The sequence below is a fragment of the Schistocerca serialis genome, chromosome 2 (assembly GCF_023864345.2).
Source record: "Schistocerca serialis cubense isolate TAMUIC-IGC-003099 chromosome 2, iqSchSeri2.2, whole genome shotgun sequence".
Lineage (NCBI taxonomy): Eukaryota > Metazoa > Arthropoda > Insecta > Orthoptera > Acrididae > Schistocerca > Schistocerca serialis.
The window spans coordinates 277,587,897-277,659,985 of NC_064639.1; positions in this window are offsets into that span (position 1 = coordinate 277,587,897).

The window sequence follows — 72,089 nt, forward strand, 5'->3', positions numbered from 1 at the left end:
TAACAATTCAGTCGGCAACGACCTGGAATCGATCTCTTGGGAAGGTTCTCGAAGTCTACGAACAAGAATCAATAGATAATTGTCTTTACTGACTACCTCACCCGCTTCTCTGACACCAAAGCTATGCAGGCTGCCAAGGCTTCCTATATGGCAAGGTTCCTTGTAGATGACATCATTTTGAAGCACGGAGCAGTTTCTGTAATGATCTTTGAAGGCGGAAAAAATTTCCAGTAGAGACTCGTATCAAAGGTAATTTCAAAGCGCGAAGTCATCCAGAGGATGACAACTGCCTGATACCAAAAGACGAATATTATTAAACAATATCTTAAAAAAACATAGGAAGATATGCTTTTGATGTACGTTAATATCAAAGAGAGAGATTGGGATACGAATCAGCCAGTTTTTACGTTCACATACAACACGATACCTCAATACCTGTACGCTTCCCACTGTTCTTCTGCTCTACAGTAGCGAGTGTGAAACGACAATTGATACAATGTTCCTTTTTCAACCGGACGATTCTCAGGATATTTACATGAAATATCTCGATACAGGACCGAATAAGAAGGCAGTTGGCTCTAACACGGTCCCTAGACGCCCAGTAGAAGATGAGGGTCTCTTGTTCCAGGAAATTGTAGGTCCGTTTGACGACCACGAAGCTTCGATGGGAGGGGCTGTAACACTTAACATCGATTAGGAGTAGGTTTAATTTAAGTAACTGTGTATCTACAATTTATGAAGTGTGCATCTGTGCTGCTTGAACTCCTTGACGTATAGCAATAAAATTAGGTTTTTGTAATGTATATATGAAAAAAACAAAAGAACACGTTGAAACTTTGATTATTATTATAAAAACAGGTTTATGAAAGAAGTATGTTTGTTAAAAGCTGATTCATGCTTAGGACACTTGTATTTGTAACGTATAAACCCCGTAGGGAAGTCCTCCGCAACGAAACTGGCATGGCATGATGTAAAAGGTGGGTGTGGCGGTCGAACTGAGCGACTCCTTTGTGTGAACGGCACGCCGTATGTGGCTAGCCTTATCACTGTACACCTCGACGGTGCTAAGAGAGGCAATTGGAATCTGATTAGGATGGATTTAGCTCGGATGTGGATCTGGCTATTATTTTGTAGTCCCGAAGTAATGGAATGGCTCTAATACGTTGAAAATCTGACGCCATGAAGAGATTTTATAGAGCATTCGCACATCAAGAGCCGTGAATAAAAGTTAACCGTCATTTCGCCTCCCACTAGTCTGCGCCACTGCTTCACAGACGTCATAGATTCAGCTCCGTAAAGTATGTTGAAATGGACCAGTTAATTTGTGTGTTTCTTCAATAATAATCACATAAAACGTCAATTCGTGTTCGAAACCATAACTTCCGTCCTGATCACGAACCTGCACAGGGTCCTAGAGCTACTAAAACCGAGAATCCTGATTTAAATGAACAATTCTGGCATTCATGTGTTTAAAAGTGATTTTTTGTCTAAAGCAAAAGGAGTAGTAATGGTTCAACTAAGAGCAAAATTTAGATGCTTTGTTTATGGTCTACTCCATGTGAAACTGTTAAATAAGGAAAGTGATAACCTTAATTATTTAATGGCTAAAAACCACAAAAGTGAAGTTGGACAGGCTTTTGCTTAAGTATCCTTAATTTATTATAAAATATAGTTTTGTAGGATTACAGTGCAAGATTGTGTAAATATTATTGCCAAGAATACCTGCTTCACTGGTGATTAAGGTAGAGGAACATATAAATCTTTAATGAACCGACATTCGGTAGTACTATTAGAAGTGAAGTTTTGCACATTTTCAAAGATGATGTAGTTCTGTTATCAATCACGAATGGTTGCTTTTGAAGTCAGTTAAACCCAGTACTGCATTTTGTTACCTTGCAAAGTAATTTAAGTTAATGATTAGCTTTTAGAGATAGTTTAATTTAGCAATAATCAAAGAACCTTGGCTAGTGAAACTATACCAGTTTATGGGTACCCATCATATTGTCTTCCTATTAAGAAAAAAAGAACAATTACTGTTACTTCAAATGGTTCAAATGGCTCTGAGCACTATGGGACTTAACATCGGATGTCATCAGTCCCCTAGAACTTAGAACTACTTAAACCTAACTAACCTAAGGACATCACACGCAGCCATGCTCGAGGCAGGATTCGAACCTGCGACCGTAGTGGTCGCGCGGTTCCAGACAGAAGGGCCTAGAACCGCTCGGCCACATCGGCCGGCTACTGTTACTAAGGAAAATCTGCTATATGCATAGGAGTTTAAACAGTGTGTTTAAGATGTTATTCATCTTTATTTGTGTTATTCATGTCATTTAAGGTAAAGCCCCTCATGTCCAAAATTAGTTCTGCACTTCATGCAGTGATGTTACAGTATTTTGATTAAGTGATGCTAATGATTATGGGCATCATTAGTATGAGCTCGTGCTATTCAGCTCCTCATAATTTACTTTTTTGTGTGGTATTGGTAACTGCTGCTACACACAGTACAGAGTGTACTGTGTCAATTTGCATCCTGTTTCCTATTCAAAGGGAAATCTCAACAAAAGTAACTTCAATATCTAATCTAATTTTACCACTTCTGTTAACTCCCAATGTTAAGGCCCATTTGGTTTTACTGTCAACTTCACAAAATTCGAAATTATAGTCCGACACCCTTTTCTATTAGACACACGCACGGTCGAACTTTGAAATCCTCTCAGAAAGTAACATTAGCGTGTTTCACGGCACGTTTGTGTTATAGGTCTACATTCAATGCTCGTCACAGTGAAGAGTATGTGACATCACGACCGGAACGCAAGCATCCGACAGCGCCGCCATACAGGGGACCATTGACGACACAGAGGTCCCCAGTAGTGTGATCGGCTCGAGTAAGAACTTTAGAAACGTTGGGTTGTAATGGTAAGTGCTTTGCTGTTTTCACTGTAGAGAGGGGGTTAGCTTTGTTGACTGGCATGCAGCGGGCCACCAATTCAAACCCAGCCGTGAACATTTATTTATTATTTAGTGTTTACCTTTCCTGGGAGGTTCTTGAAACATGTTTGCAATGCTTATACATTCTGGAAAATTTTATGTTTCCTTAAATAGCTGCACTCTCAAACCAGACGTTCAGTTCTGTTCTGTCTGTAAGCTGGTGCCGGAAATAAACATGTTATCAGTGCTAACTGTTGTACTTCATTGGCAACCATACTTACATATTTGTACTTCATTCTGATTACGTCGTTGCAGTATTAGGTACATAAACTTGCCTGTTGGCAGTTAACTGACATAAGGGTTGGTCATCTTGAAGAAGTTCGTGAGGGGGCGGGGGGCGCTGCACATGTAGTTCATGAATATATTGAATAAATCCTTTCACACCCCTGTTACGGTATTTATCTTCATACACCATAGGACCAGTTTCTAGACACTTAATATCATTATCGAATGTCAGGCGGATCAGTAATGAGACTAAATTTATGGATACGATCAAGAGGATAAACAAACACAAAAGTTTTAACTGTGGTCGTGGAAGAATTTATTAACTGCACTCATGAACTCCCTCTTAGCTACTAATTTCCATAATTCGTTTGCTAAACCTATATCTCCAGCACATCTGAAACCCAGGTAAGAGGTTCAGGATAGGAAAGGATCAAACATCAACACGAGGAAGGGATACCCATCAGTTAGCTCCTCGTTTTCACCAAACTAACATTTCTTTAAGAAAAACATACTTCTGAATTAAATTCTAGATTAACAGCAGCACGAAACCATCAGAATTACAGTGACATAGAAAGTGACAAACTACTGAACTTTACCAATATAAGCAAAAGGAAACAGTATTCAGTAAACACAAGGTCTCTGAGTTTATGGACAGTAAGAATGAAATTTGAATCGTTAAAAAATGGAAACTACGCTTACCAAGTAGAAAGCACATCCGATTTTATAAAGAACAGTTAATAGACGATTTGAACACTCTTCTTTCAGGTTCGAATCCTGCCTCGAGCATGGCTGCGTGTGATGTCCTTAGGTTAGTTAGGTTTAAGTAGTTCTAAGTTCTAGGGGACTGAAGACATCCGATGTTAAGTCCCATAGTGCTCAGAGCCATTTGAAGCATTTGAAGTAAGAGGGCCAATAGCTTGTGCATAATTTACAAAAGTTTATGAGTTAATCCCGCTAAACCCCACAGCTTACAACCCTGACGGCAGCCGCTCAATCCAGATATCGCTCCAAGGAACAAGACTACTACTAATCGTTTGCTAGGTGTGACAGACGCCGCAGCAAAACGCTCCCCCGGCAGTAACTTAGGCCTCGACGGTTGGACAGGATGCCGCCAAAGTCGCGGCCCAGAAATCACAGCTGCAAACTCCGAGGTAGACTCGCGTGTTTCGCAATCAACTGTAAACATAAATCACACGCGATGCTGTACCCTCAGACAATAACAGAATATATACTAACAAATTCTGTTATATACTAACTATATACTAACAAATCCCCCCACGAACCATGGACCTTGCCGTTGGTGGGGAGGCTTGCGTGCCTCAGTGATACAGATGGCCGTACCGTAGGTGAAACCACAACGGAGGGGTATCTGTTGAGAGGCCAGACAAACGTGTGGTTCCTGAAGAGGGGCAGCAGCCTTTTCAGTAGTTGCAGGGGCAACAGTCTGGATGATTGACTGATCTGGTCTTGTAACATCAACAAAACGGCCATGCTGTGCTGGTACTGCGAACGGCTGGAAGCAAGGGGAAACTACAGCCGTAATTTTTCCTGAGGACATGCAGCTTTACTGTATGATTAAATAATGATGGCGTCCTCTTGGGTAAAATATTCCGGAGGTAAAATAGTCCCCCATTCAGATCTCCGGGCGGGGACTACTCAAGAGTACGTCGTTATCAGGAGAAAGAAAACTGGCGTTCTACGGATCGGAGCGTGGAATGTCAGATCCCTTAATCGGGCAGGTAGGTTAGAAAATTTAAGAACGGAAATGGATAGGTTTAAGTTAGATATAGTGGGAATTAGTGAAGTTCGGTGGCCGGAGGAACAAGACATTTGGTCAGGTGATTACAGGGTTATAAATACAAAATCAAATAGGGGTAATGCAGGAGTAGGTTTAATAATGAATAAAAAAATAGGAGTGCGGGTTAGCTACTACAAACAGCATAGTGAATGCATTATTGTGGCCACGATAGACACAAAGCCCATGCCTACTATAGTAGTACAAGTTTATATGCCAACTAGCTCTGCAGATGATGCAGAAATTGATGAAATGTATGATGAGATAAAAGAAATTATTCAGGTAGTGAAGGGAGACGAAAATCTAATAGTCATGGGTGACTGGAATTCGAGAGTAGGAAAAGGAGGAGAAGGAAACGTAGTAGGAGAATATGGATTAGGGCTAAGAAATGAAAGAGGAAGCCGCCTGGTAGAATTTTGCACAGAGCATAACTTAATCATAGCTAACACTTGGTTCAAGAATCATAAAAGAAGGTTGTATACCTGGAAGAATCCTGGAGATACAAAAAGGTATCAGATAGATTATATAATGGTAAGACAGAGATTTAGGAACCAGGTTTTAAATTTTCAGACTTTTCCAGGGGCAGATGTGCACTCTGACCACAATATTTTGGCTATGAACTGTAGATTACATCTGAAGAAACTGCAAAAAGGTGGGAATTTAAGGAGATGGGACCTGGATAAACTGATTAAACCAGAGGTTGTAGAGAGTTTCAGGGAGAGCATAAGGGAACAATTGACAGGAATGGGGGAAAGAAATACAGTAGAAGGAGAATGGGTAGCTCTGAGGGATGAAGTAGTGAAGGTAGCAGACAATCAAGTAGGTAAAAAGACGAGGGCTAATAGAAACCCTTGGGTAACAGAAGAAATGTTGAATTTAATTGATGAAAGAAGAAAATATAAAAATGCAGTAAATGAAGCAGGCAAAAAGGAATACAAACGTCTCAAAAATGAGATCGACAGGAAGTGCAAAATGGCTAAGAAGGGATGGCTAGAGGACAAATGTAAGGATGTAGAGGCTTTTCTCACTAGGGGTAAGGTAGATACTGCCTACAGGAAAATTAAAGAGACCTTTGGAGAGAAGAGAACCACTTGTATGAATATCAAGAGCTCAGATGGCAACCCAGTTCTAACCAAAGAAGGGAAGGTAGAAAGGTGGAAGGAGTATATAGAGGGTTTATACAAGGGCGATGTACTTGAGGACAATATTATGGAAATGGAAGAGGATGTAGATGAAGACGAAATGGGAGATAAGATACTGTGTGAAGAGTTTGACAGAGCACTGAAAGGCCTGAGTCAAAACAAGGCCCCGGGAGTAGACAACATTCCATTAGAACTACTGATGGCGTTGGGAGAGCCAGTCATGACAAAACTCTACCATCTGGTGAGCAAGATGTATGAGACAGGTGAAATACCCTCAGACTTCAAGAAGAATATAATAATTCCAACCCCAAAGAAAGCAGGTGTTGACAGATGTGAAAATTACCGAACTATCAGTTTAATAAGTCAGCTGCAAAATACTAACGCGAATTCTTTACAGACGAATGGAAAAACTGGTAGAAGTGGACCTCGGGGAAGATCAGTTTGGATTCTGTAGAAATGTTGGAACACGTGAGGCAATACTAACCTTACGACTTATCTTAGAAGAAAGATTAAGAAAAGGCAAACCTACGTCTCTAGCATTAGTAGACTTAGAGAAAGCTTTTGACAATGTGGACTGGAATACTCTCTTTCAAATTCTGAAGGTGGCAGGGGTAAAATACAGGGAGCGAAAGGCTATTTACAATTTGTACAGAAACCAGATGGCAGTTATAAGAGTCGAGGGGCATGAAAGGGAAGCAGTGGTTGGGAAAGGAGTGAGACAGGGTTGTAGCCTCTCCCCGATGTTATTCAATCTGGATATTGAGCAAGCAGTAAAGGAAACAAAAGGAAAATTCGGAGTAGGTATTAAAATTCATGGAGAAGAAGTAAAAACTTTGAGGTTCGCCGAAGACATTGTAATTCTGTCAGAGACAGCAAAGGACTTGGAAGAGCAGTTGAACGGAATGGACAGTGTCTTGAAAGGAGGATATAAGATGAACATCAACAAATGCAAAACGAGGATAATGGAATGTAGTCAAATTAAATCGGGTGATGCTGAGGGATTTAGATTAGGAAATGAGACACTTAAAGTAGTAAAGGAGTTATGCTATTTAGGGAGTAAAATCACTGATGATGGTCGAAGTAAAGAGGATATAGAATGTAGACTGGCAATGGCAAGGAAATCGTTTCTGAAGAAGAGAAATTTGTTAACATCGAGTATAGATTTAAGTGTCAGGAAGTCGTTTCTGAAAGTATTTGTATGGAGTGTAGCCATGTATGGAAGTGAAACATGGACGATAAATAGGTTGGACAAGAAGAGAATAGAAGCTTTCGAAATGTGGTGCTACAGAAGAATGCTGAAGATAAGGTGGGTAGATCACGTAACTAATGAGGAGGTATTGAATAGGATTGGGGAGAAGAGAAGTTTGTGGCACAACTTGACTAGAAGAAGGGATCGGTTGGTAGGACATGTTTTGAGGCATCAAGGGATCACAAATTTAGCATTGGAGGGCAGCGTGGAGGGTAAAAATCGTAGAGGGAGACCAAGAGATGAATACACTAAGCAGATTCAGTAGGATGTAGGTTGCAGTAGGTACTGGGAGATGAAGAAGCTTGCACAGGATAGAGTAGCATGGAGAGCTGCATCAAACCAGTCTCAGGACTGAAGACCACAACAACAACAACATACTAACAAATGATGAGACTCGCTTTAGCCAGCGAAATAAACTCATAACCTCAGATAAAACAAATTGTTGAAGCCAAACTTAAATAAATAAATTAATATATACCTATACACCTTCACAGATCAGGGGAAACTCCCTAAGTTTGACAGAGATAATTAGAATGAATTTTGTCGTACAGAGTAAAGACATACGCCTCTGCCTAGGTAAGATAATAAGCGAGTACATGTAACTGACAAGGTGCAGGTACAAAAGGAGCAGTTGCAGTTAAACCCCCTGAGGCATAAATAAGTATTGCTAAAACGTCTTAAGAAACACTATTTAAGGTGAGCGTAAGCAAAGCAGAAAATTTCACTCAGTAGTAATCCTACGTAGTTCAATTATGATTAAAACACATCAATGTAGGTTAGAATAAATAGACGTTACTAAGTCATAATTAGATTTCAAATTCATACCCAGTACCTGACACAGTACCATGACATTGCTACTGGCTACAGTGCCACTCACCGGTGTTACCACTTCAGTTCATAAAGTCGCACCCCAAGCTGGTGCACACAAGCGGTTTACCAATTAACAGAATCACTTGGTTTCAAAGAAGACACTCTAACAACCATTGGCCACTCCCAGGCTAAATCACACTGTAGAACAAATAAATACATATTATTCACTGAACAAGACACAATAATATCGCGCCAATTTTCCTTTTAAACAATAAAACCACAGGTTCAGAATATCAATAGGCATTATTTTACGGTGCACTCTCCACACTGTCAATTATCCATTTAAGTCCGTTTCAAATAACAGAAGGAGTCCGTCGTCACCAGAGCTCCAGAGCACGACCTTCGTCACCTTCTTTAGCGGCAGCCCAACATTCGACAAGTCGTTCGGCGATCCGGTTGGGTACATGCATTGTCAAACCCAAATCGGCCCAACCAAACCCCGCCGCCAAGCCCTGCTGCTTCAACCCTCTCCCTTCCGTTTTCAGTGGGAAGAGTTTGACCACCCACCATGCAGATCGGTCTTGGTTTTCTCTTATCTTCATCTCTGCTCACATGAACCGCTAGCTACGAATACAACATTATGCAGATCAGCGTAGAAAACTGGCGGAAGGCCCTGGTAGCTGCCATCTGTGACTAGGGTATTAGAAGGGAGGGACAACGCTACGACAACTGTCTGAGTCCGAGGGCTATTATGTAGAGATGTAGCTGGAAGTTGTACCTAACTCTTGCAAACAAAACATTTCTGATTTTTAGTGTGGTTACCATTTCGCAACCGATGGGAAATTACTTTCTCTACAACCCCCGTACACACTTGATCTTCGTGAACGTGTGGCTCGCTGATGTCGAGTGTTAAGTGGTGTTTGTGATTTCTGACTTGTTGGACACAGTATGTTATGAAATGACCCGGAATAAGTCAATGTGATTAGCACGTGCCAAGAAAGAGAGTGCATCTATCAGGCACTGTAAGCTAATGTTTTGCTAATTCTTCTGTCGTTTAGCCACGGTGATTGAATATTTTTAGTTTTGTGAAAGCTGTTGTAGCTTGTTGGTTAGATGAAACGGCCGCAGGGAATCGTGTAAATTCATATTAATTGTTGTGTCTTGTACCTGAAACTGAACTGTTTCAGGTAAACCTTTGAGTAGTGATTGACAGTTCCCTAACGATATTTTAATACCATTCCACCTTCCTCCATCAAAAACTGTGGCGGGTAGGATACATTTTGTAAAAAAAAAATAAAAAAATAGCTTAATGTGGCGCAATGAAAGAATTGGTGCACATTTTGTATGGATTTGATGCCTCCTACTCGGATCGTTCTAAATAAATTGGAGTTTTTCCCTAATTTTAATTTTTCTCGATTTCAGCGCCATCTGTCAATGGTTTAAAAAATGTTTAAGACAAAACTTGATTACTTCTTTTAAGGAGAATCGTTATCTGCAATAAAGAATGGAGGTTTCCATGTAAGATTTAAAAGTTGCCCCACGACGTATAGTTTTCGAAATAATCTCATCCGAAACTTCAGATGTACCACCCTTTATATAAATATTCAAATGACAGGATTAATCCTCACACCCCAGCTACCTGAAGTAGATCTGGGAAAGACCATGCTTCTATGATTCCAAACAGCATGAAAAGTTTTTAGGTGTTGTACTTTGTGAACCGAATTGAAGAAAACTATTAAAGTCACAATGACAAATCGGCTTCGTCTTAACTGTACAGAAAAAGAAACTAGCCTTTAATTTTCAACATTTTCAGTAGGCGTAATATATGTTCATAAAATTATTTTTGGTGTAATTATTACGCCTATTAATCATTGCTGACGACACAACAGATACCATACTTAAATGCGATTCCATATACGGAAATATCCATATGAGGTGACCAAGTATGCCGTTTCTAGATTGTTGACTTGTACATGAACAATGTACATAATAACACATAAATTCCATTAACTTTTTTAAAAAAATTTCAAGTCCTATAGGAAAAATTACTTTTGTAAATTTTAATACCATGTCTGCAGCTTAGTTCGTATAGACTAGATACACTGTTTGCACAGTGCGTAGATTTATAAATGAGCAATGGGCCTAACAATATACAAATTCGATTAAAGAACAGAAGAACGTGCAGACCATATTCTCTATGTAAGCGAAGCAGCTGGTGCTAAACTAGATCTACTGTATGAAGACCAGTAGTTGTTTAATGTTGTTACCAAGATCTCAAAAAATTCTTGACTGATTTCCTTCAGATTCTTATACGATATTCTAATGAACATTCGGACATATATATATATATATATATATATATATATATATATATATATATATATATATATATATATATATATGTGTGTGTGTGTGTGTGTGTGTGTGTGTGTGTGTGTGTATGTGTGTGTGTGTGTTTTTTAATATGTGGGGAAAACGTTGTGTGCAAAAATCCTGATTTACTTCAATTTTTTGTCGATACTCTAAAAAAAATTCAAATCGACATAGACTATATAATTTTTTTAAGCAATAACAATGTACAGGATTTCTGTTAAAACCAACTGCCATGAGAAACGCAGACTTGATTTCCTTTTTGCAGTTGGTTTCAACTACGATAGGAACTCACGTAAATTATTAGGCCAATGACTTCTCCATACATATTCTTCCTCCTCATACATATTTTCAGACAAAAATTGTCTAATCGTTAATGTTTCTTCCTCGTCGTCGGTTTTATAGATAACAGAATAGTAATATTCGTGACATAATCGGCTTATGATTGGAATACCTCAAATTCAAAGAGGGGGGGGGGGGAGGTGGAAGATGCCAGAGAGAGGGCAGGAGGTACCTGACACAGAGAAGGGGGAAGGCGGAGATGGGCCGAGAGAGGGGGGGGGGGGAGAAGGTGTTGCACAGTGAGTGGTGGGAGGAGAGCAGATAGACAAAGGCAGGCTGAGGAAAATATGGGCAGAGAGAGGGGGGCGGTGATGGAGTTCTGGATACATATCGAATTCCCGTACCTATTTAGAAATTGCGAAATACACTAAAAATGGGGATAATAATTGATTGTTTCGTAACCACTTCGTATGTGTAATGGTGCCAGAAGGATGTTTGACAGCAGCCCGCCTTCAGCAAGGTTACAGGAAATATATTAACTGTTGCGGATACGGACAACCAATAACTCTGTAATGGAACAACAATAATGAAAATTTCTGCCGTACTAGGAGCACGTTTCACGACCAGACCTAAACTTTCAAGCACGCATATCAAAAGGAACATTGCATTTTAGTTGCGGACAGTCCAGTCACTGCAATATCGTATTTATCCATCGACTCCGGGAAAGTGGCTTCCACTCAAACTGTCTCCCCTGACGGGATTATACATAATGGATGTACCAGCGCAGGTTGTAGACACATAGACACGTAGTTGATGACATATGGAAGTTTGAGTCTAACGGTGAAACGTCTTTGGATAGCTGAGTGGTAAGGCAACTGTTCGAGATAATGGGAACTCAGGATTCGGGTCCCTGTCCAACACAAATTTTCACTGTCTTCATCCCATTATACAGCTGATGGTTGTCAGTATTCGCCACTGTGAATACATTTCATGTGGAAATGTACTTCTGAACAACACAGAGACTACAATGTCGTATTGAGCAAGGCTGTCTAGGATTCAAACCCAGAACCATCTGTGTTCTTCCTTAAAGGGAAGCTATTATTTTTAGTTTCTAAAACGATGTTACGTAATTGCCAGTTTTAGTAATCATTTTGAAGCCATGTTAGAATATTTTGGCATGGGAAATTGCTTTGGTAGCTTTCTTCTACAGTTTTTGTTTTCATTCTCTGTCTTTTACAAGATCTTGTTTGGTTATACTATAAGTGTTTTTAACTATTTGGTTACTTGACCTCAGGACTCTACTGAGATGGTTCAACGAATGATCTGTTAAGAGTTATGTTTTCTTATTTAAATAAATTAAAAAAAAATCTTATTGGTATCTCAACTTAATCAATTGATCCCATGATCCCATCCTTTGATCCTAATGCTCAGTGCTGCCACAACTATACTCTGAATGGCGAGAGGTGGAATCGTCCCATTTGCGAATGCTGCGTGAAGAGAACAAGTATTGATATCTGTCTGAGTTCCTTCTTCTCTCTAATGTTACCGTGATGGTCTTTTCGAGAGATATAGCTAGCAGGAAGCATTATATTGATTGACTCTCCTTGGAACGTAGTCTCTCCGAATTTGAACATTAAACCAGACCGTGACGCACGACGCCTCTCTTGTAGTGCCTGTCATCGAAGTTAGTTCATCATTTCCGTCACACTTTCGCGATTATTAATGGAACCGGTGACGAAAGGCGCTGTTCTTCTTTAGATCGTCCCAAGTGCCTCTATCAATCCTTCCGGTAAGGGTCCCAGACTGCATAGTGGCACTCAAGTATTGTTGGAAAGAATGTTTTTTAAGCTACCTCGTTTTTGTCCAGACTATATCTCATTTGGATTTTGGGAATGATTTCCAGCTTGTCATCTACCTTTCCTGTAATTAGTATCACTTTAAAACGCTCCCTATTAGCACTCCGAGATATTTTATGGATGTGCCTGCTACCAACGATTGTTTAGCTAGCGAGTCTTTCTGCCTGTTTGTACGTAATACGTTACATTGTTTGCCGAGGGTCAACTGTCAGCCACTGCTCCAAGAGTCGAACCTCAGCAAGTTTATATTAGAATAGATATACTTCTCGTTCCAAAAGATACACAGCAAGGAGATCCTCCAGGATGTAGAACATGTCAAAAATAAGTAAATATTTCCAAAGAGTAACGATATACTAATGTGCCTTCCACAGATCCAAAGTGGAATGGTCTTCATGGATCTGAAATAACTCAAAAAATTTTAAACATCTTTTTCCTTAAACGGTAACAGCAAACTTGTCGAAAAACACGTAAATGTTCAATACAATAAGGAGGATATGGTAATACTTAGTCTACTGTAGCCATTCATCAGCAAGCAGAACAGCCATTTTACAACATTGATTTACAGTGAGTGCATCGTTGTACTGAATTTGTACGGAAATCAAATTGCACATGATTGCCTTATTTGATATTATCATCAACATATACACCAGTGGGTTCTGCTAAGAAATTTATCGATGCAGTAGAAGCAGTTGGGCAACTGAACTGTATTTGTAGTTTAATACTCCATGGCTGTTAACTCGATATTTAAAATGTGCGTTCCTGAATAAGGACACATTAATGGAGCAGAGTAACTTATTTTAAATCTTTGTGAAGATTACTCTTATTTCTAGTACTTACTCCATGAAGCGAGTTGTTGGGTTGCAAAAGATATGCATTTTAATGACGAACTTCAGTAAGGAGTAAATATATGGGAAAGGTAGTGTCCCTACATCGCTATACAGGCCTCTGCAGGACGTTCTTGATTTCACACAACAAATAACTCATGTTGCAAGTTTTTGATGATTTACTCCAAGAAATGATTTCGTGTGATATTTTGCAATGAAAGCATGCTAGCTATTTTAGTTTTTGTATCACATTTGGCTGACAACATTCACATTTACAAAAGCACACTGTTTAGGAACTTCAGCAGTTTTGTGGTACGTTTCTCCCAGTTGAACTTATTATCAAACTGTAACCCCATGAACTTAATACTGTCAACTCCTGTCTGCCTGTCGTCATATTTTGGGCATATATTGCTGGGAAACCTCTTACAAATTCTGAACTGTAGATAGCGTGCTTTTCAAAGTTTAGTAACAACGGTTTGACAAAAACCATCTACTAATGTCTGTGAAGATTTCATTAACCATTCTTTGATTTACTATTTGTTTGATTCACTATTTATTGCAATGTTTGTATCATCTGCAAAAAAGAAAACGAAAAAAACCAGACCTGACATTTGGTATTATTACTTATGAAAGGTCATTGATCTACACAAGAAGAAGTAAGAGTGCTAGTGAGACACGACATCGAATTAAACTTAGGATGTCAAACATTCTGCAGCATTAACTGTTACATCCTAATATTCTACACCGGTGTAGAAAAATTGAGGACGGAAGTAACATACGCATGAGGTGTCACTATAATGTAACACAGCTCAATGTAACTTGGACCATACATAGAAAGAACTGCTACAGTACGGTACAGAAGGTAACTGAAGGAAATACACAATGAGAAGAACAGAAAAGACAATAATTACGCTGAAGTCACCGTGATTCATGATGGTCCCTGGAGAGCATAGAGTCATGACACATTTCTTAATAGGGTGTGTGATCACCACGGACAGAAATGCATGCTCTGCATCGTGCCATCATGCTGACCACGAGGTTAGTAAGGAGTCTTTATGGTAGGTCGTTCCATTCCTCCACCAGGGCGCTTGACAAATGCTGGTTGGTCCATGGTGCATGTGGACGCACTGCGATACGTCCGCCCACCACATTCCACACGTGATCGATGGGATTTAAATCGCGACAACGGTCAAGTCAGTCCATTCGTCGAATATTCTCACTTTCCAGGACATCCTTGACCTGCGCTGTTTGACGTGGTCGCAAGCTGTCAACCATAACAATGAATGCACCGCTGAAAAGACGCACATCGGAAAGGAGTACAGTGTCACAATAAAGTTGGCCCATGCAAGTACCGTGTTCAAAGATTTTGGAGGTTGGTACACCCATGTAGCATTATGCCTCTTCACGCCATAGCACCTAGACCACCAAAACGATCATAAAGGAGTGCAGTGCCACAATAACGTTGGCCCATGCAAGTACCGTGTTCAAAGATTTTGGAGGTCGGTAATCCCATGTAGCATTATACCTCTTCACGCCATAGCACCTGGACCACCAAAACGATCATAAAGGAGTACAGTGTCACAATAACGTTGGCCCATGCAAGTACCGTGTTCAAAGATTTTGGAGGTCGGTACACCCATATAGCATTATGCCTCTTCAAGCCATAGCACCTGGACCACCAAAACGATAATGGTCGACAGTGATCCTGAGTGTATTATGTGGTCCCACCTGGCACCATGTGAGCATACGTCCAGAATCAACACTCGAACTGAACCTCTTCTTAACCAAGAAGATCACGCGACCGCACACGTCGTTGGTGTAATTCCTACGCCCTTGGCACCACCGAAAACGATGCCGTCGACGTGCGGGTGTCAACGGAACACAACGTACTGGTCATCGGGCAAAGAGAGCATTACCTTGCAGTCGCCGTACCGATGAGAAGCGCGAGATTCGTGCGTAGCAGTCCTGTCAAATGCTCTTGCAGTTGTATACTCTGTTTCACATGAGTCCCTTCTTGCCTGTTGTAGAAGGATCACCGCTGCCGTAGCTAACTTCGACGACTGACTACTTCCACTCCTTCGGGCAGCAGTGTCTGTGTTTCAAAATGCTCCAAACGCACGTGAAATAATGTTGTGAACAATACCAATCTAATTTGCAACACACGTCGCACTACCTTCTTCTTCCAGCTTCCCCATGATTCCACCCCGTGTGAAATCATCCGGATGTTGTCTCCGGGCCTTGTTGTAATGAAGAACACCACCACAGGGCATCATAACTTCTCGCTGTTTGATACACACTGTCCTCTCCCGTTCTATCGTGTTGCGGGACCAACCCTGTTTGGCGATATAGTCACACTGACCTCACTCCACGTGACGTTCAGCTTTCAGTGTACGCCTGGGAGGCAAAACGCTACCGCACATTATTTCCACAGCGTAGTTAATAGGACGGTCGTCCACGAAGTAAGTTCCGTTTGGTTATATAAAACAAGCGTGTACAGATACTGAAAAAATATTTATTGTACAAAAATCTACAACTGTTAAACTGCTTTTCTACATAGTTTTCGAAATTTTGTAGGCACTTGTCATAACGTGGCAGAGTTTTTGTATGCCTTCTTCACAGAAGGTTGCTGGCTCTGTATTCAACCACGTGGTAACATGTTCTTTCAACTCGTCATCGTCGTTAAAGTGTTGACGACCAAGGACAGATTTTAGGTGTAAGAAGAGATGAAAGTCGCTAGGAGCGACTTACGGTTGTGCTTAATCTTCTCTTCAATTGTGTGAACCAGTTCATCAGTAACCACAGACGGGCGTACACTTGGTTCTTCATTGTGCACTTGATCACGTCCTTCATTGAACAGTCTGGCCCATCTTCTAACCATTGAATCACTCATAGAATTTTGTCCGTAAACCTCGCAGATTTGCCTATGAATTTCGTTTGGTTTAACTTTCCTTGCTTTTAGAAAACGAATCACAGGTCTGATTTCACACGCAGCGGCATTTTCAATTACGGCTGACATCATAAAGAAGCATTAGCAAGCACACGTCGGCAGCAGCGATCTGAAAATGGCGTACATGTCTTCTCGTTGAGTCAGAGTAACTGCCGCGCATGCTCGGAACTGCGATCGTAGCGGTGCCGCAAATAGAAATAGAAACGGAACTTACTTTGTGGACGACTCTCGTATGATATGTTACTTTGCCTATCTTATCCTTAAGAAGTTTTGCAGAGTAGTGTAACTTCCTGAAAAGTATATTGTACACTGAAGCACCAAAGAAACCGGTACAGGCATGCGTATTCAAATACAGTTATATGTAAAAAGGGAGAATGCGGCGCTGCGGTTGAGAAAGCCTATATGAGACAATAAGTGTCTGGCGCAGTTGTTAGATCGCTTACTGATGCTACAATGGCAGGCTATAAACATTTAAGTAAGTTTGCACTTGGTATTATAGTCGGCGCCCGAGTGGTGGGACACAGCATCTCCAAGGTAGCGATGAAGTGGGATTTTCCCGCACAACCTTTTTACGAGTGTACCATGAATATCAGGAATCCGGTAAAACATCAAATCTCCGACACCGCTGCGGCCGGAGAAATATTCTGCAAGAACGGGACCAACAACGACTGAAGAGAATCGTTCAAAGTGAGAGAAGTGCAACCCATTCGCAAATTGCTGCAAGTTTCAATGCTGCGCCACCAACAAGTGTCAGCGTGCGAACTATTCAACGAAACATCATCGATATAGGGCTTTCGGAGTCGAAGGCCCACCCGTGTAACCTTAACGATTGCACGACACAAATCTTTACGCTTCGCCTTGGCCCGTAAACACTGACATTGAACTATTGATGACCAGAAACATATTGTCTGTTGGGACGAGTCTCGTTTCAAATTGTAGCGAGCGGATGCACGTTTACGGGCACGGAGACAATCTCATGAATCCATGCACGCTGCATGTCAGCATGGGACTGTTCAAGCTGGTGGAGGCTCTGTAATGCATGGGGCGTGTGCAGTTGGAGTGATATGGTACCCCTGATACGTCCAAATACGACTCTGACAGGTGACACCTACGTGAGCATCTTGTCTGATCACCTGCATCCACTCATGTGCATTGGGCATTCCGATGGGCTTGGGCAATTCCAGCAGGACAAAGCGACACCCCACACATCCATAATTGCTACAGAGTGGTTCCAGGAACACTCTTTTGCGTTTAAATACTTCTTTTGGCCACCAAACTCCGCAGACATGAACATTATTGAGCATATCTGGGATGTCTTTCAACGTGCTGTCTCCACCCCTTCGTCCCCTTACGGATTTATGGACAGCCCTGCAGGATTCATAGTGTCAATTCTCTCCAGCACTGCTTCAGACATTTGTCGAGTCCATGGTACTTGCGGCACTTCTGTATGCTCACGGGGGCTCTACACGATATTAGCCAGGCGTACCAGTTTCTTTGGCTCTTCAATGTAGTTTACACTTGTAAAAGCCTTTAACTGGTCACAAAACGTAACAGTAGCCAGTAATGTGTGATCTTAGTAATTAAGTACTTTCTCACTGTATCTGTACACAGCCTTCTCAATCTCGGAACCGCCTAGAAATCCGAAATTTGACTTTGACACCATATTACACTAGGCGACTGTGAAATTGTTACTCGAATAAAATAAATGTTTGTTAACAATGTAGATCACGCTGATAATGAAAACTACAATGAGAATATCGAATTAGATGTCATTTACAAGCTAAAAGGGGGTTCATTTAATTATAATTGTATTTTTTAACATTAATTGTTGATCCCTTCCCATACAGGCTTCGAAATCGCTCTGTTGGTAGAGTGATCAAGTTTCAGGCAACAAGAGCTTCGTGTATTTTGTGGCTATTTGTAGTCCGCGTTCGTAGCAACAAGGGGGAGGGGAAGAGCAAGGGAGGAGCAAACCACTTTTTATTTAAGTACAGTTTCAGTCCGTTATACGCCGTGTTCCGCTCATATGCTTGAAGAACGTGGTACTGAAGTGTAGTTAGTGCATGTGATCATTGCAACCCTTGTGATTTAATATGCCTCGCAAATGCTTAAAATATGCTAATAATCTTTGTTACATTTGCGGACAGGCTATACTGAAATCGCAAAGGGGGCCAATAACGCCATACTTTAGCTTTGAAATCCAGGAACAGGACAAGTCCTGTGCTTCTCATGTACGATTCACATCTTGTACCTCGAGATTTAATTTGTGCCTGAATTGGAAGAGATCTTCCATGGACTTTGCTATACCCATTACCTGGCGAGAACCATCAGTCCATGTGTATGAAACTCCTTTAATACGTGGTATTTCCAAGAAAGGAAAACTGACGAGGGCGGTAGTGAAAAGTGCTGCACCACCACCTTCAAAACCCATTTCCTCGAAAGATTTTGATTTTGTGTGTAACGATGAGTGTACAGAGAGTCACAAAATAACGCAGTGTGAGTTCTATGACCTAGTAAGATATCTGGAATTGCCGAAAGGTGAAGCTGAACTGTTAGTGTCAAGTCTACACTAGTGGGCATGTCTCGATAAGACGGTGAATGTGACTGCGTTCCGTGATCGCCATATGTCATTCCTTCGATTTTTCGAAAGTGAAAAGAACTTGGTGCTGCATAATGGCAACGTGTTACAATCGATTCCGATTGATTATGGACCTTACGTGAAACAGCTGTTATTTCGATTTAACTACGACAAGCTAAAATGGCAGGTTTCCGGGGTTCTAGAAGTCACAAGCATGTTACGTGGGCTATAACACGGCTGCATCAAATTCTAACACCTCCTGTGCTGCTAGGAAAGCCGCGCCAAAGCACTTCATTATAAGAAGCAATATTGGCCTAATTGTCCGTCATTTGAACCAGGATCTCGCAGTGCTACGTTCGAAGCACTTGTCGAATCCAAGAACATAATTCTCCCTCCTCTTCCTACAAAATTGGGCTTAATTATAATCTTCGTTATGGCCTAGGAGAAAACTAGGAGGCATTTCTCTGTTTGTGCGAGAAATTTCCGTGTCTTAGTGAGACGAAAACAAGAGACGGGCTTGTCATGGGTCACTAGATATGCAAATTGTATAAAGATGAGCGTTTCAACACCATCCTGACAGGTGATGAAATGTTAATTTGGGATGCCTTTGTTCGAGTGTCAACAAACTTTCTAGGAAGGACGAAGGCAGAAGAGTATTAGGATCTTGTGTTAAATCGTCAACACTGCTACAATTAACTGGGATGCAACATCTCCTTAAAGTCATATTTCATAGATTCTCACTTGGACTTCTTCCCTCACAAGTGTGGTGCTGTAATCGACGACACAGAGAACGCTTCCACCAGCAAATTTCGGGCATGGAAATGAGATACCAAGGGAGGAGGAGTGCACTGGTGTTAGCCGATTACTGCTGGACACTAAACAGGAAACCATCAGAAGAGAACTACAAACACCATACAAAGCGGTTGCGTCTTCAATGACCTTCTTGCAAGGAGTAACACCAGGATAAATACATGCATATACGTATATAGGCAATAACGTAACGCTCTCATAACTTCAAAACGAAGGCTAAACTTACATTGTTATTAGCATTTACGTTATCAGCACAGCTGGAAACATAAAGATTAACTGTTTTCATGTGAGTTACGAAAAAGGTACTAGTTTTTTGGGTTAGCTAGTGTTATTTATTGTCAGTTGGTTAAGAAGCCGGTTGTACATCACCGTTTCTAAATGTTTCGAGTCTGCTGCCAAAAATTAAGCTGGGTGAAAATTGGAAAGCATTTCTTTATTTCCTTTCTTAAGCAAATGCTAAACTTCGCCATATTTCAACTAGGTATTCGAATAACGTTCCACAGGTCAATTACTGGTTACACAAGTAACTTAATATGCCACTAAATTCAGGAGCACACTCTTTAAATAACTTTGTAAGCATTTCATCATAACCACTTCAGTTGTTTGACTTTAAAGTTTTTTTATGGGCCTTGATTCTTCTGGCGTAGTGACTGTCATATTCGCATTACTTAAGTTATTAGTAATGACTCGTCTGATATATTTCATGGCAGCTACTGAAACTGACAACCCAATCTTTTCAGTAATAGTTATGAAAGGCTTGATGAAAAGGTTTGTGCAAACTTTTACCAATGTTTCATTTACACTTATCGCTAGCTGCTCCTCTTCATGTCTTTTTCTAACAGTCTCCTCCTTAGTTACACTGTATATTGCTTTATTTTATTGTCTGGTGTGACTATATTTCTGTCGTAAGGCAGTTTCTTTGATGCCCACATTGCTATCTTAAACAGTTTGCAGTGTATTTCGTAATGAGCTATAGCACCAACATCAGAGCCGTTTCTGACAGATATAGTTTTCCTTTTGTTTTAGGAGATACTATTTTTCCTTGAGTAATTTATGGTTTCTTTGTAGACTTCGATCTAATATGGGTTTACAAATATATTAAGAACATTTTAACAAAAGTGGTATATTGTTAATTCATGTCATGAACACTGTATAGATAACCATAGTTCGGGTCTTTGAAAAGTATTCGAAAATGTCAGTTTTTAGCTTTCTGACTATCCTCTTGAACATAGGTTCAATAGAGTTTATTGCCTGAAGATGGAGCCATGTGGCATCGAAATCTAAAGCAAATAAAAAACAAAGACTCAACACTTCCCGGAAAGGAAAAGCTACAGATACAATGATAACAAGAAAGGAAAGCACAGACCTTCTCAAAAAGTAGCAACCGTCATAAATATGGGATACAGACTATACAGAGCATCTCTAATCAATATAATCAGGAACAGCTAAACATGAGCATCAACATTGCACAAAACAACGACTACAATAGTACCATCACTGTTACCTTGCTCATAATGAATGATCACCACATCTGCCCTCGCCCCCCCCCCCCCCCAGTGTCTATTTCTCGAATATGCAACCGACTTTATCTTTGCACTTACAACATTTTTTAAATTCACAATCACTGTTTCAAAGATGTGAAAATAACGAAGTTAGTCAGAACCAAACTTAATGCAAAGCTCTTCCAGGGCGAGAATTCCGCTATTTATCCACAGTGTCATGTCACTCGTTCATCAGTTTGCTGTCCTAAAATGCTACTAACCCCTCGTATCATCATGACGACGAAGGATTTTTCAGATGTTTTTCACATTTCGTAAAATACAGTGTGCCTCCGATGTTTCAGAGGAACCAACACACTCGCATGGATGCCCCAATAACGCATGACGCCCAGGCCGGTTTCTCGGACAGTGCAGCATGTCATGCCGGTTTCAGCCGGGAAGCTAAACTAGAAGAGTTAGGAGCGGTCTTGGAAAAAGGTCCACCATTTATCACTTCAGACAGGTCTGACAGTAATATGAGCTCAAAGAGGTGTCCACAAACTCATACTGCACTCAAAGTAAAGGTAGTAATAAAAATGCCGTGTGACTAGGGCCTCCCGGCGGGTAGACCGTTCGCCTGGTACAAGTCTTTCGATTTGAAGCCACTTCGGTGACTTGCTCGTCGATGGGGATGAAGTGATGATGATTATGACAAAACAACACCCTATCCCTGAGCGGAGAAAATATCCGACCCAACGGGGAATCGAACCTGGGCCGTTAGGATTGACGTTCCGTCGCGCTGACCACTCACCTACCGGTGGCGGACAGCACAGGAAGTGCAACCAATGATCAATTCTGATACTGTTACTCGACGTCAGTACTGATGGTGGCAAAACTCATCATTGAGTGGTTGTGTAACACTACGCTCGGGCGCACGATACTCTTTAAAGCCTGTACTATGGTAAGTTGACGGGCTTCACCTTAAGAGAAAGGATTTTTGTATAGATTTTGACCGCGTGTACCTGAATGGAGGCAAATCAGACGTACACCCACTCAGTAATTACAATGATACGTCAAGCAATTCCGGAGTGCAACCACACGTTAGGACGGACAAGAAACAACACAGCAGATGCTACCAGATTGTTAATAATATGGTCGCCAGCCTAATTAGGCATTAACTGAGTTTCTTCCCTGTACAAGTTGATGTACGTTCATACAAAACAACACGTAATAATACTGCATAATATGGTAAATTTTAGAACCAGAAAATCTACTGAACTAATAATTTCACTTTCTGTACTAATATGGACAAGCCATAAATACACAACATTACACTATAATGTTTACTACAAACTTAATACTGTCTATTGATCTGATTAATATCGGGCATAGGTTACCCTAGAAATAGCACTTTCGAAACACACATACAATGTCAATTTTGAAAAAGGTAAAACACTGATAAATTTTGGTTTTATATTGACTTTAACTTTGCTGGTCAAATCAGTTCACTACACTTCAGAATTCAAATGAATAGAAAAAAGGGGGGGGGGGGGGGACCCTGAAACTGTTATGATCACTGTATTGAAAATTTTAATTATTGAAATCATTAAGCACTCAAGATTTCCAATATATGAGTTACTACTCTTTTTGTCTTATTTCCTGCTCATTTAACTAGCATTATTTTTGTCTCAAATTAATTAAACTTCATTACTAAACCAATTTCAACATTATCTTCCAACTTTGTCAGACCTATATTATTTACCTATATATTCATTAACAACAAAGTTCTTTAAACATCATTCCAACATAGATAGGTCGGCAGGTAATTATTATTAACATAAATTTTAAATCTTCTTCTCGGGACACTCGGATTGCACAACATGTGGAAAGGACCCTGCCTAGGTTAGTTGTGAGGATAATTAAATGATAGTACAGTTCTGGTAAAATTTAAGTTGTTATTGAACAGTATGGAACAAAAATAACACTGGTCCACACGAATACAGTACTAAAAGTTTCAACCTGTTCGTATCGCTGCGGAGGTCGGCAGGCGGCGAGATGGCGAGGCCCAGAGCACACATACAATCACAGCAATGGCTCTTGATGTATCGGCACTTTGCTTCTTCTTAGCGTCGCCATACTTTTCCGTTTAGTGCCTATGGAATATTGCGATGCTGTATAGGCGTCAGAAACGGCACATCCGAGGCTCAACGAAATCACGTTTTCCAGGAGAGCTTCTTCGATCCAGATCGTGTTTCTCAGACCGATGCCCAACTCCGACCACTACTCCTGCTGAGCCCGTTATGCCGTGCCGCACCCGTGTGCATTTTCCCGCGCTCGCCTGCCATCCACCTTTTACCGCTCCCCTACAGACAGGGTATTCACCAGAGGTTTTGCATTCTACATATCCCAATACATTGCCTACGTATGGACCAGGCGCACCATTACAATTTTAAACATGTTACAATAGTTTCAACGTTTCTTACATTTCAGTTCTGTTATAACATTGCTTGAAATTTGACATAAATATTAATGTTCGCATCGAAAGTTGTTTATAGTTTCTTTAACACAATGGCAAGAAACATAAAGAAATGAAATCAGAGCATCGATTACACTAATTTATCGAAAATCAAAGAAAAAATTATTATATGTACAATAGTATAGCGTTGGTGTTGTTACAGTTGATCAGAAAATTTTCTTTCTTATGGGAAGCTTGGCTTCATTTATTGAGTACATGAGCTCGCATAACAATCCCACACTTCTCATCAATCACAGTGAGAACTTCCACGTGACTGAAAACAGGAGTGTGGTATCCAATTACATTAATAAAACTTCTCGGACCGATTTCATTCCACCAAACCATTACTTCCGATACGTATGTGAACACTGGACTGTAACCTTTTCTCAGAGCACTAACAAATAACAAAAAGACCTACGATTATTTTGTATAGGACACTGCAAGAGTACACATCGCCAATGCGAGTGTGACAGCCTTACAAGGTGTTTTGTTAGTGCGAACTTATAGTATTGTTCATGAAATATAAAGAGATACAGTTACGATGAGAAAGATTGGCACCAATAATTTCTGTCCTTCCACTTGCACATAGTATTCCTCCTATCACATTGTGCAGAGGCTCATGATGTAACAAATGAGGATTCTAAGAACTCCAATGTCGACATCTCTGCAAGTTCGTGTACCCGTTAATTCCAGACATGCTTTATTAGAAAAGAGAACATTTCATGATCAACTTATTCATCGTGCACATATTGCTGTTTCGAGTTGCAGTACGTACAAGCAACAGTACCTGAATTGGTCAGTTGATGTACTATCATTCCTTTGTTAGGTTCAGCGTAGATTTTTGCACAGCTCTGTGACAGAAAGCCACTATTCTGAAGCGTTAAATAACGCGAAAATTTTTCTCAGACTGGCTTCCAGTGCCACATCACACTCGTCTGTTTCATTCCAGGTTAAAACAGATACATCACGTCTCACATCGTCCCCACGAGGGTTCGAAGCGACATGCAATAATAGAGACCAGGTTCCTATAGAACGCCGTAGATGCAGTTCGCATTGTACGTTAAATGCCCTCTACAACTTTCGTGACATCCTGTACTTCGTGGTGCTTTCGATAGTGTTGCTGCAGGTTTTAAACCTACTGAAGAAGGGAAGAGTTGGTGGGATGAGGTAACAAATAAGGCTCTGGGCCGCATTGTCTCAAGTGCAAAGCCCTCAAGTAAATCCCTCCTGCCACATAGGACCTGGACTGCCCTGAACGAATCCAGCATGTGCAGAGATGCACTCCACAAGTGAAACAGGCTGCCGAATCCAGGTCGTGACTCCAGAGCTTCCCATCAGTCTGTACAATCCATTGTCCATGACTGTCGGATTCAAGCATTTCGCTGTAATGAATATTTCTGGCTAGAAACACTAAAGGATGTGCACTGGATTCAAGAACTGGACATTCAGTTATGAAACACATGTAATCTCGTCGAGATCATTGTTTTTTTTGTTTTAATTAGGTTGGTGCATAACTTCCCAGCGGTTTTATTTGTGTAGATATTCTGGTTGATTTAGGTTTATTTATCGGTCATCATTCTTTATTTGTAGTTCACTGCTGCTGTTTGAGTTTATACACTGTCGTTTTGTCACAGTTGGAGGTACTGAGCAGAGATGTGGACGTTAGACAATAGAGTGCCAAGTGGAGAAATCGAAACATTTCCGAAATATTCTTCTGTTTAAGTTCAATGGAGGGGTGACAGCAGCGAATACAGCCAGAAACATTTGCGCCCTGTATGGGGATAAAGTTATAGGACAGAGCATGCCAAGAACATGGTTTCCTCGTTTTAAGGAGAATAGTTTTCACATTAGTGACTCTCCACGTTCAGGAAGGCAGTCGGGATTTGATTTAGATCGTTTGAACGCATTAAACCGCAATTATCCAAGTCAGTGTACTAGAGAACTGTCAATCATTCCATATCGTGCGACATTTGCATGCAATGGGCAAGGTTCAAAACTTTGGTGTCAGGGTACCGCATTCTCTAAGTCAAATCACAAAAGTCTGGGGGGGGGGGGGGTGCCATATGTATATTTCTGCTTGCTCGTCATCGATTGGCTCGTGAACAATACCGACCATTCCTATCCTGTATAGTTACTAATGACGATAAACGGTTGGGGTTGGGTTGTTTGGGAAAGGAGACCAGACAGCAAGGTCATCGGTCTCATCGGATTAGGGAAGGATGGGGAAGGAAGTCGGCCGTGCCCTTTCAAAGGAACCATCCCGGCATTTGCCTGGAGTGATTTAGGGAAATCACGGAAAACTTAAGTCAGGATGACCGGACGCGGGATTGAACCGTCGTCCTCCCGAATGCGAGTCCAGTGTCTAACCACTGCGCCACCTCGCTCGGTCGATAAACGGTGTCTTTATGCTAACATATGTAAAATAAAAGAATGGTTGAGCCCAAACATAGAAGCATGTCCCCGTACAAAGACGTACCCTCGTCCCTAAAAGACAATGTTATGCATCTGGTGGTACAGCGACGGCGCGGTGTACTAAAAATTTCTTCTTGAGGTTTAACAATCACTGCTGACATTTATTGCCCACAATTGGGACGTCTTGCAGAGCAGTCCGAGAATAGCAACCAGGAAAACTGCGTGAGGTGATGCTAATCGCCGGGCGCTGTGGCCGAGCGGTTCTAGGTGCTTCAGTCGGGAACCGTGCTGCTGCTACGGTCGCAGGTTCGAATTGTGCCTCGGGCATGGATGCGTGAGATGTCCTCAGGTTGTATTGTATTGTATGTTAACCTGTGACCTAGAAACGAAGGAGAGGCTCCGTCCCCGCCGCAGCCGCAGTGGTCTACAACCCCACGACGACTATCGCAGTCCACTTCACCCCTCCACCGCCCCACACCGAACCAAGAGCTATTGTGCGGTTCGGCCTCCGGTGGGCCCCCAAGGGAAAGGCTCACACCAGACGAGTGTAGCCCGTATGTTTGCGTGGAAGAGTAATGGTGGTGTACGCGTACGTGAACTTGTTTGCGGTGCAATCGTCGACATAGTGTAACTGAGGCGGAATAAGGTAAACCAGCCCGCATTCTCCGAGGCAGATGGAACACCGCCCAAAAACCATCCACAGACTGGCCGGTTCACCGGACCTCGGCAAAAATCCGCCGGGCGGATGCGTGCCGGGGACCAGTCCCTCCTTCCCGCCCGGAAAGCCGTGCGTTAGACCGCACGGCCAACCGGGCGGGCGATGTCCTTAGGTTAGTTAGGTTTAAGTAGTTCTAAGTCTAGGGGACTGAAAACCTCAGATTTTAAGTCCCGTAGTGCTTAGAGCCATTTGAACCATTTGATGCTACTCTACGATAACACCAGCCCGAATTCCGCTTGTTATAGCTACGAATAACACAATAAATAATCACCGTTCTACGGTTTAATGACACAACACTGATGCAAATAACTGAGTGTTACGGGTGGCCATCGCTGTGTTTTGAAGCGTGCGCGCAAAGGCTGCATGCGATGTTAGCAGCGGGCCGCGCATGGAGAACAGCGGCCAACGATGCGTTTCTTGGCCGCGGTTAACAGAGCGATGCTCGGTGCAGAGATTTAATAGTGGTGAACACAACAGCTTGACAGACAAAGAGCTCAGTACAGGAGTTGGATTGGAAGTCATTCCCTGCTCGCTTCACCTTGTGCTCTCAGATTTTCACTTTTTCGGCTATCTGTCTAACAACCTTCAAGAAATTTCCTTACCGTATGTAAATACGCTCCGAGCATGGCTCGACGAGTTTTTCGCCTTAAAACCATGTGATTTTTACAGTTGAGGAGTCGTTACCCCTTCATTTACAGACTGTTGTAAATAGTGAAGGAGAATATATTGTTGATGACTAAAGTCTCTGTTACGTGTATCTGTTGTACTCATTAAATTTATGAAAAACGATATGAACTTACGCACCCTAATATACAGGGTGCTCTAAAATTCTCCTTAAAGGTTTCTATGGCTTGTACAGGGGTCTCAGTTGATAATATTTTGAATCGTATTCCATGTCCGGAAACATGGCGTTTCCGCGCTACAATCATTTGATAATATGTTGTTAACACGACCACTTTTACAAGTAATTTACTACGTGTTACCCAGTACATCATTTGTTCTAGAATTCCACTAAATAATAACCAAAGAAACTAAAAGGAAACTTTATCACTTTTCACTAACACTGTTTTTTTTTCAGTTAACCTTAAATCGTTGTTGTCCTTTTCAAAGGAGGTTTAGAATTCTGATCTGCTACAAGCTAAGTTCGATGTGGCGACCGTCAACCACGGTGCACACATTGTATAACGATTGATGTTGTGGGACACACGTTCTGTCACACTTGGTGTCTTGGCTACCCGTTCTGCAGCGACCACGACTCATGCTACCAGATCTTCTTCTGACTGTGCAGCAGTTGCATAAACCAAACTCCTCATTTGACCCCAAGGGGCAATTCAAGTGGAGTCAAATCCGGTAATCGTGGAGGCCATGCCATCAACCTATCCATCTGTTCTGAAATGTTGGTCCAGATGTTCCTGAAAAAGACGTGAAAAGTGAGCAGATGCGCCGTCGTGCTGAAACCCTATGTCTAGTCAGACATTCAATTGCACAGCATCCAGTAAACCAATAATTATTGTAGGAATGTCAAGCGGATGGGACTCATAAGCCTGAGTGGAAGCAAGTACGTCCCAATCACATCACCATCCGGAATACCGACCCACGTATTGATACCAAATCTGTGTTGAAAGCCCTGGACTTGCCTGCCATGTGGGTTTCCATCTGTCCGGACATGGATGTTTCGAGAATTGGGAACACAATACCTAGAAAATAGAATGCACCGTGGTAATGCCAGGGTCGCATCTATGGAGCGGAACAGAAATGGGGTACAGAACTCAACGCGTGGTGCAAAATCGGCTGCCATCAGTGACTGTGTCCGTTGGAGACGGTATGGATATAATTGCTGGTCACACATCAGACCGCGCTGGGGCACGCAGAATTGCTCGTGTACTCGTTGACGGGTTCTTCTCAAAGTGAAGCAGTACTCCCTCTTCCAATTCTGGTGTGTAGCGTCTCCTCCCTGGAGCTCCACAGGCACGCCTACTGACGGTGCACGTACCTCTTTCCCTCTTTCTCAAGCCGCTGCGTAATTGTGGCGAACAGGGTACGTAGTTGAGTTGGTCGTTGTGGTTAACGACCTTGATAAATACGACAAGCAGCTACTCCATTACCATGAGTTTCGCCATCCAGAAGGATCAGGTCGGTGTATTCTGCAAACATGCCCTAAACTACGTTGCTCTAACACTAACGGACACGTGAATGGGCTACGAACTATCTCGGAGAGGTACGATAGACGTGAAATGACATGAGCTGATCGGACATAACCATTCCCCACCATGACAACACTGTTGCATAACTACCTAGCAAACAAGTTTGAAACGGCTGTAAAGGGTACATTTCCGGACATAGTTTCCAGTTCAAAATATTGTCTAGTCACTCCTCGCTACATGTCCTAAAAGTTTGTATGGGGAACTTCACAGCACCTTGTATACAGAGTGGTCAGAAACAGTCTGAAAAGCTTCTAATTGTTTTACAAGGTATATTGCGATGAGAAGTAATTGTTAAGAAAAAAATCCATACGTCGTGCCTTTTCCGAATTGATTAACACTGATGTTAATATATTCAAACGGACCGCCAGAGACGTTATTGCCAAGTGCTTTCTTCGTTTGGTTTCCTAAAACCGAACAAGAGAGCGATACAAACATAGGACATGCGACGGTAGTAAAGTAATAAGAATCGGAACCAAACCAAAGACTGAGCAACCTCTTGCACTATCAAATGGTTCAAATGGCTCTGAGCACTATGGGACTTCAGTCCCCTAGAACTTAAAACTACTTAAACCTAACTAACCTAAGGACATCACACACATCCATGCCCGAGGCAGGATTCGAACCTGCGACAGTAGTGGTACCTCGGTTCCAGACTGTAGCGCCTAGAACCGCTCGGCCACACCAGACGAGTACAGCTGACACTAGTTGCATCTGGCAAGCAGCTCGGAAATGGCGCAAGGTATTGAATTCTTCTCTTAATAATTATTTCTCAGGATAACCTCCCCTGCAGCACATCCTTTCAAGCTTCGCAGACCTTTTATGACTACGCTGTGTGTATAAATTTATATGTATCTGTTGACAGTTGAATGTATTAGCCATATTCTAAATGAAATATTACTTTATACAGCTATGGAAGAGCGTATTGTTTTCGAATCATCAGTTAGGATAGGTGCTTCGTAAGAGACTTAAAAATAGCAAAACAAAGAAAGTCCGCATGTAAATACACACGCTTATATTTTAATTTTCGAATAATAAAAGAATAAGAATCATAAAAGAAGGTTATATACATGGAAGAATCCTGCAGATACTAGAAGGTATCAGATAGATTATATAATGGTAAGACAGAGATTTAGGAACCAGGTTTTAAATTGTAAGACATTTCCAGGGGCAGATGTGCACTCTGACCACAATATATTGGCTATGAACTGTAGATTACATCTGAAGAAACTGCAAAAAGGTGGGAATTTAAGGAGATGGGACCTGGATAAACTGACTAAACCAGAGGTTGTAAAGAGTTTCATGGAGAGCATAAGGGAACATTTGACAGGAATGGGGGAAAGAAATACAGTAGAAGAAGAATGGGTAGCTATGAGGGATGAAGTAGTGAAGGCAGCAGAGGATCAAGTAGGTTAAAAGACGAGTGCTAGTAGAAATCCTTGGGCAACAGAAAAAATATTGAATTCAGTTGATGAAAAGAGAAAATATAAAAACGCAGTAAATGCAGCAGGCAAAAAGGAATACAAACGTCTCAAAAATGAGATCGACAGGAAGTGCAAAACTGCTAAGCAGGGATGGCTAGAGGACAAATGTAAGGATTTAGAGGCTTATCTCACTAGGGCTAAGATAGATACTGCCTACAGGAAAATTAAAGAGACCTTTGGAGAAAAAAGAACCACTTGTATGAATATCAAGAGCTCAGATGGAAACCCAGTTATAAGCAAAGAAGGGAAAGCAGAAAGGTGGAAGGAGTATATGGAGGATCTATACAAGGGTGATGTACTTTGGAAATGGAAGAGTATGTAGATGAAGACGAAATGGGAGATACGATACTGCGTGAAGAGTTTGACAGAACAGTGAAAGACCTGAGTCGAAACAAGGCCCTGGGAGTAGACAACATTCCGTTAGAACTACTGACAGTCTTGGGAGGGCCAGTCCTGACAAAACTCTACCATCTGGTGAGCAAGATGTATCAGACAGGCGAAATACCCTCGGACTTCAAAAAGAATATAATATTTCCCATCCCAAAGAAATCAGGTGTTGACAGATGTGAAAATTTCCGAACTATCAGTTTAATAAGTTACAGCTGCAAAATACTAACGCGAATTCTTTACAGACGAATGGAAAAACTGGTAGAAGCCGACATCGGGGAAGATGAGATTGGATTCCGTAGAAATGTTGGAACACGTGAGGCAATACTGACCCTATGACTTACCTTAGAAAATAGATTAAGGAAAGGCAAACCTACGTTTCTGGCTTTTGTAAACTTAGAGAAAGCTTTTGACAATGTTGACTGCAATACTCTCTTTCAAATTCTAAAGGTGGCAGTGGTAAAATACAGGGAGCGAAAGGCTATTTACAATTTGTACAGAAACCAGATGGCAGTTATAAGAGTCGAGGGGCATGAAAGGATAGCAGCGGTTGGGAATGGAGTGAGACAGGGTTGTAGCTCCTCCCCGATGTTATTCAATCTGGATATTGAGCAAGCAGTAAAGGAAACAAAAGGAAAATTCGGAGTAGGTATTAAAATTCATGGAGAAGAAGTAAAAACTTTGAGGTTCGCCGAAGACATTGTAATTCTGTCAGAGACAGCAAAGGACTTGGAAGAGCAGTTGAACGGAATGGACAGTGTCTTGAAAGGAGGATATAAGATGAACATCAACAAATGCAAAACGAGGATAATGGAATGTAGTCAAATTAAGTCGGGTGATGCTGAGGGAATTAGATTAGGAAATGAGACACTTAAAGTAGTAAAGGAGTTTTGCTATTTGGGGAGCAAAATAATTGATGATGGTCGAAGTAGAAAGGTTATAAAATGTACACTTTCAATAGCAAGAAGAAGAGAAATTTGTTAACATCGAGTTTAGATTTAAGTGTCAAGAAGTCGTTTGTGAAAGTATTTTTATGGAGTGTAGCCATGTATGGAAGTGAAACATGGCCGATAAATAGTTTGGACAAGAAGTGAATAGAAGCTTTCGAAATGTGGTGCTAAAGAAGAATGCTGAAGATAAGGTGGGTAGATCACGTAACTAATGAGGAGGTATTGAATAGAATTGGGGAGAGAGTAGTTTGCGGCACAACTTCACAAGAAGAAGGAACCGGTTGGTAGGACATGTTTTGAGGCATCAAGGGATCACAAATTTAGCATTGGAGGGCAGCGTGGAGAGTAAAAATCGTAGAGGGAAGTCAAGAGATGAATACACTAAGTAGATTCAGAACGATGTAGGTTGCAGTAAGTAATGGGAGATGAAGAGGCTTGCACAGGATAGAGTAGCAGGGAGAGCTGCATCAAACCAGTCTCAGGGCTGAAGACATGTTACGTTACGTTTTACATTTTAATTTAATTTAAAACGAGAAGGTGCCAACATAAATCTTAGACAAATATTTGTGCGCGTGATAAAATAGTCCTTGCAAGCTCTGCAACATTCTACACAGTAAAATTCTTTTGATTTATCTTTGCGAACACGCAAATAATCAATTCTAATGTTTGTTTATTGGCAAAGCAAAATCTAAAAAATCAGTCTGTAAAATACAGTATCTTTGCAGGGACCCATCGTCGCATCTACGAAAATCATTAATAGGAAATGCCAAAGGGAAGCGGTGGTTATTCCCTTTGTGCCTGAAATATGAACCATCTCTGGTGGCAATAAAAGTTGACCAGCTCTGTAAGATTTTCCGTTAGAGTAACAGTCACTGACAGTAACAAATAAGTGTCGCGTGACTAGGGCCTCCCGTCGGGAAGACCATTCGCCGGGGGCAAATCTTTCGATTTGACGCCACTGCGACGATTTGCAGGTCGATGGGAATGAAATGATGTTGATGAGGACAACACAACATCCAGTCCCTGAGCGGAAAAAATCTCCAATCCAGCCGCGAATCGAACCCGGGCCCTTAGGATTGACATACTGGCGAGCTGACCACCATTTTTTTTTTTCCTTCGATGTTGTTCGTTGCGTTTAATCTGGGCGGACGCCACATGACATCCGTTCAAATTGAACTTTGATTCCTTTACTCAGTTTTTTTTATTTTGGCCACCGCCTCTCTGACCGAACACGCTGAGCTACCGTGCCGGCACCACACAGCTACTGGGGGCGGACACTGACAGTTATGCGTCTTCAATGTCCATCCCTTCAAGTAATGGTTTCCAAACGTCCTACCAAGTGACGCAACTGTTAGCACAACGGAGGCGTTTGGTAGCGCCCTAATTACATAGTATCGGGAGATGAAAGGGATGCTCCGAAATTAGTAGATAATGGCTACAGAAGCCGTGTAATGGATTAGATTAATTAGACAGAGTGCTGAAGGACAAAGGGGTATTAATTTCGGCACTTATATCGATCGTCTCGCTTTAAAAGGACGAGTTGCACGCGCGGAAGCTCTCACATGACTTTCACTCTCTACACAGACAAGAACAACATTGTTACAGATACTGTGAATGAAATATTGTTTTCAGTTACCTTCACAGTGCACGACTTCTCACACGAGCGAAGATTAAGTCGTAAGAGATCGCTTAGCTGCAGCTTACCATCACCATGACAAAAATCTGTTTTCGCGTTGTAATCGAACCATTGTGTTTCTTGTGGCAGATGATCGGGCTGATGCCTATGAGATTTGGGAACCATTGTAGACAGTACAAACAGGAGTCATCCGGGCTGTGTAGACGTGCCACGTCGCCTTCAAACCCCTGGGTGCTCGTAGTAATCCTCACCACCTGTTTAGATGTTTATAGCATGCTGGATGTTTACCGCGACTGGTCCACTGTCGTGGCCTTTGTTGATTTATCTATGAGGCTGCTACATTATGTGAAAGTGGTGTGGGTTCTCGGTGGGTGTACATTGTATACGCTAAAAGAATTCAGGCTGTTTCTAAAGACACTGAAATATTTTGACAACTGCTTAAGACACGGTGGGAAAAATAAGACAAAGATTCTGGGAGTGTTACTAAATTGCAGTTTCGCTGTCGTATTGTTGTTCGAATACATTTTACTCCTCGGTTTTGCATGTCATTGCGCAGAGTGGCTGCGCGTAACGTTATGGTTCCTTTACATAATATTTGGGTTTCTGGACAACCTTATTACTTTTTACGTGGTGGCACTGGTCATGGAGGTATGGATTCGGTTTCGCGACCTCAACAAGTGTGTCGCAGCTGTGGTCACTCGTTACGGTGACCCTCGCTTGTCGCGGCTGCTGCTGGATCAGACCCCAGTCGACGACCACCAGGCGGAGCTACGTCACATCCGGCTCGCCCACTCCACTCTCCATCGCGGGGCGGAACTGCTGCAGCGCCACATCGGGACCACAATGGCGCTGACAGTGGTAAACTCTTTCAGTGGCGCCATCTTGACCTCTTACGGGGTGTTGTCTCTGTGGACATCTCCAGATCGAACCAAGACGACCACTGTCTACCGTTATCTGTGGATATCGATGGTGGCGTTCTTCTTTCACATCACGAGACTGACGGCGATGGCAGTGTCCTGCTCGGCTGCTGCAAACCAAGCGGAGAACACTCGTCTGCTGGTGTCGAGGGCTGCGGCTGTGAATGTGCCCCCTGTCAGGAGGTCAGAACTGGCAGCTCTCCAGTCCCAGGTCGCTGAAACGCCACACTTCAGCTTCACAGCAGCAGGCTTCACGACAGTCGACCGCCGCTTGCTGGTAACTGTTCTTAGCGCTACCATCAGCTATTTGGTCATCGTGGAACAGATCTCTTTGTCGTAACAGGTAGGTAAGCATATCTGCATTTCTCTATGGTAAGTTATTTGATGGCTTATGATGCAAAGAGTGTGTGCCTGCCCCTGCTTCCAAAGCTACGTTCAGTCTTGCCCCTAAAAGAGCGTCCTGAAGACAGACCGACGCTTTAGTGATATACAATGAACAGTTCATGACACTAAAACTGTGTACAATTTTTTTTTTTTTTTGGTGCGCTAGTGTTGTTTCTGGTGTCAGTAATTAAGTTTGTTGTTGACGCATAATAGTAAATCACACCACCATAATCGCGACATGTTCACTAGATAACGTAAAACAAAAGAAGGAAATACAGTTGTTTTGGTTAGCATCTCTTGCATGCGATTGTTTGGTGTGAAACTCGGAAAAATTTGCGACAGAGGCTTGGGAGATGGTAAGTAAAAAACGCAGGTCCAATTTTCCCGTTTTCACGACATTCCTTTACTATAGCTAAGAATAAAACGGCGGAATAAAGAAATTGTTTATGGTTACATAAATATTTTGTGCAATTGCTGAAAATTTCCTAGCTCACGTGTTTAAATTCAGCAACGAAATTGAAAAATATTTGAAGTATATATTCAGCAGCAGTCTCCACAGTACATGGTCCTGCAAGAAACGCCAAATGGTTTATGGATGACTGATTTCGTATCAGGTACTTGAATTTCACTTCATTCAGTCCTATAAAAGTGTTCGCCGTCTTCTGGTGTTACAAATACAGACCAGCCATAAAAGCCTTCATTGCAAAATTTGTCTTCTGTTTAACGTATACGCATTACTTAACTTACATATGAGTGTAAGCTCAAAACATTTCATATCCCTTATGGGTGTTCAGATCTCTTAAGCCAAGAATGTACGAAAATATTATAGACGCACATACTTTAAATCTGTTACAACTTCGATGCATCTCAAAGCGAGATACATATGGAATATTTAAACAGGCACTGACAGTGGTTAAATTAGTTATTCGCTTGTATTTCGCTCTGGTCTTTCCACTTCCTTTCTGATGGTATCCAAATCACCCAAAAACGCACTTCACTTCTTGACTGCCAATTGTCACTAAATGTATTTGTGGTATTTGAGCAGCTTACTCCAAAATAATTGTATACAGTGTTAAACTGATTTTGTATATGCCCTGAATTTCCACCTGCACTCTCACAAGATAATACAGGGTGTTTCAAAAATGACCGGTATATTTGAAACGGCAATAAAAACTAAACGAGCAGCGATAGAAATATACCGTTTGTTGCAATATGCTTGGGACAACAGTACATTTTCAGGCGGACAACCTTTCGAAATTACAGTAGTTACAATTTTCAACAACAGATGGCGCTGCAAGTGATGTGAAAGATATAGAAGACAACGCAGTCTGTGGGTGCGCCATTCTGTACGTCGTCTTTCTGCTGTAAGCGTGTGCTGTTCACAACGTGCAAGTGTGCTGTAGACAACATGGTTTATTCCTTAGAACAGAGGATTTTTCTGGTGTTGGAATTCCACCGCCTAGAACACAGTGTTGTTGCAACAAGACGAAGTTTTCAACGGAGGTTTAATGTAACCAAAGGACCGAAAAGCGATACAATAAAGGATCTGTTTGAAAAATTTCAACGGACTGGGAACGTGACGGATGAACGTGCTGGAAAGGTAGGGCGACCGCGTACGGCAACCACAGAGCGCAACACGCAGCTAGTGCAGCAGGTGATCCAACAGTGGCCTCGGATTTCCGTTCGCCGTGTTGCAGCTGCGGTCCAAATGACGCCAACGTCCACATATCGTCTCATGCGCCAGAGTTAACACCTCTATCCATACAAAATTCAAACGCGGCAACCCCTCAGCGCCGCTACCATTGCTGCACGAGAGACATTCGCTAACGATATAGTGCACAGGATTGATGACGGCGATATGCATGTGGGCAGCATTTGGTTTACTGACGAAGCTTATTTTTACCTGGACGGCTTCGTCAGTAAACAGAACTGGCCCTTATGGGGAACCGAAAAGCCCCATGTTGCAGTCCCATCGTCCCTGCATCCTCAAAAAGTACTGGTCTGGGCCACCATTTCTTCCAAAGGAATCATTGGCCCATTTTTCAGATCCGAAACGATTACTGCATCACGCTATCTGGACATTCTTCGTGAATTTGTGGCGGTACAAACTGCCTTAGACGACACTGCGAACACCTCGTGGTTTATGCAAGATGGTGCCCTGCCACATCGCATGGCCGACGTCTTTAATTTCCCGAATGAATATTTCGATGATCGTGTGATTGCTTTGGGCTATCCGAAACATACAGGAGGCGGCGTGGATTGGCCTCCCTATTCGCCAGACATGAACCCCTGTGACTTATTTCTGTGGGGGCACTTGAAAGACCAGGTACACCGCCAGAATCCAGAAACAATTAAACAGCTGAAGCAGTACATCTCATCTACATGTGAAGCCATTCCGCCAGACACGTTGTCAAAGGTTTCGGGTAATTTAATTCAGAGACTACGCCATATTATTGCTACGCATGGTGGATATGTGGAAAATATCGTACTATAGAGTTTCCCAGACCGCAGCGCCATCTGTTGTTGAAAATTGTAACTACTGTAATTTCGAAAGTTTGTCTGCCTGAAAATGTACTGTTGTCCCAAGCATATTGCAACAAACGGTGTATTTCTATCGCTGCTCGTTTAGTTTTTATTGCCGTTTCAAATATACCGGTCATTTTTGAAACACCCTGTACTTTCTGCAACCAAAACGAACTGGATCCACTAGCAGCGGACACAGCACATAGCGCTTCTTATATCTTAACTAGCTGACTGCCAAGCGTTGCACAAGTATCAATTTATTCCAGTCTTCTATTAGTCCATTTCCTCCTTCTTCCTCCTACTCTCTTGGTCCAACTTTTCCTTCCCCCTCTCTCTGTCTGTCTTCTCCTCCCCTACCTGTGTCCACCTCCTCCTACCCCCTTTCTCTCCACGTTATCACATGTGCCCTCACAGGATGTTACTGCTCCTCCCCCCCCTCCCCCCTCCCCCCCCCCTCCCCCACACACAGTATTTCTTCCCAGATAATAAGTAGTACGAGCACCAAGTTTGGCTGAAATTTATCCAAAGGATTATGAGGAGTTCTGTACCAGTTGCTTTGCCTACCTACACACATGCCACATGTATTCACTGTCTTTCATATTTATTTGACATATTACACACGTATTTGTAGATATAGTTCACCTGAATCGCTAACGAATTTCGACATGCTCAATGTTAACGTCACATCTCGTGAACTACGTCTCGTTCAATAATATAGTTGTGTACGTACATTTACAGCGTATATGGATAATCCCCTACTAGATCTCTGGACTGATTTCTACTAAACTTGAGACACGTATTACATAAATTCTGCACAGATCGTCGTGGGGGAAGAATCATCTGTCTATCAAAGAGGTGGGGATGGAGGAGAGAAAGAAGTGTAGCCCACGACGCCCAAATACCGAGACTTCGTTCATCCAGTATTTGAGAACAAGACCATTAACTGACTTGCAACGAACTTTGCACATAATTTCAAAACCTTACGGAAACTTTTTCTAGCTACCAACCCTCAAGAAATGATGAAAGGCAAAAATTTTATTCGATACTACATTTTTGCTGTTCATGCAGTAAAACATCCACATTACGCATGACTTTTAATTTATTACTTCTTTACTATCCACACATATTTTGCAGACAGTATTCACGTCTACCACTGAATGCACGTGCTAAATTATATCATTGTACGACACATATTTGAGGAGATATGAACTCATAAACACTGAGATGGGAGAAAAATGCCGCATCATACATGACGTCTAAAATTATTACTTCTGTGCTACTGACTCTATTCGCAATACATTTCGTAGACATTATCTATATACATGCTGCTAAATATACCGACAAAATTATATCCTTAAACGAGACATACTTCAGGAAATATGACGTCGTTGACATAGAGCTGCGTGGAAACGAAAATGCTAGAGATACAGGTGATGTATGTGTACAAATCTGGGTGAAACACCTTAAATATATGTCAAATATGTGTGGAAAATTGTTATAAACATGTGTGGAAAATTGTTATAACAATTAATGTACTGTGGAAAAACTATTGATGCTGTTCAGGTCTTTGAGGGCTCTTTATGAAGGAAAATCATGGCATAACAAAGGAATGTTAATATAATAAACACCACAAAAACTGGAACACAGTAGATGCTCATGTAGAGACACAAAATGGAAATTGAGATTTATTTCTTGCCAAAATATTTTCCATATGCTTGTTGACATGGAAGTATTACTAGAAGCATAGCATGCGGACCTAAATATTGTAGCATAGACCACACATGAGGTTCATCTTACTACTCTTTACATCTTACAGTACACAGGAAATCTATCCTAATATTTATACTTTTCTGACAACTTCTCTGAGAGCAAATTTTAAAGCCATGCTGTGATATATGTATGACACCGATGTCAGCTATATGGTGTTTGTTTCTTTATGTCGCTACATGTTGCACAGTATTACAATAAAACTTTTGAGATATTGTGCTACAGAAGAATAATGACAACTAAATATGTAGACTAGATAACTAATGAAGAGCTAATGAATAAATGGGGAAGAAATTAAATCTGTGACACATGACTGAAAAAGAATTGTCAATTTGGAAATGTAGGAACATCTGATGTGTGCAAAAACTATAGAGAAAGATCGAGAATTGACAACAGCAAGAAAGTTCAAATGGGTAGAGGTTATAGTAATCATGAAGACATTACAATGCCTGTACGATGTAGACTAGCTTGAGGAGTTAAACCATTTGGTCTTCAGATTGCACACAGCAGCAGTAACAGAGTATCATTACTATGTGGTGGCTTTATTTATACTGTTTATTAGTACTGTCATGAAGGGTCAGCTTTTTAAAGTGTATGAATGATATAGGCTATTGTTTAAAAAAATTGGTGTATTATAGTTTGTTGTCAACAACGATTCGTTCGTTGCCTTCATGATACTCAGTAGCTATGAAATTGACTACTCAGTAAACATTTAGCCTCAATTTATGTGAAGATTATTCACATGTTCATCTGAAAACTGCTAATGTCAACAGCACAATAATATATGATGGTTGACTATAAAAGCTAAATGAATACAGCAATATAGATAGTACTCCTGTTTATGGCATACTTTTTAAGATTTTCAGCACTGATGTTTAACACATGACTTCTGCAATTTTCCAAAGTGTATTAGCATACAAATTTTGCTTTACTGTCAGTAATGTTTCTGTGCCAATCCTTGACTTTACAATCTTGTATTGATACAAAAGCGAACTGAAATTAAAGTACATAAATTATGACGGAAATGTCATATGTACATTCAATTTACAGTTGCATGAAACGGAGGTTGATTATCAATACATGTATCTGCAACAGACCCATTACAGAAGGATCAGTTACTAAGTTGTTACACAGATCAAGGTATACTGCTTATATTTAGGAACATTCAGAAAATAAATTTTATCATGTAGATTATGAAAGAATGTTAGAAATTACTTGCTGTTATTTTATCAGAGCTCACCAGAATTTCTCACTTAACTGATATCAACTGAATGAAGCTGTTGAAAAGGATTGTGTACCAACATTCATATGCTACTGCTAACTACAGATGGTTCTAGAAGTGTCACTGTGGTTGTTGTGTATGATTTGTGCAGAGATTAATTAAAAGCTATTTCATGAGCAGTATACTTATTTTCTCAGCTGATGACTGAGATGAACTATAAAGGATTTGATAAAGTACTGCATCAGTATAAATATCGTAAGTGATAATAATAAAGAAGAAAGGAAATTATTTGTAATGGTAATGTTAAATATATATGATAAAATTTTTTCTTCTATTTCATTTCAATTTATCATGAATTTTGAATATGAGAAAAAATCAAAACTCCTTGTGAAGTACAAAACTTACAGAATCACATACAAACAGTTGTTAACATTCTGTTAAGATACTTCAGAATTTAGAAAGTAATACTTTAATGGTTTCATTTTATGTGTAGAAGAAAATTATTGAAAACTGTTAAATTGCATTAAAATAAAGATAGAGTTAATGACTGATATACTTAATTTCAACTGTTCTTATTGAGAAACTAAAGATTATGACTGTTGTAGAAGAAGGGAAACTTTTCCCAGTCAAAATACGTTTGTTGGACTTCTGAGCATTAGAGAACCAAACAAAAAACTTCAGTAGGTTTAGATAACTAACATAATCTTGCATATGAAACATGTAAGAAAAGGTTCACTTATAATCCTACAAGAGGGACTATGAAATTGTGTAATTTTAAGAGAGAAAGTCGTAAATATAAACAACTTGTTTTGATGAAGAACAGGTGGGGATGCAGTTACTGATCAGTGTTCATTTCCTACAACCATATCATTTTCCTCATCTTGTATTCGGAAGTAATTCCAACTGCAGAATAGTTTACAATATATAATAAACAAAATGTCGTTTACAGCTGCATAGCAAGTGACATACCACCTGCATTGGTACCATGCCCAGCAACACATTATGGCATTGAAAAACACATTTGGATAGGTCACAGCTTTACTTTCATGAAAGCAAGTCACGCACTGGGAAATATAATGTAAGGTCATATGATTTCGTTGCAAATAGCGCTCATATATACTCATATTTATAAGGAAACATATTCATGTGTATTTTCATAGCATATTTCAGTAATTGGTCAACTTTAAAATTGACAGGTTACACAATGTGTGATTTCAAATAAAAATTTCATACAATGTGATTAAAAAGATCATATGTATAGTCGTTAACAGTAGATATTAGTATCTTCAGGTATATATCAAATTGTATACACGTAGATGCATAATTAAAATATTGTACACATACTCAGCATTTGTACAATGGTTTTCTCAGTATCTATGTAATACATATTACCCATCTCCTTTCCCTCACAAAGCGGTATTAGAAGTGTTTAGATCTCTACAATTATTTTATATGTTTGTCTCACGCAGAAAAACTATCATTTTTCACTCTGTGTGTGCACATTTCAATACTTACATAAATTATTTGGGTAATATAACACTATTAGTTGTTCCACTTGAAAACGCTCGCATACGTTCTTTGTGTCACTTAATTTCCAGATTGAGTACTTTTATTGAGTATAATATTTTATACAGGCTGTAGTGGAGCCTCGGTCTCCATTTACATCTCTACTCTCCCCCACCCCCCCCCCCACCCTCCATTCTCTTCTTTACTACGTTGACGATCTCTTTGCGGCATCAGGTGAAATGCTGTTGACAGATACAAATGACTTTTATTGACTTAAATGGATAATGTAGTGAGGCAGGCATGCATCTCTCTATTGCCCGTGGCCGTTGCTGATGAATGGATGGCAGCTTCCGCCCTCAGCTGCTGAGTTGGCGTCCTGCATTGCTGAGACCAGTGGCATTTCGTTGCCACGGCCCTTGATGTCAGCATCGGTACGTGTTGTTCTGCGATGGTGTTCCACTTAGGGATCCTTCGCTATGCAAGCGGCCACAGTGATGGCGCGTTGAGTCTGCTGTTCACGGTGTTCATCGGGCTGCCCTCGTACAGGAGTCAGGCGGCGGCTGCCACTATTGCCTCCAAATCCCTTTACGAAGTCAGCGTCAGTGGCGCAGGCATGGCCGGCTGGTCGACGGGCTGTGGCACCAAATCCCGTGACACGCTTGCTGCTAGCAGGGCCCATTCGTCTCGCTGTTTGACGTAGCTCTGTTGCCATGGTGGTGCTGCTGGTTTTCGGCGACGAGAAGTGATCCCTGCCTTAATATCCAGACTTATTTACTGACCTCCACAGCACAGTCATGTTGTCATAAGAAGAGACTTGGCTTGCTGTGGTGACATTACCCAGCTTCATAGATGGTTACTGGTGCACGATGTCATTTACTGCTGCGACTGGCTAATCTTGCTTCACAATCCTCTGGCATGTCTGTTATTGTGATCCACATATTGCCTCACAGGCAGCCACAAACTCGCTGCTGATAACACAGAGTTCTACGGCAGCTTCCGTGCTATTACTCCTTACTTTTGCTAAAGACTTTTAATTATCTGTCCAAGAACTGGGTATCGGAATTACACATTGGAACCCATGCGAAAAGATCCTCATACTTATGTTGCTTAAAATGAATCTGCATTTACTTCACAAACACGTGGCATTAAGTTTCAAAAATGGTTCAAATGGCTCTGAGCACTATGGGACTTAACAGCTGAGGTCATCAGTCCCCTAGAACTTAGAACTACTTAAACCTAACTAACCTAAGGACATCACATACATCCATGCCCGAGGCAGGATTCGAACCTGCGACCGTAGCGGTCGCGCGGTTCCAGACTGTAGCGCCTAGAACCGCTTGGCCACCCCGGCCGGGCATTAAGTTTCCACACTCTGAATATACTACACATGAGCGATAACTTTTTAGAATTTACGAGATTAGTCCCATCTCCACGCATCAACGAGTGCGTTGTAAGTAAATAAATATTCACGTGAGAACTCATCTTCAGCGTTGGCAGAGGGATCAAGTTCGACAGTATAGAAAGTAAGAGCAGTTAGTTTATGACAATAAACTCAGGCACAAGTTGCACACTATCATAACGAGAACCAGTAACTCCATATATATTTTGTCTAAAATAATCTAACACAAATTACATAACCATTTGGTGACTCGACCAAACGGTCAAAGTTCACAAAAAGAAATCTCATAAAAAATTTCAATTCAGTGCACGAATAATTTGTCTGCTCCCATCTCCTGATAAAAAGACTAAACATAACGGCTGCAATATTAATCACAGTGCCATCTACGAGAAAAGCATACGATATTAAGTCCTTGACACATATCTCTTCTACTTTTTCCCTTAGCCAGCCTCAAGCTCTCCAGGGCAGGTGAGACGAAAAGCAGTCTGCCACCACCTGCGATTTACGCAAGGCTAGCTGGCCTTTCTCTCACTCAAAGCGCTCTTTCTGAATCTTCCTGGAGGAAATTTAAGTGGGTACCCCAACCCTCCGGATCTATACTATTCTCTGGCTCTGACATTTTAAACAAGCTGCAAATCTAATTAAGACGGGCTGCAGTAGGTAAGTAAATAAATATTCACGTGAGAACTCATCTTCAGCGTTGGCAGAGGGATCAAGTTCGACAGTATAGAAGGTAAGAGCAGTTAGTTTATGACAATAAACTGAGGCACAAGTTGCACACTATCATAACGAACGCGAGACATACTGGCCCCTTTCAATGGACAGAAATAAAACTAAGGACAAAAATCAAACAATGACCATCACATAATGCGTTTCTTAATTTGGTGCCGTTTCACAGAAATATTTTATGTACTGAGACCATATTATGTAAAAGTCGCCTTTCCATTAGCAATACATCCACCAGCATTAGAGCAAACACAGTGATGTTTCCACCTCAGACGTCTACAAGAAGTAGTTCACTAAAATATGTGGGTCATAGCATACGAAGTGTCTGATCTAAATTTAAAGAACACTTAAACGCATTTAGGTACAACACCCCCAATAAATAAGCAGAAACTACTCACATTAACGACACAGGATATGTATTCGACAATATAGATGGTAATCTGGTAATAGTTTACCAATTAAAGAAATGACACAACCTGAACCTCAACAAAGCAACGAAAATTTTTATTCACACCAGTAAACGTAAGCAGAATATATTCATTGATAAAGTTTAGTCAGTGGCAGTAGGCCTATTTAAAAACTTCCCAGGTATACTAGAAGATAAACAGTAACTACCATCCAATCTTTAGCGGCCAAAATCATGAAAACAACTCCGAAAATCACCATACTAGTTCATTAACTAATACCTATTCTTAAATACGGATTTGTATGTATGGTGACCCAGGAAGACTGATCAGTATTGAGGGATATGACGGGGACGATATTCGTAAGTTCATTTGCTCTATCCCCATTTCTTTTGGAGATGGAAAGCATTTGTTGTACGTTGTTATCTATTTTCATTAGTATTCAACACACTTGTCAGGTTTACACAAGTACAATACTTAGTAAACAATATAACATGCGTTTTAAAAGCATTAGTTTAAAAATACGTGTTTTTAAAGACGTTCATCTTTAAGCATTATCGTACATGTCACAATAGAGCAGTTGTACAATTCATAAGAAAATGTCATCTTCAGTGCACTTGTATACTTTTTGGACAACATACTGTGTTGCTTGTCTGAGTGCCTCTTTAGGCTCCCTAATAAGGGCAGCAGCGTCCATGAAGCGACCAAGCAGTTCATTTTGCATACACACCTTTTGTATACCTCACACTTAATCCAACCCCATAAAGGCCTAAAGTCTGTCGATCTTGGTGACCAGTTAACTGTACTACACGACCAACCCAGTGATTATGGTAAGTGCGGTTGAGACGCTCACTCAAGCGTCTGGTGAAACGTGGAGGGGTCCCTCATGCTGCAAGTAAGTGTCCTCGTGGCCAATAGACAGTTCTAACGTTCTCAGGGTTTTCATGAAACGAATATTCAAAAAAATGCAAATAATTCTGTCCCGTCATTCTCTCTTCTAAAATGATTGGACTTTCCTACATGTTACTGATCATGCCGCACCAAACATTGATCAAAAAATGAACTTGGAATTTGGTTTCCTCTCTAGGTGCACGTGTTTCCCTGCGACCATCGATGATTATTATGGGTATTGTTAATTCCATTCCGAGTAAACGTGGCTTCATCAACGAATAGTATTAGTGCAAAAAAATGACGATTGTCATTTGACCAGTGATAACATTCAAATCGTGTGGCACTGTCACCAATGTGAAAATAGTGTACACGATGTGTGTGAAATGGGTAACAGCTTGTGATGTTCACAATATACGTTTTCGCGGGACGCAGAAAGTCGCAGTGCGCTGGTAGTAGGACTACGCTGCACAATTTCGACAATGTACTGCTGTTCCTACATAGGTTGTTGAACTACACGTTCAGAAGAAAAATGGGAACCAGGAAGAATACCTGTTTCACACAATGTGCTGAAAGCTCTGGTAAACACTCTACGACGAGAAATTCGAAGTGTCGGAAAGCGCCGACGGTGTCCTTCGACAGCAGCAACGAGAGCCCCACCAACGCAGGAACCGTTAATATCCACCGTATCTGCATATTCTTCGTTAGTGTACATGTTTGGCGTTTTTGCCATTACGTGTACAAACACACGTTAACCGATTCTTGTCTCTGATACACTCTCACTCCCTCAGACTACTTCATTCACAACACACCATGGACAACTGCACTTTCTATAGGCTAGTGTTGTGACAGAAAGACATCCAGAGTAAAGAGGTTGAAAGAACGTCATAGAGGTTGGGTGGGTAAGACACATACGTGACGGCCACCATCCCAAAAGCAATAGATGTGCATTAAATTAGAAACCATTCTGAAAATGGCGTGTGTCCATATGAGGTTTCTTGGTCCAAACAAGCGATCCTTCCATATACCTATATATCGACCATCCGTTATGGACAATCTCGTATTTTTGCGGTAATAGTATGTTTAAGAGAAAAAGGTGTAAATATTCAAACGCTTATAAACATGATACCTGTAGGTTTGATCCACTATGTAACCTGGTAGTTCTCTTTGAGATACAGCGCACAGCATTTCTCATCTACATCTGTGCAATCTCAGGACACTTTGTGCTGTTGCTTCGTGTTTGTGTGCCTTTTAATGTTGAAAATATACACTCCTGGAAATGGAAAAAAGAACACATTGACACCGGTGTGTCAGACCCACCATACTTGCTCCGGACACTGCGAGAGGGCTGTACAAGCAATGATCACACGCACGGCACAGCGGACACACCAGGAACCGCGGTGTTGGCCGTCGAATGGCGCTAGCTGCGCAGCATTTGTGCACCGCTGCCGTCAGTGTCAGCCAGTTTGCCGTGGCATACGGAGCTCCATCGCAGTCTTTAACACTGGTAGCATGCCGCGACAGCGTGGACGTGAACCGTATGTGCAGTTGACGGACTTTGAGCGAGGGCGTATAGTGGGCATGCAGGAGGCCGGGTGGACGTACCGCCGAATTGCTCAACACGTGGGGCGTGAGGTCTCCACAGTACATCGATGTTGTCGCCAGTGGTCGGCGGAAGGTGCACGTGCCCGTCGACCTGGGACCGGACCGCAGCGACGCACGGATGCACGCCAAGACCGTAGGATCCTACGCAGTGCCGTAGGGGACCGCACCGCCACTTCCCAGCAAATTAGGGACACTGTTGCTCCTGGGGTATCGGCGAGGACCATTCGCAACCGTCTCCATGATGCTGGGCTACGGTCCCGCACACCGTTAGGCCGTCTTCCGCTCACGCCCCAACATCGTGCAGCCCGCCTCCAGTGGTGTCGCGACAGGCGTGAATGGAGGGACGAATGGAGACGTGTCGTCTTCAGCGATGAGAGTCGCTTCTGCCTTGGTGCCAATGATTGTCGTATGCGTGTTTGGCGCCGTGCAGGTGAGCGCCACAATCAGGACTGCATACGACCGAGGCACACAGGGCCAACACCCGGCATCATGGTGTGGGGAGCGATCTCCTACACTGGCCGTACACCACTGGTGATCGTCGAGGGGACACTGAATAGTGCACGGTACATCCAAACCGTCGTCGAACCCATCGTTCTACCATTCCTAGACCGGCAAGGGAACTTGCTGCTCCAACAGGACAATGCACGTCCACATGTATCCCGTGCCACCCAACGTGCTCTAGAAGGTGTAAGTCAACTACCCTGGCCAGCAAGATCTCCGGATCTGTCCCCCATTGAGCATGTTTGGGACTGGATGAAGCGTCGTCTCACGCGGTCTGCACGTCCAGCACGAACGCAGGTCCAACTGAGGCGCCAGGTGGAAATGGCATGGCAAGGCGTTCCACAGGACTACATCCAGCATCTCTACGATCGTCTCCATGGGAGAACAGCAGTCTGCATTGCTGCGAAAGGTGGATATACACTGTACTAGTGCCGACATTGTGCATGCTCTGTTGCCTGTGTCTATGTGCCTGTGGTTCTGTCAGTGTGATCATGTGATGTATCTGACCCCAGGAATGTGTCAATAAAGTTTCCCCTTCCTGGGACAATGAATACACGGTGTTCTTATTTCAATTTCCAGAAGTGTACAATTGTAACGAACAGCACGGTTCTTTCTGCTGAAAAATCTTGCAAGTAGCTTTACTATTGCGTGAAATGTATAATTTCAGTGCCATATTACGGTAACAAGTGACGAATTATTTCTTTTTGTAGTGGAATGAAGCTCAAAAGAGACAACTGTCTACAACCAAGGAAAGACACAGTAATATAACACTCTGACACACATAAAGATTGTGGTGTAAGTAATCGAAACTCTTCGAGAGGGAAAATAAAACTGAATGACACTGACAATTGTTTAAAATTGTCTTTTGTAGATGTTATGGGAGCACCACTGCCAAGCAAAAATTTCTGATCATCACCTGAATATTCTCATCTACGTGTTTTAATGTCTAGTAATTGAATGTTTTTTTCCTTTAGCTGTTTGATATTCGTCCAGGAACACAAATTTTTCAAATATTGTATGGAAAAATTGGAAAGTAAGCTTATGTATTCACGGAGTCATACAAATTATAGCTCCCTTTAAATGAAATTCAGATTTACGGCTTTAATGTAACTAGTTCACGCTAAAATTTAACGACTACCGTAAAAAACTGAGAAAATGGCCAACAGTAGTGAGTGTATAATTACAATAATATTACGATGAAGCATCATTTCGGAAAGAAAGTCAACATATTTTTCTACTGATTTAGTTTTGTGCTCTACGTTGAAAGCATAAAGAAACCGAGTTTTCAGTTACTATGCTGCTAAAACATTTAAGATAAACCAAAATATTCCTACCACTGTAAGATTTTTTTATGTCATTAAGTTCGTATGCCAATTAGAAACCGAAAACATAGATATGAGCTAGTTCCGACGACAGACTGTAATAACAAAGAAGGCACCGCAGAGGTACGTGTGCTGCCAGCAGGTGTTGACATGGAACTGGTTAATGAATACACGAAGCCCCCTTCAACCGGTTCTTAGTCCCCTCACTATCGGAACACAAGCGAGAGAACCATTCTTGTGGCACCATGTCACCTGGGTGGGTCTGTTCATCCCAGCTGTGTTTATGGTCGGTCAGAATCAGCAACAGGCACTTTATGCTCGATTCATGCGGTGTTATGTATGCCTCAGGTTTCGTACACCGTCGTTGACATTGCTGTAACCTCCACTCTGCTGATGGATTAAGGTTCGGACTAACGAGTAGTTTCTGTGCACTGGACTTTGCCCTGGATTACCTTACAGAACCTACTTGCGGGTTCAACTTCGGGATAACGAGCGATTGCTGTGCATGGGGCTCTTCACCAGATTACCTATGGACTTTACTTATAGTCAAAATATCTCAATAGTGAGCGCTACTCTTGTATTCTGCTCCGGATCACTGCCGGACTCTGTACCTTATTGTTTTATGTACTGTAGAGAGCAGACAGTAAATACGCGTTCAAACAGAAAACAGGCGAAGGCAAATTCAAGAAGAACACGGCTATAGCCAATCTTTTGGAACACATCCAGCTTCAACTGACCCTGCTACAACAACAATAGCACTTCAAGAGGAGCGCCGTCGTGTGTAGATGGACATATTACCTCAGCAGGTAGAACAGGCACAACACACTTGAAGACAGCAACTAATGTTAGCACCCCCATCACCGCCATCTCCTCAATTCCCACCCTAAGGAAGTCAAAAGAGTACTGGGACTCGCATCTTCGGTAACAGAACAGATTTAAGGCATGACACAGTGGGCACGAGCAAACTTTTAATTTTTTTAATTTTTGAATTTATTTGTTTGGAATGTGCTCAGCCTGAATTCTTCCATTCATAGCAAAAGTTTTCACCATTAACGGATCTGATTGCCCTACGTTTTGAAGAATTATGGAGCTATCTGGCTATTTCATACAGTCATCAGAACCATGTAATGTCGTCCCAGCTGCACTTAAATCAACATAAATGATGTCTAGACTTTCATATGCAGTGTGGGTGGCCGAAGTTCAGGGTGTTAGCCAAAAACATCAGTCTATCTCTGACAACTCAGCTTGTAAGAAGTCGTATGCTGACTCAGTCATTCAGGACATTCTAATTGGATGTTAACCATATGAACAGCTCCAGAGAGATTGTAACACCATAATTAATACTGTAAATATTTTGTACTGATTAATTCTGTTTAATGTCAAGTGTGTATTTTTCTCTATCTAATTTCTTTGACTTATTGTAAAGAGTTGGAAAGTTGCGTAGAAAGTTTTCTCTTTACTATTTAAATTCTTTGTATTAATTGAGGAAAATGTTATATAATTATGTGGCTTTTCTGTTGACACGTTAATGTATTTAAATATTAAGATTTTTTAAAAAATGTTTGTTTACAACTATGTACAAGATGGTTCATATCTAGGGACTTGCATTGTATAAAATGAAAAGCAGCAGTACTTCCCATTTGCAACGGAAGTGAGTTGGGCGTGCCAAAAAGTGGCTGGCGCGGGCTAAAAGGTGGATATGGCAGACAGCCTGGACGCCAAGTGAGAGAGCACAGTCAGTCGGCAGCTAGCTACTGGACAAGACTAGTCTGAACAGCAAGTGAGTGAACAGCGCAACTGCCAAGGGTAGCATCCAGTACCTGGATTAATATTTTAAGGCCTTAGATATGTGTACGGCTATGAAATGGTGTTCTGTTAATGAAAAACGCTCTAATGTTAGGATGTATGGTCCCTAAGAAGAAGATAATAGAGCAAATTACATCCAGAGGAAAGACCAGGTAGCCACCATATACTCCCCACCAATATTGTTCCATCACTTCAGCAAATCTGAGAGGTCAGATTGATGTCAAAGTATGAACCACTACATTTAAGTGTTGTTTAGTTTGCAATAATAAGGCAAATTTGTTAATTGTGTGTCTGGCCCTTGAATTGGTTCCTCTCATCATACCTCTTAGGATCCATTCCGTATAATTACTAACATCTGAGTATCCTGTATGTGAAAAACGATTGAAAATAAGTGATTGTTGCTGTTGCTTAATTCTGAATGCAACAAGATATATAGAAATACTGTGGGTTTCATTTAAATCAGGGGAGGTACTTAGTATTGCATTTATGAAAACCTCCATAATGTTTGATTTGCTTTAATTCAAAGTATTTGTGTTTCAAAGATTAACTGCATTTAATTATGTCATTGAAATTACTGGTTGTGTTAATGACAAAAGGAAGCACGTTATTTTGAGGTCAGCTATAGTAAAATGCAATTAAAGTCATACTTAGGAACCTGTATGAAAAATCACTGGCATTCACTGTTTTAGAAGCCATGCAAGGTGAGTAAAATTTGTGAAAAAGTAATACCAAAATTTGCGTCTACCAAATCGTCTCAGGAAAGTGTGTTTAGTTTGGTGTAGTGTAATAGTCAGTTTGCGAATCCCCACTTTAGTATTGCTTAATAAGAAGATACATTCTTGAACAATGAATTTACTAACTGCATTATGAAGTAATTCTAAAGTTTTGTGTGCTTTTGTGTAGTAAAAATTGGAGAGTCAGTTTGAGGGCCCCCACCTAAGTCTTTGCCTATGAAAGATAAAGTTACTGTAATTACTTTTATTCATAAAAATAGAAATAAGAGTGTTTCATAGAGAGTGCAAAAATCCTATTGCATGTGACTTATAATTTTCTTTTTACTATTTGGAAAGTAACTGTTGAAATAGGCCTAAGTCCATGTCACATTTCTGGTTTGGTACTGACTTTCATAGCTTTTGGTGATCACATAGTTCACATATAACAAAGTAATGACAATTGAGAAACAATAAGCCGTTAACGGTTTCTGTGAGAACTTGCATATACTATTTATAACTGCTAGCATTACTGTACCACTTGTCTGATTATGGTAAAGTTCATTGCACTTCTCTGGGAAAGAAGTACCGGTAGCTTTCCACTACTAAATTCAGTACAGATTCTTTAAATGTAAAGTTTCATATTACAATGCCTAAGTAAACTTGGTTACTTAAGCAGTTTTCCAAATTCCAATCTTTAGTTTTCTTGTTTCTACTATTATATTAAATTCAGGTTCGATAATCCGAATCCATTAGGTAACTCACGGTCAGTTTACTTCAAACCTCCCAGAGGTTAACATTTACTGCAATGTAATGCCGTATTTGTTAATATACGTTGTGCCCGTATAACAAACTGAGCAGTATAGTCCTATATTTCGCTCTCTTGTGACAGGACTAACACTTTATCGTCACTAGATAAAGTGCATAATGATATAACAAACGTTGTAGCAGTGTTATAAGATGCGTTAGAACTTCTGGATCTCACACTGGAGGAAGACCAAATCCATCATTAGAAGTTCCTCTAGCAGGAAAGTAGCGTATGTTGCTTCTCTCTGAAGCAGTCCAGGTCAGTCGAAACTAACAGCGTCATTCCCTACTACATCCAGAGTCTTCTTCGTCATCAGGAGCCACGTCAGCTCGACATCGCTACCATTGTGTGCAACTGGTTAGAAACGCACTGAAGACTCAACTGCCCCCATTGCCAGGCAATCTATTCAAATTGTGGGCGTAAATGGCATGTTACTGTGGTATGCCACAGCAGTCACACATGTTTACGCCTGCCAACCCGCCATCTGGAATGCAAGGATATAAACGCCATAAGGCTGCAGGAAGGAGACCTGCTTAGACCACCAATATGTGTGTGCATGTGCCTAACCATAGGTTCCGACACCCACTAACACAGCCGGCGTCTGAGAATTGAACATTGCAGTTATTTGTGCTGAATTCTGACTAACTCTATTGGCCGACAGTTCTGCATCCGCAATTTAGGGAGTTGTGTGTAAACAAGTAATGCCAAGTACATTTGCAGCTTGACATAGACGTTTCTAGAAATCTTTCAGGGTCCAAATTCCCCAGCCTGTTGCAACCTGCAAAGGAACTATAAAATGTAAAATTAAAACACCTTCTGCCGGCAATGTTGTCAATGTAATTTATTTAGGCCATCAGTTTCCGCGTTTCACTACACCGTCTTCAAGCCCCCTGACCAACAAGTAGGAGGAATCCAAGCTCATGTGCAAATGAAATAGGGACAGCATCAATCAGCTGGTGTCTGTAGACTTCCAGTGTCAACAACGCGATCTCTACTTTCTTCTGTTGATGAATGAAGAGATCACATTTTTAAAAATAGAAATCTATGAACACCAGTCATTTAATGCTGGATCCCATTTCGACAGTACATGAGTAAGGATTACTCCTACACGTTGTTTCAGGGGCTTGAAGGTTGGTCTGGGGCATGTAGGTGGCGTAGTGAAAGATGAAACTGGTGGCATTTATAAATTATGTTCAAAATATAGGCACCTGAAGATGTTTTTTATTTTAATTTCACACTGAAAAGCCCAAGTCCGTCAACCATCTTGTACAAAGATGGACTTACAAATACGGCAAGCAAGCTAGCCAGAAATGGAAGTCATCAACTTCAACGCAAGGGATTGTTTTCATCGGGTGTTGGTTACATGAATGTCGCTCGAACTCTGGATGTCTTGAAAGAAGATCGCCTAGCGGTAAATGCTTTTGGGCTAGACGCTTGTATAGCTACTGTATTTACTATCCCTTACACAATAAACCTAGTCTCTCTACTTCGATCATAAGAGATTCTCTGTAAGGAATTTTCTGGCATATTTTCACATGGAAAGGGCTTTGTAGATATTCACATTTAAGCCATCTCTGTTCGTCATTTCTTTCGCACTTGACCCATTCCTTTCACATTAAAAATGTAGTTACAACTGAATGGGACTGATTAGAGCAGCAGTGCGGTCTCAAACTAATCCCTTCGTGTCAATGGGCAAGGCCACAAGTGATCATCAAAAAACCAAATGACAAACTACGCCTACGTATCGACTTCTAATTAACAGTCGGTTCACAAGCTGATGGTTACCCAGTTCCATGCTCCAAAGAACTCTAAACCAAAATCTCCAGCGGCCAGTGCTTCTTCAAAGCTGACCTCACACATGCACACCTGCAGATCCCCTTGGATGAAGAAGTGGTAACTGTGTTTAATAGACTATTCACTCTCTACCAGTTTCAGCGCCCGTCTTTTGACATTACCAGGGCTCCAACGGTATTTAGAGGAATTTATGACTCTAATACCATTATCTGTAATCTGTTTGGGTGACATCGTTGTCTGAGAAACTAATCAACAAAATCCCCTACCAAAGCTACGCAACGTGCTGATTACACTTGTAAATTATATAAGTATTATGCTCCAGCACTTTACTCCCTTCCCCCTTCTGGAAACCCAGTATTGAGCCTATTAACCTTTCGTAACTAAAGTCCACTGTCTCTTCTGTTTTCATATGTGTTTTAAACATATTAACATTTGCACATAACTCCTTTTACAAATGGTTTTATATATGCATTTAAGTTATCGGTGTCGTAGGAGTCAGGAGGTGTTACCAAAACTTCCCCACTTCCTAGATACAGTTTATTGTTCGCCTGGCTGCACTGGATACTCTGTTGTCAGGGGCATGTCCGAAAAGTAAGTACTGTTTTCGGAAAAAAACTCATAAAAACAGAATTTTCAAAAAAAATTAATTTTATAGGAGATATTACTCTGTAAACTATTTTTCTACATAGTTGCCACCATTTTTCAGATATTTGTCATAGCGGGAAACTAGCTTTTCGATGCCCTCTTCGTAATGTGATAATGCGAGTGAAGACGGCCACTGCTGAGGACCCTGTCGTCCCTCTCAAACCACCTGCCTCCAAAATCGTATTCCAGGTTCCAGAAGAAGTGGTAATCAGAATGAGCGAGATTGGGACTGTACGGATGGTGATCTAACTGCTCCCAACCGTATTTGTGAATAACGTTTTATGTGATACTAGCAGAATAGAGACTTGTGTTGTCATGAAATAACATAATGTCTTTACTGAGCTTTACACGCGTTTTGATTTGAACTATGCACCAAAGTTTTATCAGTCTCTTTTAGTATTGTACTGCATTGGTTGTTTCACTTCAGGGAAGGAACTCAATAAGCAGAATGCCCTGCTGTCTGTCCCAGAATAGCGCACATCATTTTTTGTGCTGACGACGTTGTTCTGAAATTATTTTTTGGGTAGAGAGGGGGGTGTATCGTGAGTTCCATCACTCCATTGACTGTTGTTTTGATTTTGGAATGACATGAAAAACCCAAGTTTCATCATCAGTCACCATTCTGTTTAAGAATTCATCTCTCTCATCAATGTAACCTGTTAGAAATGTCAAAGCACTGCCAAGTGGCTTTGTTTGATTGAAATCCGTAACCATTTTTGGAACCCAACAGGACGCAATTTGCGAAAATTTAAGTGGTTTGTGACAGTATCATGCAAAACAGTTTTTGAAATTGTGGAAACTCATCACAAAGCATTATTAGTGTGAACCGTTTGTTTTCAAGAATTTCTCATTGACTTTCTTAATTAAACCATCATTGACAACAGAAGGCAACCCATTCCTGACTTCATCATGATCAGTGGTTCATCCATCATTGAATAGCCTCACCCACTTCACCATAATTCCATCAGACATTACATTTTCACCACATATCTCTGCAAGCTGATGATAAATGTCCGATAGTTTAACATCCTTCGTGTTAAGAAACTGTATTACAAAATGTACTTGACAGTCAGTGGGCTCAGAGATTGCCTTCAGCTTTTTGAAAGGTTACGAACGAATGTAAACGCCACACAGCCCGGCTGTAACGGCATAAGCAGAGAGGCGATGAACCAAAGAGAAGAGTACGCATGTGCAGAACTGCAATACCAGAGCTGTGGTGGCAGTAGAACGAAATCGTACTTACTTTCCAGACAGACCTTTTATATTTACAGACTGAGCAATGTAATACGTACTTCATTCCCCATTGCTTATATTTACTGGAGGGAATCAATTCGCTTTTAATGTAGACAAACATTCTTTTAATGAGTTTAATTTGATGTACGCTTGTGGGCGCTCTATCTGATAGTATTGCTTTAAGTATTATTTTTGAACAGCCTAAGTCCTTTCCCATATGGTTTAAAATATAGTCATTTACAGATAGTGATATATATCAGTTCCATATTACGTCTCTTATCCTCCTGTAGTTACTTCTTTGCGTTTTGCACATTCTTTACTGCTTGAGTTACGGCAATGGCTCCTCCTCCTAATGAAGCACTGGCTGATAGAGCATCAAATGCAAGGATTGGAAATGGAATTATTCCACCACATTTCTCTGGTACTGGCAGAACTCTAGGTATTTTAAAAAGTACCTTTTCACTACTGCAGCCTCTGACTGGATGATATTTTTAAACATCCCACAGGGTTTTTCTACTTTTATTGAATGACTAGTTCAATTCATAAATTACCTGAAAGATATTCCGGTATACATTTTATGTTTGGCATGCCCTGCCTTATCGACCATGAATGCAGCAATATGTTATCGTACTTGAGTGTCATTTCTTCGATTATCTGTCTAGCTTTATCAGGTAATATTGGGTCTGCAATGTGACAATCTTTATTTGTGACATAATCAATAGCATTCTCCTTGCATGTGTTGTCTAATACACTAATACTCTTATTGGCAGTAGCTAGGCGCTTTTTTCCAGGTCCACAAAAATTGTATCCAGTGATATGAACTTCAGCTAGCAGGTTCTCGAGAATATCAACCCCTCTTTTCTGGTGCATTTCCTAGCACTCATGTCATGCGACTGTATGGCTTGAGGTTCGTGTGTCCTATTACACAGGACACGAAACACATTGCACTTCATGGGCTACTAAACCTTTTCACAAATGCCTTTCTTTATCACCGTCTTATGACCTTCTCTACTAGGATCACATCCAGTTCAGAGCTTTTCTGTAATTCCCCTGAGCAAAAACTCCCTGTAATTTCTTCACCAGCAATGTCTATTAACACGTAACTTGTTGGGTTTGTTTGCAATCTGTAAATATCTTCATTTGCCAGTTCATTAGGTAGTACTTCTCAATCATCACCAACGATGAATTTCTGATTGTGTGGATCCACCATCATTATATGATTGCTTAGTGTATTTGTTGTTGTTGTGGTCTTCAGTCCTGAGACTGGTTTGATGGAGCTCTCCATGCTACTCTATCCTGTGCAAGCTTTTTCATCTCCCAGTACCTACTGCAACCTACATCCTTCTGAATCTGTTTAGTGTATTCATCTCTTGGTCTTCCTCTACGATTTTTACCCTCCACGCTGCCCTCCAATACTAAATTGGTGATCCCTTGATGCCTCAGAACATGTCCTACCAACCGATCCCTTCTTCTGGTCAAGTTGTGCCACAAACTTCTCTTCTCCCCAATCCTATTCAATACTTCCTCATTAGTTATGTGATCTACCCATCTAATCTTCAGCATTCTTCTGTAGCACCACATTTCGAAAGCTTCTATTCTCTTCTTGTCCAAACTATTTATCGTCCATGTTTCACTTCCATACATGGCTACACTCCATACGAATACTTTCAGAAATCTGTTTGGGTGACATCGTTGTCTCAGAAACTAATCAACAAAATCCCCTACCAAAGCTACGCAACGTGCTGATTACACTTGTAAATTATATAAGTATTATGCTCCAGCACTTTACTCCCTTCCCCCTTCTGGAAACCCAGTATTGAGCCTATTAACCTTTCGTAACTAAAGTAAAGTAACTAAAGTAAAAAAAGGAGCGACGCGCTGCGTAGCCAACGTTGCATTATTGTTTTGCCGCGTGGTTGGCTGTACAGTCTGTCACATTAAATTTGGCACGTGAAGACGCTTCGTATCAAACTACTAAAGGTCATCAGTTCTAGTTAATTATTAATACAGTCAACAGTACTCAACGTTCATAGCGTTGCTGCTAACTTTGACACTCCAAGAGCGTTCATAAGGTTACGTGATCACAGTTTTTATCACTGTTCATCATTTTACTCAATGATGGATCCTTCTTGAAGCTCTGATATGATTGATATGGTTGTGTTTGTGTGAGCTGTAGTGTATTTAAGGACCCATTATCATGGACATCATTTCTTGTGAGATGTAATGCAATTATACTAGTCTGTGATTTGAGTGGAATTCTTAGCCATTTGTATGACCCTTGAAGATTAAATTGCACCCACATCCGGTTTTTAGTCATCCTGTTTAACCATTTAATACTACTAGCTTTCAAATGGGAGAATGTTAAGTAGAGGTTTATCCCACATCGTTCCATTGTTGCTTTAGAATACCTTTTATAAATTTCATCTCCATGGTCGATCTGAAGGTAGTCTGGACACCGATTCGTTTCGGTCTGTGGCAATCGCTAAACACCTCTGCAAACTCATTCGCCATCTTTACCTTCAACAGTAGAGCCCAAGCAAATTTAGAATACTTGTCTATAAGCATTAGAATACACATGAAAGCTTTATTCAATTGCGAATATTCTCACGTATCTATGAGAACAGCATACCATAAATCATCCAATTCGTGTAGCCAGTTATAAGACGTCTACATGGAAATGTTTTGGGTGCTGTCCTGTTGAGCTCAAGAACAACCATCTCCATAATTACTCAATGATGGATCCTTCTTGAAGCTCTGATATGATTGATATGGTTGTGTTTGTATGAGCTGAATTCCCTGCGGCATCTGAGGTTCAAAGTGGTTCAAATGGCTCTGAGCACTATGGGACTTAACATCTGAGGTCATCAGTCCCCTAGACTGAGAACTACTTAAACCTAACTAACGTAAGGACAGCACACACATCCATGCCCGCGGCAGGATTCGAACCTGCGACTGTAGCAGCGGTTCCGAACTGAAGCGCCTAGGATCGCTCGGCCAAAACGGCTGGCAGTATCTGAGGCTTTAAGAAGTTGTAATCAGTCTATGATTTAATTATGGTCATCATGATATATATATTCCACAGGCAGATTATTCAGTCTGAGCTAAGTACAGCTACTAATGCTGTATTTGTTATTCTTTGAGGCTTTCATCATCCTTTTGAAAGGTTGTCATTCCTATTCATGTTAGTGATGTGTAATATTTCACCACAAATTTTTATCTCTTTCGGGATATACTTTTCGATGTTGAAAGATTTTAAGAATGTTGGCCCCAATAAACCAGGAGTTCTTTCGAATTCCTTATCCCCAACTTGTGTTTCAGTTTCATTTAAACACACTGAATGCTTACCTAACATACACTCCTGGAAATGGAAAAAAGAACACATTGACACCGGTGTGTCAGACCCACCATACTTGCTCCGGACACTGCGAGAGGGCTGTACAAGCAATGATCACACGCACGGCACAGCGGACACACCAGGAACCGCGGTGTTGGCCGTCGAATGGCGCTAGCTGCGCAGTATTTGTGCACCGCCGCCGTCAGTGTCAGCCAGTTTGCCGTGGCATACGGAGCTCCATCGCAGTCTTTAACACTGGTAGCATGCCGCGACAGCGTGGACGTGAACCGTATGTGCAGTTGACGGACTTTGAGTGAGGGCGTATAGTGGGCATGCGGGAGGCCGGGTGGACGTACCGCCGAATTGCTCAACACGTGGGGCGTGAGGTCTCCACAGTACATCGATGTTGTCGCCAGTGGTCGGCGGAAGGTGCACGTGCCCGTCGACCTGAGACCAGACCGCAGCGACGCACGGATGCACGCCAAGACCGCAGGATCCTACACAGTGCCGTAGGAGACCACACCGCCACTTCCCAGCAAATTAGGGACACTGTTGCTCCTGGGGTATCGGCGAGGACCATTCGCAACCGTCTCCATGAAGCTGGGCTACGGTCCCGCACACCGTTAGGCCGTCTTCCGCTCACGCCCCAACATCGTGCAGCCCGCCTCCAGTGGTGTCGCGACAGGCGTGAATGGAGGAACGAATGGAGACGTGTCGTCTTCAGCGATGAGAGTCGCTTCTGCCTTGGTGCCAATGATGGTCGTATGCGTGTTTGGCGCCGTGCAGGTGAGCGCCACAATCAGGACTGCATACGACCGAGGCACACAGGGCCAACACCCGGCATCATGGTGTGGGGAGCGATCTCCTACACTGGCCGTACACCACTGGTGATCGTCGAGGGGACACTGAATAGTGCACGGTACATCCAAACCGTCATCGAACCCATCGTTCTACCATTCCTAGACCGGTAAGGGAACTTGCTGTTCCAACAGGACAATGTACGAACGCATGTATCCCGTGCCACCCAACGTGCTCTAGAAGGTGTAAGTCAACTACCCTGGCCAGCAAGATCTCCGGATCTGTCCCCCATTGAGCATGTTTGGGACTGGATGAAGCGTCGTCTCACGCGGTCTGCACGTCCAGCACCAACGCTGGTCCAACTGAGGCGCCAGGTGGAAATGGCATGGCAAGCCGTTCCACAGGACTACATCCAGCATCTCTACGATCGTCTCCATGGGAGAATAGCAGCCTGCATTGCTGCGAAAGGTGGATATACACTGTACTAGTGCCGACATTGTGCATGCTCTGTTGCCTGTGTCTATGTGCCTGTGGTTCTGTCAGTGTGATCATGTGATGTATCTGACCCCAGGAATATGTCAATAAAGTTTCCCCTTCCTGGGACAATGAATTCACGGTGTTCTTATTTCAATTTCCAGGAGTGTATAAGGTTTCTTCCTGCTGACCCCGCATGTTTTGTCTAACTCAGAATTACTATACTGGTTAATTAAGTCAGTAATAGCATACACTCCCACTTCTTCTTCTTTTCTGCCTTAGTCCACAGTATGTGAAAGCCTTTCCAGTTAATTGTCTATATGTTTCCGAGAGAGACTGATCTCACTGCAGCTGTCATAAATTTAACAGTCTTAATTTCCAACGAATAGCCTTCTGCGGTTCAATAACTTTTTGCTGTATCAAATATATGCTGCTGTATACTAAGAAGTTTTTGACATAGTGCACAACTTATATATGCACTCTGAGACTACTGCTAATGATAGGACTCAAGTGCCTCAGCTACTGCCTTGATACAACTACGCATATCCATTAACTTTGTATTGAAATAAGCAATTTTCTAAGTGGCATATAGTTCACGTTGCTCTATTATAGAATTCAGAATCTCACCATTTCTAGCCACTGCTTGATAAGAGTTTCCAGTTTCATTATTTTAGCATTCATTCCATTGATATTTCTTCACTGTATGAATGCATGTGCTTTGCACCATCCAAATGAGAGTGTAACTCGTGTGCAAAGTTTTCCATAGTCTAGCTATATTAATGTTGTTATGTTTTGGTACCCTGTCTTTTATGCAGAATATCATCACAGTTTCGTTTATATCCGATGTCATACAATTTCTCAGTTTCAGCTAAAAGCAGAAAGCCATTTTGCGATTTATTCCAGCAATCTCCACATACAGTAACGGATTCGTTGAGTAATATGTCGGTTCCTACAGGTACTTGATATGTATGCTATAAATTCTGAACGTTCGGTTGAAAAGTGATAAAAATCTATACATTATCCTGGACCAACTGTTTTCGGACCCGTAAGTATATTTGCTTCAAATAAAGTATATCGACTTGCATGTTGTGGCGTTCGCTGTGTTATTCGGTGGTTTGGTATTTTATTAATTTGTAAATGAAAATGATAATCTTATTTTATTACATTGAGTAATTACTAAATAATTTTTCTCCCGGATAAAGATTGGCCAAGTTGCTAAAGAACTCCAAGTTAACGTCGTGCTAAAGTGTTGTCTGTAAGTTGTGTAAGTGTCACTAAATCACAGTTCATACAACAGATTCTATACAACTATTGCTTATGATGAAACAGTTATCTTTAGCAAAATGTTCATTAAAACCACCGAACATCAGCCGCGCACAACACTGACGTATGTTACCTGAAACAATATTCTTCGCAACTCGTGCTTAATTAATTTCGGCTCCATACATCAGCTAGAAAAGTTTGTTATAAGGATCGTGCTATGAGCACTGTTTTTAAAGAACCAATCTGATTCTACTTATTTTCATTAAAATGAGTTCGGGACCACCGGTGCACATTTATTTTTACACATTTGTATTACCTTCGGCATTTATGTCTGCAGAGTTGCGTAATATGAATTTGCCGCTGAGATAATTGTTAAGATGGCGGCAGACAATTGATAGAGACTTTCTATTGTTAGAGCAAATAGGATAAGTATTTGAAATGCTTATTAAACTTTACTTTCGTATTGTGCACTATTTAGACTTCATCAAGCAAACATTTGATTTTTTTCTAAGGAAAACACAGAAAAAAACCGCGATACAAATCGCTATCATTAGTGGCTGCGCTCTTTGCAGCGGAAAGAAATAATTAACACAGATAATGCTTACTGAGAGAGGATTTAAAGTTACAAATAATTATTCACTCATATTTATAATAATATTGAACTCTATTCTCAAGTAATAATTAACAAATAATTACAAGTTCTTAACAGACCTCAGTCTGATATGCGTCTTACGTCCTGAACCTACAAAAGCCAACCAACAAAAGGTAAAAACAAAGGAAGATTAACGCCGATCATAAAAGGAATTTACAATCATCATTGTCTTTGTATGATACACATCGATATGTCCAATTACATCATAAAATATTATATAAATAATTAATATTGATCATCATTTATTTCACTGTTTTTTCATATGTCGGATAGATAATCTTTATAACTGTTAGAGGCATAATTTCCTCTCGTCGCACTGTAGCTAAAATTTATCTCGTGGATGTTACATTGCCCCTTGGGCTGAGAAAAAAAATTAGTTTATCTATTGTATATTTTTTTTATCAGTCCACGTAATCCACGTAGATTTGCTGCTCTCAAGATGCAAATGTTCAGTTTCAATGTTGTTTTACACATGATAAAATTATAGTTGGATCGAGTACTTTAAATGACTTCAGTGACTGTATTATCTCGGAACTTGCTGCGGATACTTCCCGGATTATCTTATTCCCCCACCCCCATTTGGGTTCACTGGACTCGGAAAACCGGGAATAAAACCGTCCAAGGGGCTTCAAGAAAATACAGACACCTACTTTTAACAGTCAGGCTTGACATGAATGTAATAAAATATGCTGGAAAATGCAAATTTATGACTGTTGTAAGCATCTGAGATAGTGAATGTTTTTTCATGGTGGTATATCATAAAATTTCCAAAGTCACTCTTTTATCGAATGTCATAAGAATTTGCCGCTGACGTCGTAAGACCGCCCTCGTGTCGAGCCGTTGCAACGCAGACAGGTAGTGGCTGCTGCTGGAGCGCCCCCGGCCGAGTCGGTGGGGCGTCGGCTGCCGTCGGCTGCATCGTCGTTTGGATCTGCTGCTGACTAGAAGTCGCGCTGCAGCAGGTCTTGTTTCTCCTTTCCCACGTCCCTCAGTTTAAGACGGGTACATGAAATGTCAAAATATAAGCATCAGTGACAAGATAATTACAATTCTCATCCTGTGGAAAAGTTTATTAGTGTCCATTTCACTGGCATTTACACGGATGGAATTAGACTGTTTTTGGACTTTGTTCTGTATTTTGACACTGTTCAACACAATGTAGTGGTTCACATGTAAGTTTATCACAATATGCACATTTTGAACACTGCACCGTTAATAATACAAGTGTCTGTAGAGTACTTAAGCGGAATGTAAGTATTTTCGCGACGCGCTGCGTAGCCAACGTTGCATTATTGTTTTGCCGCGTGGTTGGCTGTACAGTCTGTCACATTAAATTTGGCACGTGAAGACGCTTCGTATCAAACTACTAAAGGTCATCAGTTCTAGTTAATTATTAATACAGTCAACAGTACTCAACGTTCATAGCGTTGCTGCTAACTTTGACACTCCAAGAGCGTTCATAAGGTTACGTGATCACAGTTTTTATCACTGTTCATCATTATTCACAATATAAATCACAGTTCTTCACGCATCCACTAGTTCCTTAACACGTTTTACTGTTCTGATTGATGTCAGTAGTTTTCCATAGTACTTAACAGACAATCTATATGCAAATGACACTTTTCAAGTAATGAGGTCTGGTACACTTGCACATAAGTTCATATTACCAAGACTGAATAACAAAATTTAAAATTTTACACTGGCACCTAAATATGAGACAACATAAAACTTTCAGAATCTGCTACATTATCTTGACCATGAGATCACTACTGAACTGTCCAGATAACAGTACATTCCCATTTTTATTACACATACATATATTTATGTATTTCTATTTTTTATTTTTATTTATTGGGATTGTTATTTACCATTTTTTTGGGACAGATGTCCATGTTCGGTTTATCTAACCGGAATGTTGCTCATAAGAGCATTTTAAATGACTTCGTAATAAAACCGTGTACGTAAATCAGTACACATTCAGACTTCGCCTAACTAGTGGCGAAAGCATGTTTTTTTCTTTTTTTTTTTTCACACAGTCTCACAGCTAACACACCACCAACACTCGCTACGTGTGTGGGACTACATGACTCAATCTTATGAAAATATTTTTGCTATATCCATTCTTACACACGAACAAATATATTATTCAAGCATTTTAATCATTTCTATCCTACGTATAGAAAGGTAAAATTCCTCACATTTAATGCAATAACACTGAAGTGTTTATCAAGTTATCGATCCCTTTTAGAGAAAAATACATTTATTATGGGGATTCTCTACTCCTTGTTCAAATAATTAAAGAACATTACAGTGTAATACTTGACATAAAAGCTTATAAACTAATACATACATAATACTATCACATTATTACTGCTAATTATTTTGACATAAACGTTATATTTACAGTTACGGGATAGTGCACTTGCACTTCTGATTGCTCCTTTGTACATTCGCTTCGTTTCTCTTAGTCCAGGGGACCGAGTAAGATGCTCTGCAATAGGTCTTGTGCTGATATACTTTCATATTATACTGGTAATCTTTTGTGATTCCAGGGCGTTCAATGAATACTTCGAGGTATTCGGATAATAATTCTGTTGATTGTCTTGCCTCTGAAGCATTAATGCAAGTTGCCTCCTGTACTTTCTCTTCTATTGTTGTGACGATGTCACTCACGTTGCTGGGTGCATCGTTATTTCGATTTTTGTGACACATCTGTCGGTGCTTATGATCCAATACTAACAACTTCCGTTTCTTTGATTGGCGACTCCATGTTGTCTTGTGCACTACGACCAGATAACAGGTATACTTGAAAAAAGAGACAGCATTGGTCGTATATTTTTTACTATTGCAAAATCGATTTTCTGTCACTGAGTGACCATCTTCAGTGCTATATTGTATAACTTAAATTGGGATGCACTGTTGTCACTAAGCTACGGCAATCACATTACACATGTGATTGCCGTAGGCTTAGTGACAACAGTGCATCCCAATTTAAGTTATACAATATAGCACTACAGATGGTCACTCAGTGACAGAAAATCGATTTTGCAATAGTAAAAAATATACGACCAATGGTGTCTCTTTTTTCAAGTATAACTTCCGTTTCTCATCAGCGGAAGGTTCGCACCGAACTCCCGATTCAGCATTAATGTTATGGGTCGCTGTTGGTACTTAAGTGCACATGTCCCACGGGCGAGATCAATTACAGCTTCCCTTTCCCGAAGGACTCAAGACCCAGAAGCACCGGTACTGACAAGCTATCCATTAGTAGGAACGTGCATGATAAGCGATCATTTCCCAAGGAAACTTCCACCTGTGTCTGGTATTTTATACTCTCTGCCTTTTTTCCCAGTGCCCCTATAACCTTAAAATTTGCAACCGGCAAAATCGGCAGTCTTCTTATCTTCGATGCCTTCTTGAAAAACTGCATGTTCGTAACTGATACATTCGCACCTGCGTCAAGCAGAATAGTAGTTGTTACACCAATCACAGCTCCGGTGACACTTGCTTGGCTATTTTCCCTTTGTGGCTTATCAGAGACAGCAGGTTCCTGATATAGCTCATTTTCGATTCTGTTACCATCCTGATAGTGTATCATGTTTATTTTTTGTTCCGTCGACCTATTGCCTTCATTGTTGGCCTCGGTCACCTGGCGAAGGCCTACAGGGACCGAAATTAGTTTGTTGGCTTCTGAGTGTTTTGTTTTGCTTCCGAAGGTATCTCCACTATTCTAATATTTTGTGATTTTTCAGTCGGACGAGGCCTGCTTGGATCCCACCACGGTGGATATTGATTGCTTGGTACAGGTATAGCCTGTACATAATTTATTGGCTGACCTGAATTGATAGAATTTTGCTGCGGCTGCCAATGACTTGGCCCTTGCTGTCGCCAATATGCTCTGTCACCCCGCATATATTTAGGCTTGTCTTTATATGGACTGTCTGACCTGTTGTCATTTCGCTCTTTCGGTTGCTATTGTTATTTTTTGGGTTTTCATTGTGGTACTGCCTCTGATTACCATTCGGTTGTTGGTGTTCTTCGGCCTTTAGATAATTACAGTTATTATCATTAGGCTAACTAAAATTTTGATTCTGTGGATTCCTACTACTACTATTATTATTGTATTTTCCATTACTATATGCTTTACTTTTAATTTTCTTTGGACTATCTTCCCCCCTATTTCCATTATTTCCATTCCATGAATTTTTTCTATTAGGACTATTATTATTGCTGATCACGTCAGAATTTTTTCTGGCGTCTTCTTGCACTAGATCCAGAGAATTAATTACAGACAGAAATTCTTTCAGATCGGTGTCTGTAACATTAAATAATTTTTCTCTAATATGTATGGGTAATCTAGCTTTTAACACTCGCAATAAGTATCTGGTGGTTAAAGGCTCATCCCAGTACCGGGCCATGTTAATATATTTTTCAAAGTACTTCCTTAAGGAACTTGACTTCGGATTGTACATTTCTGCATTTTAAACAACTTGACGGAGTCGCTCTTGAGTAGACGCTGACCAGAATTGATCAAGGAACGCCTTCTCAAAGTCGTGGAAAGTCTTGCAAGTTTCTTCTGCATTTAATGCCCAGGTCGACGCATCACCAGAAATATGTGAAACCACAAACTGTATTTTCTGTTCTTTTTGCATGAACACTTTTGAAGCTTCGAATGAAAACTACTGGATGTATGTTTTTCTTGCTTTCTTCGTTAAATATTTGAAACTGTCTATGCTTAATCAGGGTCTCTTCATGCATCTAGGTAGTTAAGTGCATGGAATTGCTATCATTCGCAGGTGGTGAGGTTAGTTTATTACAAGTACATTCTATTCCACTATTATTGTTCCTTGGTGTCACATTTTGCCCTGGTAATATCGGTTGATTACCAAAATTAGGTCTTCTTTGTGGTGCATTAAAATTCGCCGTTAGATTATCTGCGATCTTTTGCCTGTCAGTACCAGTGTTGTCATTACTGCATACTGTCAGATTTTCAAAGTTTCGATTTTCAGAACTCAACACCCCGGCTACTTCTGTTCGGACTTGCTTTCGGATTTCCGAGGGAATGTCCTCCTGCATTGTTTCCACAGCGGTAGTCAAAGTTTTGAATTGGTTCTCTAGTCAATCTACTTCAGTTTGAAGGCTATTGACCTGAACTGGAATGTTTGTTAACGGTTCAATAGTGGTTTTTACTGCATCGATCTCCTGCTTAAAATGGGTAGTAATAGCATTATCACGATCGACCAACACTTGATTTATGCTACTGACATTTTCTTTATCTCTTTCCAGGAAAATATTGTTTATATTTTCATAAATTTCTTTTCCTTTTCTTGGGCCCTGAGCTCTTGTTGCTGTTTTTTTTTAAGCTTTTCCTGTCTACGTTTTTCCTTTTCTTGCTGACGTTGTCTTTCACGCTCCTGGTCTTTAATAGTAAACTTTTCAAAAACTGCTGTTAGCATATCCTGTATCGACACAGCTTGAACATTGCTAACTTCTGCCCCTTTCCCAGAAGATATAGTGTCATTAATTCCTAACTGGTTGAATGCAGGAGTGTCAGATTGTTTTGGCAACTTCTCAGTTTTACCATCACTCGGGACATTAGTTACTAAATTATCATTCATAATTAAATTTTCTAATAATTCGACAGAAGTATGGGTAGATTGTTCTACCTGGGACTCTGATGTCATCTCTGCATCAGTATGCTCATTCGGTTTAATCTGTTTCTTATGTTTAACCATTCTATCACCAGTATAGCACAACAAATATATAAATCACTGACAAGCACCAATTGACACAAAATGATCTTATAACTAACACTTATACACAAATAACACTTAAAAATATCATTCTAGCAGCCAGAATATTCAATTATTACTACTTATGGCTGCAGGTACTAATTTTAATCCCACAGCGTTTGTTAATCGTGTGCTGCTGTATAATTACTGAACATGAACATGTGTTCCTACCTGAGTTGATTGAGAGTTGTGGACTACACTGCTTATATGAAGTTACTTGTGTGCCTCGCACCAGCGCAGATAAGTAAATAAACAATGATTAATAGCTTGTTTTGGTACCCCGCACCTGTATTACATCAGAATTTCAATTATTAAAATGAATAAATGTGCACTGGTGGCCCCACGTTGGGCGCCAGTGTGGTGTTCGTTGTGTTATTCGGTGGTTTCGTATTTTATTAATTCGTAAATAAAAATGATAATCTTATTTTATTACATTGAGTAATTACTAAATAATTTTTCTCCCGGATAAAGATTGGCCAAGTTGCTAAAGAACTCCAAGTTAACGTCGTGTTAAAGTGTTGTCTGTAAGTTGTGTAAGTGTCACTAAATCACAGTTCATACAACAGATTCTATACAACTATTGCTTATGATGAAACAGTTATCTTTAGCAAAATGATCATTAAAACCACCGAATATCAGCCGCGCATAACACTGACGTATGTTACCTGAAACAATATTCTTCGCAACTCGTGCTTAATTGATTTCCATACATCAGCTAGAAAAGTTTGTTATAAGGATCGTGCTATGAGCACTGTTTTTAAAGAACCAATCTGATTCTAATTATTTTCATTAAAATGAGTTCGGGACCACCGGTGCACATTTATTTTTATACATTTGTATTACCTTCGGCATTCATGTCTGCAGAGTTGCGTAATTTGAATTTGCTACTGAGATAATTGTTAAGATGGCGGCAGACAATTGATAGAGACTTTTTATTGTTAGAACAAATAGGATAGTATTTGAAATGCTTATTAAACTTTACTTTCGTATTGTGCACTATTTAGACTTAGTCAAGCAAACATTTGATTTTTTTTCTAAGGAAAACACAGACAAAGATAGTAGTTCTGTGCTCACATCTGGTAATGTCGAATCATGAATTTAGACCACCATCATTGTACAACATCCATCACAGAGTTAAGCTATGGTTTCTTCTGATGGTTGAGAGTTGGGAGAGTTAACTGCAACAGATGATGACTCCACGTTAAACGACATTCTGGCTCACGTAGTATTGTGTATGCGGGATATATTAAACTCCTAAAAGTCTGCTCATGTAGATATATGCTCTCTAAATTGTTAAATATTTTAACAGTTTCGGGGAAATCTCCTATAGAGAACGTATGATTATCCATTATCACCGACAGAGAGTAAACGTTTCCATGGAATAAGGTTGAAATATGCATCGACACATCGTGTAGTGGACATCATTCATCCACGGATAATATTACTATGACGTCACTAAAGCAAGGGTTTTCAAATACTACCATCGGGCAGAGCCCTCGATTCGATATCATACCAACACTGACATGCTTACATCCACTGAAGTTCAAACAGTAGGTTTGACTGAACAACATTATCGCTACCTCAGGTGGCTGTTCCTGGAAGGATTTTCACTTCAGCTGCAAGGAAAAGAAATTATTCGTTAAGCACGTTTCTTTTTCCTCCTAATTCCTATTCATCACCATCGGCGTTATTATTTACACTGCTTGGCAGAAGGGATTGTTGACAAACATCTTAACACCCTTACCCTTTGAAAGTTCTCTCACTAATGGGTGAGCTATTTATCGATCCCTCTAAATGTATATACTACTCGTTACTTCTCCTGTCAGTTCATGAAGGTTATTAGAACTATGTGAGAAAAGTCGTGGGATACCTCCTAATATCGTGTCGGACCTCCTTTTGCCCGGTGTAGTGCAGCAGTTCGACGCGGCATGGACTCAACAAGTCATCAGAAGTCCCCTGTAGAAATATTGAGCCACACTGCTCTACAGCTGTCTATAGCTGCGTATGTGTTGCTGATGCAGGATTTTGTGCACCTCTCGAGCATGTCCTGTGAATGTTCGATGGGATTCATTTGGGTTGATATGGGTTGCCTAATCATTCGCTCGAACTGTCCAGAACGCTCTTTAAATCATTTGCGAACAATTGTGGTCCAGTGACATGGGCATTTGTGATCCACAAAAATTCCTTCATTGCTTGGGAGCATGAAGTCCATGAATGACTGCAAATGGTCTCCAGGTAGCCGAAGATAACCATTTTCACTTCAATGAACGGTACAGTTGGAACAGAGGATCCACTCCACGTAAACAGAGCCCTCATCATTATGGAGCCACCACCCGATTGCACAGTGTTCTGTTGAAAACCTGGGTCCATGACTTTGTGAGCTCTGCGACACAACTGCATTTAGAAAATCAGGACTCATCTAACCATCTCACGGTTTTCCAGTAGTCTAGAGTCAAGCCAATATAGTCGTAAGCCCGAGAGAGGAGGCGCTGCAGGCAATGTCGTGTTGTTAACAAAGGCAGTCGCGCCGGTCGTCTGCTGTCACAGACTATTAACGCCAAATTTCGTCGCACTGTTCTAACGAATACTTTCGTCGTACATCCCCCCCCTCCCTGATTTCTGCAGTATTGCTTGTCTGTTAGGATCGACAACTCTACGCAAAAACGCTTCTCTCGTTAGTTAAGTGAAGGCCATCTACCATTGTGTTGTCTATGGTAAGAGGTAATGCTTCAGATTTGGTGTTCTCGGCACACTATTGACACTGTAGATCTTGGCATATTGAATTTGCATACGATTTCCGAAACGACGTGTCCCATGTGTCCCGCTCCAACTGCCATTCCGCATTCATAAAATTGTTGATTCCGATCGTGCAGCCATAACCAAGTCATAAACATTTTCACATGAATCATCTGAGTAAAAGTGACGGCTCTGCCTATCCATTGCCATTTTATATCATCTATACGTGATACTGTCGCCAACTGTATATGTGCATATCGCTATCCCACGACTTTTGTCACCTCGATGTATAATATTCCACCTGGTCGCGATCTGTTGCTGCTGCAGTGGGTACCTCTTTTTCTGATCCTTCAGTAGCTCTGGCAGTGCTGTAATAGTAACACAATAATCTCTTCAGATATAACGTCACACAAACATTATTATTATTGTAAATGGATGAATATTTACTGAAATTTCGGGCGCTTCTTGTATTTTTGGATTCTAGATATTCATTTTAAGAAGAGTCTACTTTTCCAACATATACGGCATGACGTACTGGTGGACCCAATTAGGTAATACATCTTCCTGACTGTCTGCTGCATTGCCATTATCTGTTGGACAGTATTCCTCCTATCTACAGACGTATTGTCTTCCACTATCCCGCTTTTACATTCTTGATGCAGGAAGTTGTGAGTACATTTGTCTGTAAGATGTTTATAACAAACAGACTTATGAGATTCTTCGTTGCTTGATGAAAGCATTTCATCAGGTGACACATGAGCCCTAGACCTTTGAACTGGTCAAATTACGAATGGGGCTTACATTAGCGTTAAGCGTTTTACATATGAAATGATTCTCATGACGTCACGATCACAGACTTCTGCCCAGTATAGCGCTGGGGAAACTGAACTGCATGCAAATAGCATCCAAGTGGGCCCGAGGGGTGGGGGGGGGGTCCCGGGGTGGCGCATCGCATTCCCAGTACTCGGAGGTACTGTGGGTCAGCCATGACAGGTTGCACGAGTGTGCAGACTTCAGTCCAATCTCGCTGCCACAAAAAGCGAGAAGGCAACAGCAATGTCTAAGGGAGGAGACCATAGTGTCTGGATATCCGGTATGGACCTTGTGACTGTGGCCTGTTGAGATTCCAGACAAAGAAGTACTGAAGCTGATTTCAGAGAAACATAACTAGCACAGTTGCCTGAGCATGGTCGGATTCCTGAAATGTCCTTGGAAGATAA